Below are 72,089 nucleotides of genomic sequence, written 5' to 3' on the forward strand. Positions count from 1 at the left end.
GGATGCACGCGGAGAGAGAGGATTGTGTGTGTGTGTGGCGAGGATGGGGGGTGCGGCCGCTAGACCGCACCATTAATATGGAGTAGTGGGAGTTGTGGGAGAAAGGCAGGCGGCGGTCAAACCGATGGCTCGCCTCCCAGTGAGCCTGCGCACCAGACTGCTGGCATGCCTACCAAAATTTCACGCAGCTACTCGCATGCCTCCCGATGACATTGCGCAGCGAGCACGCCTCCGTCAATTCACACACCTGCATGCACGCCACCCCGTCTGCCTGCGTGGCGGACTGCTCGCATGTGTCCTGTCAACTCACACCTGCTCGCACGGCACACTGGTCGCGCGTCGGCACGTATATTTTTTTTCTATTTGGATGATTAATGCTACCACTTTATTGCTTAACCGAAGCATGGCACGTATCCATTATTGGTCTAACTCTCACGGTTTGAATAAATAATCTGTTTGGGATATTGGTTCCCAATTATTAATAATCTCCTATTTGTAATTAGATAAAAATTACATCAAAAATGGTCTCAAATTTGACAAAAAAAAGTACAATGCCACTTTGTATTGGTGTCCATATGACAACACAATAAGTTTCATGAACTTCAAATAAGTTTTGGATGTACTAGAATTTAAAAATCAAGATTCTCAATGTTTGAAATTTGTTGCACGGGGAGTAAACATGCACCCAGTGAGACACATGTGTTTTTGCAATCCATTTAGGTGCACTATCACGTGTGCATGTAGCTCAAATTTGATTTTTGCACATTATACCCGTAGAAAACCAATCAATTAATGTACTAAAACGTCTTAATGATCTCTATGATTTTTTGAAATTAAAACGTCCCTCCTTTGGTAACATATGTTCACCGCGGGATAATTAATTTAACATGCATCGTAGTTGCGGTGGATTCGCGGTGTGTGTGTCTGGGTGTGTGTGTCTGGGGGTGGCGGGTGGCTCGCAGTACACTATGAGTTGTGAGCCATCGTGTGGGTTGGCCGTTTTGTTAGGTAGGACAGTGCCACATCAGAGTTGTGAAATCGTTATTTAAAACATTACACAACCCTTTCATACATACATGTTTTGGCCACATGCAGTCGATGGTTGTCCTACACAACACTCGATACTCGTGTGTGACGCTTTCTGTGGGCCCGCGAGGTCGTCGTCCATCACTTTGACGAACAGCCGACAGTGAGGTTAATTTGACCAGCAAGGTAGAATCTTTTTTGTTTGTGTTATGGTGGTATATAGTACACGTCGAAGAGGTGGGAGGGGACTAGCATATATACTATATGTATGCGTCCGTGAACAAGTACACCTCACTCAGTGTCGGGACTTTTTGGTTTCTGAGGCACGTGCCACATCAAAATTGTGAAATTGGCTATTCAAACATCACACAACACCTTTTTGGGCCACATGCATGCACGCGGTGGTTATCCAAGCTAGGACACTCACGTATGACGCTTCCATCTATGGGCCCATGAGGCCATCGTCAATGCATGCATGCATCACTTTGACCTACATCGGGAGAGGTTAATTAATTTCACCATCAATGAGGATTCTTTTGGGTTGTACATATATTATGGTAGGAGCATATAGTATGCGGTGAAGAGGGGGGAAGGGGACCATCATATGTAGTACGCTTCATGAACCTCGTTCTGTGTGAGTGCATGGTTTACGGTTTTTGAGGCATGTGGCACATCAAAGTTGTGCATTTTGGGTATTCAACATATATATGTTTGGCCCACATGCAAGCAGTGGTGGTTGTCCTCTCACACCCACTTAAGCGGTTATCAGCTATATCGATGCTTTCCATCTGTGGGCCTGCTTGGTCCATCACTACTTTTTGCCTGACAAAAAGAGAGGTTAATTTGATTTAGGAGGGATTATTATTTTTGCTCTGGGATGACATGCATGATACAGTTTGAGCACACACACATGCATGTGTACGCATGTATCCCTCCCATCGAGTCGAAGTGGCTAGTACAACGACACATCATGAACCGATATCGCTCTGTGTGGGGAGCTAGTGTATGATTTTTTACGCACGCGCCACATCAATGTTGTGAAATGGTATTCAAACATGCATGCACGCATCACCTCCATACATATGCATGTAGTGGTTGCCTTCGAAACGTACACTCCCTCGCGTGGTTATCGGCGACAAGCCTATATATTCGTGGGCCCGCGTGGACATCCATGATCACCTTGACCAACAACAAGATAGGTTACCATGGCGGATTCTTCATTTGGTTCGTGTCATCGTAGTATAGGTCATGGTGAGATTCAGACCTTAAATTTGAGCGCATATACTATGCACGCATGCATGTATGAATCCCCGTCGTTGCCTTCAAGTGTAGTGTAACATATATATGCATCGTCAACCTAACCCTCACTCGGTGTGGGGATTTCTAGTTCGAAATCACGGTGTGATACGTCTCCAACATATCTATAATTTTTTATTGTTACATGCTATTATATTATCAATCTTGCATGTTTTATAATCATTTCATAGTCATTTTATATCATTTTTTGATACTAACCTATTGACATAGTGCCAAGTGCCAGTTGTTGTTTTTTCCATGTTTTTTACATCATAGAAAATCAATATAAGACGGAGTCCAAATGCCATGAAACTTTATGGAGAACTTTTATGGGCCAGAAGGAACACAACGGGCCCTGGCTACGCCTGGGGGGTGCCCCGAGGGGGCCACAACCCACCAGGGTGCGCCAGGAGGCCCAGGCGTGCCCTGGTGGGTTGTGCCCACCTCGGGTGCCCCCCGGACCACCTCTTTGTTCTATAAATGCCCCAATATTGTAGAAACCCTAGGGGAGTCGACGAAATATTCATCCAGCCGCCACAGAGTCCAGAACCACCAGATCCAATCTAGACACCATCTCGGATGAGGTTCACCACCTCCATTGGTGCCTCTCCGATGATGCGTGAGTAGTTCTTTGTAGACCTTCTGGTCCGTAGTTAGTAGCTAGATGGCTTCATCTCTCTCTCTCTCTCTTGATTCTCGATACAATGGTCTCTTGGAGATCCATATGATGTAACTCTTTTGCGGTGTGTTTGTTGGGACCCGATGGACTTTGAGTTAATGATCAGATCTATCTTTTTATATCCATGAAAGTATTTGAGTTTCTTTGATCTCTTTTATGCGTGATTGCTTATAGCCTCGTACTTCTTCTCCGATATTTGGGTTTTGTTTGGCCAACTTGATCTATTTATCTTGCAATGGGAAGAGGTGCTTTGTAGTGGGTTCGATCTTACGGTGCTTGATCTGAGTGACAGAAAGGGAAACAACATGTATGTATCATTGCTACTAAGGATAAAATGATGGGGTCTATATCTACATAGATAGATCTTGTCTACATCATGTCATCATTCTTATTGCATTACTCTGTTTCTCCATGAACTTAATACACTAGATGCATCCTGGATAGCGGTCGATGTGTGGAGTAATAGTAGTAGATGCAGGCAGGAGTCGGTCTACTAATCTTGGACGTGATGCCTATATAATGATCATTGCTTGGATATCATCATGAGTGTTTGAAGTTCTATCAATTGCCCAACAGTAATTTGTTCACCCACCGTTTGCTATTTTTCTCAAAAGAAGCCACTAGTGAAACCTACGGCCCCCGGGTCTTCTTTCTCATATATTTGCCTTTGCGATCTACTTTTTCCTTGCTTTTATTTTCAGATCTACTAAACCAAAAACCCAAAAATACCTTGCTGCAATTTATTCTTATTTATTTATTTGGCGTTCGATCTATCAATCTACTACAAATTTACCTCACGTCCATTTGCCTATCTTGAGGCGCCATACCCCGGAACGGATTGACAACCCCTTTAACACGTCGGGTTGCGAGAAGTTGTTATTTGTGTGCAGGTGTTGTTTACATTGTGTTGCTTGGTTCTCCTACTGGTTCGATAACCTTGGTTTCATATCTGAGGGAAATACCTACCGTTGTTGTGCTGCATCATCCCTTCCTCTTTGGGGAAATACCAACGTAGCTTCAAGCGACATCACGGTGCCACATCAAAGTTGTTCCATTGTTACTCAAAAACACACATCTCCATACATATGTTTGGGCCACACGCATGCAGTGGTTGTCTTCGGGAACTAGCTACTTCCGTGATTATTGGAGAGCTAGCCCATCTCCGGGGTCGCATGGACGGCCATCACTTTGACCAACAACAAGAGAGAGGTTGTACGACCAAGGTAGATTATTCTTGGTCCATTTTACGACCCATCTTGGTGAGATATGTCTCTCTGGCCCGCCGACTGAAAGTGTGTGTGGGGGGTGGGGGTTGCTACTTCGCACTTTGCTAGGTGAACCTTGGTTGGGGGGGCATGCATTCATAGCTTAGTATTCCCTTTGTGGTGACATGAGGGGGGCTGCTAGCTACTTCGCACTTTGCTAGGTGAACCTCGGTTAGGGGGGCATGCCTTCATAGCTTAGGATTTCCTTCATGCCGACACGAGGGAACGGGGGTTGCTAGCTACTTCGCACTTTGCTAGGTGAACCTCGGTTGGGGGGGCATGCATTCATAGCTTAGGATTCCCTTCATGGTGACACGAGGGGAGGGGCTGCTAGCTACTTCGCACTTTGCTAGGTGAACCTCGGTTGGGGGGCTTGCATTCATAGCTTAGGATTCCCTTTGTGTCGACACGAGGGAAGGGGGGCTGCTAGCTACTTTGCACTTTGCTAAGTGAACCTCGGTTGGGGGGCATGCATTCATAGCTTAGGATTCCCTTCATGCCGACACGACGGAGGGGGGCTGCTAGCTACTTCACACTTTGCTAGGTGAACCTTGGTTGGGGGCATGCATTCATAGCTTAGGATTCCCTTCGTGCCGACACGAGGGGTGGAGGCAAGAAATACAGTGCGCTTTGTGAGAGAGGTGCCACATCGAAGTTGCATTTGGTATTTGAAAATCAAACCACCCTTTTGATACATAAATTTGGTCCACGTGCAAGTGTGTTCGTGTTCTGACCCTCTCCCGCGTCATTTTTCGCCAAATTTATGAACATTAGACAAGTCGGATGACGTGACATGGTTCACTCAAACTAACCATGTGCCAAGCCGGTGCCCCTGTCACGCACACATCCGCACAGTACATTTGGCTCCACGAGGCTCCCCCTCTCAAAAATATCTGGCCGCCTAGAGGGTTTTTCTATTTCATAACACATGGTTGTTATCTCTGGACCGTCTGCGATGTTTCTTGTTCCCAATCCCGCCTGCATCCCTAGAAAATATCTACCCGCCTTGAGGGTTTTTTTGTTTCATAACACACGGTTGTTATCTCCGGACCGTGTGCGATGTTTCTTGTTCCAAATCCCGCCTGCATCCCTAGAAAATACCTGACCGCCTCGAGGGTTTTTCTGTTTCATAACACACGGTTGTTATCTCCGGAACGTGTGCGATGCATTATCATCAAAATTTTCAATAGCCCGGCATTTCACTCCCGCATTTGACTCCCGCGTAGTAAAATTTTCAGTACCCGCGTCATTTCCTCAAACACCCCCCGCCCCCTCCACACACACACAATACACACACACACACCAAAACCTCCTCGGGCGTGCGCACACACACACCCCCTCCCTCGCTCGAAACCCTAGCAAGGTCCCCTCCGCCGTTGTCGCCGCCGCAAGGCCTCCATTGTCAACAGCTACCGGTTTGCCCGTGCAGCTTACCCACCGATCTCCATACCCAGGCCACCCTGAGTTTCTTAGATGACGCCTGCCAAGCGCCCCCTTTCCTACAGATCCCCATCCCCATCCCCCACTCCAGAGCGTCGCAGCCTAAGCCCGGCTACGCTTCCCGTGGAGCTCGAGGAGCGACTGGCCCAAAAGAGGTGTATAGCGGTCTCTTCGCCCGACGTCGCCGAGGAAGCTGACAACCATTACTGGCGACAGTCACTCAAGCAGCGGGCTAGAGTATGCGGGCATGTCTCGGCCACCGGCTACGACATCGAGGTCATCGACAGTGACAGCCTGAGGCAGACTATGTCATAGGTTAAGTGGCCCACCCCCAACCCCTGGGGTTCAACCGCCGTCGATCTCATCCATGGCTCCGCCACTGATCTCCTCTAGCTCGCTATCAATAATTTGCCATTCTACATCGCCATTGAGCCCCTTTTGTCATTTTTGAAGGACACATTCTGCGACGAGCGCTTGGGATCCACAACTTCCAAGTCAGACCTCATCGATGGCGACCATGAGGAGGCACCCTCTCCGGCTCTTCCAAGGGGAAAGAGCCCATCTGCTCTTCCAAGGGGAAAGCGCCCGTCTGCGACATCAGGGAGGGCACCCTACAGTCGTGCTCTTCCAAGGGGAAGGAGCCCATCTACGACAACATGGCGCATCTAGGGTCCGTGCTCTTTCCACGGGAACGATCCCATCTGTCACAAGTGAGGAAACCCATGTTTTGTTTTGCCATGCCTCTTCACCGGGGGAAACCCATGATTTGTTTTGTCGAGTCCCTTTTGTACGTAGTGTAGTGAGAATATGTCCAGTTTTAATTGCTATATCTGGTTGTTTGCAGTATGCCTTGTTTATTTCAGTTGTTCACAATGTGATGCTCTATATGTGCAATTATTTACTGTGCAGTACATTTCATTAATCCAGTTTAAACATACCGATAGGAATGCATATATTTGCTTGCTTGTAAGCCTGTTATAGCTAGCATATGCCTCTTTAAAAGTTTTTTGATTGTTCGGTTGTTTGTACTCCCTCTGTTCCGAATTACTTGTCGCAGGTATGGATGTATCTAGATGTATTTCAATTCTAGATACATCCATTTCTGCGACGAGTAATTTGGAACGGAGGGATTAGTTAGCATATGTCCAGTTTCAAATGCTATCTTTGGTTGTTCGTAGTATGCCTTGTTTATTCCAGTTATTCACAACGTGATGTTCTATATGTGCAAGTATGAATTGTGCAGTTCAATTTCATCGGTACCAGTTTCAACAATACCACTATGAATGACTACATTTGGTTGCTGCATCTTGTAGTTAACACGCCTTTCCATTTTTATTTAACAATAACCGGTGTACTTAGACCCGGCACAATACCAGTTTGAATGACTATATTTGCTTGTTGTTAAATGTTAGGCCTGTTGCAGTTAGCACACCTTTCCACTTATTTTGCTTTACTAGCGTGCTTAAACCTGCACACTGAAGCTATCTTTTGGAGGTTATTTTGTCTGACATGGATAATTTTGGTTGATGTTTAGCATGTTGTGCTTAACATGCTTCTCGATGTACCTACACAGGACAATTTTTGGAATGAATGTTGTTTTACATCGAGGTTAGTTTCATCCCATAGCTTATATCTGCTCACTGTTCAGGATATCGGTAACTGGTACCATATAGGTCGGCGGCTGATAAGGGACTAATCAGTGAATCGGACTTTTAACTGAATATATCTGCAACCCATTTATCGTTAGGTTAACTAGGGCCATATGTAATATATCTGGGGCTACATAGCAACATGCACTGTACTTAATGTCTAAATATGCAATCCTAGGCTACATAGCAACAAGGAAGAGTGTTACATTAATGTTCTAATGATGTCTAGATATACGTAGAAGAGCAGCAGCTGCAGCAACAACAACACAGCCCTGTTTGGATACTCAACTTAGCTAGAGGTTACAGTTAGTTTCTAGCTCATGACTAACCCTGAACTAACTCCATCCAAAGAGTTGTTTGGATGGTAGGGTTAGATTGACAATAAATGCACTAGGAGAACTAGCTCCAATTAGCACCTCTTGGGTTGGATAGTTTTTTTGGGTGGGTTATAGATGCAACTAGCTCAAACTAGCCCTCATGTTTAGATATAATTTAGGGCTATTTGAGCCCGAACTAACTCAAACTAACTGTAGCCCATGGATACAGCAGCAGCTAATCAGCCGATAATTTGTAAGAATGCACTAAACTCCTTCCGACCCATAATATAAAATGTTAATTCATCTAATATGTGAGTATATTGGATGTTATAAGATACTCCCTCCATTCCTAAATATTTGTCTTTTTAGAGATTTCAAATGGACTACCACATACAGATGTATATAGACATATTATAAAAGAGTGTTGTACTACATCATTGTGCAATTGTTGTTTAGCTTCTAAAATTAACTTGGTGCTTTTAGATACATATGTCATTGGTAAAGATCCGCGCTTCGACCCTTTCTGCATATGGGGCAATGAGATATCGATGAACCAGCATCAAGTGAGGAAGCTGATAAAGATTGTTAGTAAAATGGGTCCAAAGATGGCAATTAAACTATTTGTTTACACTTTATCCAAGACAACAGTGAACTGCAGGATGGTAATTAAGAACTATGCATCATTCTTTTTACTGCCCATAATGAGTTGTGTTAGATGACAATGTCTGAATCATTTTCCTTTGCAGTGGTTGCCAAAGCAGTTTACTCAAGATTACCTCTCAAACTATATGATTGGTGGGCATGCAATGGTTAAAGTATTTCTACCAGAACACAATGATTATCTAGATGTTTTCATGAAGACCGTGAAGTATGGGCGATCGGCCATCACAAGGGGTTGGACTAGAGTCGTGCGTATCTTCTGCATGGAGGAGGGCACAATATGGGCATTCCGCTTCACCTTGTTCAGCAATCAGAATGTATTTCGCCTCTTTCTTTACCCTCTTTAATAGTACAAGTATACAACTGTGGTTCATCATTCTTTATTTGGTTCTTATGTAATTCTTGAACATATGTACCTATGAATCGAATAATGCATTGGTTGTTTGAACCTGATGGATATGAATAAAGTTGTAGCATACATTCAAATTCAAATTCAAATCCGGTACAATTTGAAATAGCAGCAATTAAATTACGATGAAATTACGCTCTCCAGGTTGTTACGGCACACACGGTTGGTAAAACACAAACTTTTGTGATATACACCATAATCCGAGATGGTTCACAGAGAGGAAACATGTGCAAGCATGCACACTGTTGCCGTTTGCAAAGCGTGTGCGATGTCAGACAATATCACAAATGGTGCGGCCAAACTAAATGTTTGTGTTAGTTGCCTTATCGTACATGATTTGCAACCATGAACTGTTTCTGATGAAGTATGCATCGTAAACATTGCACCACAGAATAGCGTGTGCAATAGTTGTCGTGTACGACGATGTTAGGACGGTCCGACATTTCGTAATCCTATCCAACACTCATACGACGATTAGCTAATATTCTTAACAGTGAACCGTTTATGATGGGCCACGCATCATACACGTTCTATAATAGTGAACCATTTGTGATGGGCCGCGCATCATAAATGTAGCACCATAGAATACCGACTGTGATGGCAATGCAAGCAGAAACGAGTAGGAGTACTGTAGTGTCCCTATCCCTGACGGTTTCTGGGTCGTGTGGGAAGGACCCCCTATCACCCACACTCACTTGGCGACAGTTCCAAATGTCGTCGTGGAAAGGGGTTAAAAACCGTTTGTATAGCGCCGACGCGTACCAGTGTTTAAATGTCAAAAAATGCAAGGAATCAAACTTGTCACATATTCCATGATCTTCATGAAAGTTTTTATTATATCCCTCTTGAATACCCATCATATTAGGACTAAATTCATAACCTAAGCAAATTGCCATACTATTTATAAGACTCTCAAAAGAATATAAGTGAATCATGAGAGTTCATCGATTTCTTCAAAATATAACCATCGCCGTGCTCTAAAAGATATAAGTGAGGCACTAGAGCAACTACCTAGCTCAAAAGATATAAGTGAAGCTCAAAGAGTATTCTAATAAATTCACGATTAATGTGTGTCCCTCTCAAAAAGGTGTGTCCGTCAAGGATGATTGTGGCAAACTAAAAAGAAAATAAAGAAAAAACTCATATATTACACAACACACCAAGCAAAACGAATATCATGTAGTGAATAAAAATATAGCCCCAAGTAATTTACCGATGGATTGTAGACAAAAGAGGGGATGCCATCCGGGGCATCCCCAAGCTTAGATGCTTGGTTGTCCTTGAATATTAACTTGGGGTGCCATGGGAATCCCCAACCTTAGGCTCTTGCCACTCCTTATTCCGTAGCCCATCGAAACTTCACCCAAAACTTGAAAACTTCACAACACAAAACTCAACAAAAAACTCATGAGATCCGTTAGTGAAATAAAGCAAATCACCACTTTTAGGTACTGTTGTAAACTCATTCCAATTTTATATTTCCATTATATCTACTTTATTCTAACTTCACCATCATTCATACCCCCCGATGCAACTCATAGATTCATCGAAACAAGCGAACAACACAATGAAAACAGAATCTGTCAAAAACAAAATAGTCTATAGTAATCTAGACTTTAGTCAGACTTTTGTAACTCCAAAAATTATGAAAGAATAGGACAACGTGGGAAATTTTTATATCAATAAAGTGTAAAAAAATTATAGTTTTATCATGTTCTAGCAGAGCACATCAATTCTTCTACTGGATGCAAAAGTTTCTGTTTTTTACAGAATCAAATCAACAATCTTCCAAATCATCCCAAAGGTCTTACTTGGCACACACCCTAATTAAAACACTAGAACTCCATCATAAAAGAAGTATAATGGTGTATTTATTGAAAAATAGAAAATAAAAATATTGGTTGTCTCCCAATAAGCACTTTTCTTTATAGCCATTAAGCTAGGCTTTGAGATTTCGATGATGCTCACATGAAAGATAATAATTGAAACACAAAGAGAGCATCATAAAACATGTGGAAAAAAATTAAGTCTAACATGCTTATTGTGCATAGGGATTATATAAGTAAACAAATTATCAAGGCAAGCAAAAATTAGCATATGCAAGTGAGAAGAATAAAACATTGACAACCTCAACATAACGAGAGGTAATTTAGTAACATGAAAATTTCTACAACCACATTTTCCTCTCTCATAATAATTATGTTCGCACACGAACACGTCACCGTGTACCTCCAACGCCGGGGGTCATGCACCGCAGCTCACGTCGAAGGAGACCCGCCGGAAGCGCGATACACAAGCAATCCGGCGGGCGCTTTTGTAGACCCGAAACCCCACGCGCCCGGGAGGGACCCCGTCTGGACGTGCGGCGGCTATGGGCTGCCCTAGGTCGGCCTGACCGCCCCTAGAGCCTCGAGGTTCGCCGCCCTGCAATGAAGAAGAACGAACTAAGAACGAGGAAGAAGAAGAACAAGGGAGAAGGAAAAGTAAAGGTAAAAGATGTAGATAGATTTGTTCGATTGTGTGTTGTTCAATCGGCCATCACCCCTTAGATATATAAGAGGCGGCTGGACTTCCCGTGCAAGGAAAAGGCTTGGATTCACGTCCAAAACCCTAGTCAAATTCGGATTGGTTTTATCCGAACTTTCCAAAACTGTTCGGTTTGAACTGGCTGCACCTTGCGGGTCTTTTTTGTGGTGGTAAACGATCTCGGATGAAAACAAGCCCAAACGCAATCTTGACCATTTCGACGAGACGAACAACTTTCATGTTGAAGGTTTTTTGATCGGAGGTCATCTTGAGGGTTAAATTGGTCGTGAAAAACCGGTTATTCACTCGCGCTACCCATGAGACATGTATCTGGTGGGGCGCGCCACATCTCGCCTCGTGACAGGGCTGTACTCCGATTGCTCTAACTTTTGCATACGAACTTGTATTTGGACGATTTTTATATCAAAATCGATCTTTTCGATGAGACGAAGACAACCCATGTAGATCATTTTTCCATTTAAGGTCGTCTTGGGGGCCTAATCGGCCAAACTGTACTCTGAACATAAAATCTTAGTACTTTGAGCATATTTTCGGCCTTCGAGATGAAATTGGACGGTGATGACCCAAACTTCAATGATGTTCATATCAATAATACAGAACTCTTCCATGTAGATCACTTCTCCATTTGAGGCCATCTTAAATAAGTTCTTGACCGTGCCAACTTGCACATCGCTTGCTCTAAGGACGATGTCAACACTAAAGCGGCCATTTTGCATATGCTTAGGACGATAAGTTTATATCAGCCATTGCTTGTGTGAATATTTTGATGCAAGCTTGGGTGACTTTCCCAACTTCATTAATCCGACTATAAAGTTTCATAGGTATGCATGTCAAGACCATCCATCAACCATATTGTACACCCTTCTACTAGGATCTTGCAGATAATCAACAATGAACTTTCTCGAATCCTTACTTTGTCTGCATAAAAGTTCCATTAGTGGCCGAGGTAGTGAGCTCCAATTCGGCCTTACCTATGTTGGCAAGAATAAGCATCGGCTATTGATAGATATGCAATACACCATGACGGACATGGTAGCCGGATGCTTGCTATGCCAACTCTCTTCAATTGACATGTCTAAATATATGAACAATTTTAATACAACCCAAGGTAAATTTTGCATTTAGACATACCCCAAGATAAACTATAAGTGATTCGTCAAAACATTGATAACTCTTGGATATTTGTTGCACTACTCATAACGAATACCGAAAGCCTCAATATGTATAGCACCTATAGCAAGTAAAAGAGTCAATCCGAATAATAATGCATATTCGGCCTTGATTAATCGTGCATAAAATTATTCTAAGCGGCATGAGGCTTCAAAAATAGTACCATAAAGAGATATATAAACAACACCAACACTTGGCCATTGCTATGAATTGAACCATCAAAACATAATCTCCATAGTATTAGAGAGACAAGGCTAATATTAATATTATGCATGACATTAGTCCGATGTTCAGTAATAAAATCAGCTATGATTTGGCCTCTTATAGATCTCAAAGATGCATAAGCCAAATCATATCCAAACAAAGTATAAGCCCACTAGCCAATTCTGCAACTATGAATTGGCCTATGCAGCATATATTCAATGACATCGGTCACTATGTCCCAACTCCATTCAATCATAATATAGGCATACATATAAATTTTCATGAGCACGTACCTTGTCTCGCTCTCCAATCGAACTAAGGATGATGTTAGAATACTACACCGGCCATGTATTGACATACTCTTAGGACGATAGATAAATATAGGCCATTACCATGTAAACTTCATTCAAAACACATACAGTCAAAATAAACAAATGAAATGACAAATCAAGTATTTCGGCCCTTTGGATCAGCAACAAACTTGTAGCTAATCAAATGTATAGTGACTTGGTAATACCCTTTCATGACGTAAGAAATTATATTGCATCCATGTATTAAAATAAGCCCATGGAGGGTTACCAATCATACCTGATGACGAATTCCATGGCATAGGCGTTAATGGCATAGTTGAAGAATATGGATAATGTGTAGACCAAAGATGTTGAAATCTTCGGCTTGGTCCTTCATAGTTTTCACTCTTTTCCTTCTTCACCTTTGCCGCACTTCTTGTAATGGAAGCTTGCACATAATTCTTATTTTGAGCACTTCCTTTGGGAACCCATGCCATGTTCCTTTCTTCAAGTTCTTGTGCACTAAGTTTTTGTAATTTCTTCTTTTGCCAATACGATAAGCTGAGCACGCATCTCGGCTGTGATTCTATTTTGACCAATGGCAATTCCTTTTTGGCCTTGTGCACTCTCAACTTCTTTTCTTCAAATTTGGCACTTCGACTCTCAATAATTGGTTGCTTTGTCTCATTGTATTTAGTAGCTAATGTCAACACACTAATGGGCTCTTTTTCATTTGAGATCAAATCTGAAGTTGCACTCTTACGACCATCTCTTTTAACACGGTAAACTTGCTTTACCACCTCTTTCTTCTTCCTTGAGCTCTGCACCGATTCCTTATGATTGAAAGGTCTTTAACATGTGATTGTTCAAATGTTGATCTTCTTGGAGCTGCATAATATTGGTGAGATGGTCTAAAATAAGATGGAGAATGTGCCCTTGTATCATACCTGTCCCATGATGGATATGAATCTACACGAGCATAGGGAGAAATCCAGGACATTGGCATTGGCGGCCCAAAATAAGGATATGAATATGTTGCATGAAAATTTTCACTTTTCCAATACCGATCCTCATATTTGCGCCTTGGGGGTGATCTTGATGCTTTTGCATTAGTTGGCCGTAAGCACTTTTCTCTTCACTCTTATTTTGATATTTATCTAATAGTTGTGCAAAAGTGACCTTGGATTTCTTGCACTTGTGCTTATTGCGGCCTTTGTTTCCTTTGGTTGTGCTTGCACCGTTCTCTGAATTTGCTTGCTGCCCCCAGTCCTTGGTGTCCCCATTGTAGCTTCAATGGAATTTTCGCCCTCAAGATTATGTTCATTATGCTCTTCAACAACTTCTTTACTTGAAATCTTAATCCCATCACCTGCAGTTTTTACCTTCTCTTTAAATGGATCGGCTTGAAGTAGCCGATGCAAAAACTTTCTGCCATCGGGACCAATCGGAATAGACTGGTGATCTCTTGGTGTCTCAACAAATTTAAATCGTCCTTTATCGATTTAACTATTTGACGAAACATGTTGCAATCCTCAAAATTATTCTTGGACGAATCATGCAACTTACAATACATTCGTCCCTGGATAGATGGCTCAACATGGTGATCAAGAATTCTAATATAATTATTTCTCAACAACAAATTAAATATTTGATCACACATGCTTGAATTGAAGGTAAAAATTTTATTCTTTATCTGATCTTGTTGTGAGAACGGCTTTGGAGTTAAGCAAACGAATGGTTTAGATTTTGCATCACCCCATTCGGCTATGCATTGTGTTTTGCACTCTATCTCCGATGTCTTTGGATAAGAAACTATACTGGCATCGGTTTGCTCAGAGGATTTTAACCTTGGCTTTAAATTTCTCTTCGAATATGTTGGGAGAGCATGATGATTGCATATGATGAATAATATTGTGCTTTGCTTCTGGATGACTTCCCAACACCATGTCACAATTTTCTTCTTGATTTCGTGCATCATAAATTTGAAGATCCTCGTCAACCAAACTTTGTTCGGCTACGTGCTCTTGTCCTTGAAGCTTGTCAATTTCTATGGCACGAAACTCATAGGGCAGGAAGTAGGTTCCATTAACTTCAGAAAAATCAAACATGGTTGTTTTGCTATGCTTGCCATGCCCTTTCTCAATAATGCTTGCCTCTTTGGATTTGATGGATTCGGAATATATACTACTTGATTCGGCTTTTTCAACCGAAGCACTTTTAGTTTCCGAATCATCATTCTTTTTGCCGGTTATATCAATTGGCAAGGCTTCTTTTCTTTGAGCCAATTCCCTATCAATTCTCTCTTGGCGAAGTACATGCACCCTATCGCGCAAAGCTTTAACTCCCCTCTCAATTCCAGCCTGCTCTAGATTAGTTTGCCTCCCAATGCTTTTAGAATCTTTCGGCAATGAAGTGTTAGTGTTGCCAAAATTTTGTAATTGTGTAGGGGATGTATAATATGCTGCGGTACTAGGTGGAGGTGTATGCACTGCTGTATAACCATATGCTCTTTCACCAATTCTATCAATGCATGTAGTTTCATCTTATTGAAAAACTCTAGCCTTTATTGCAGCATAATCAGGAAACAACCCCTTTTCATATTGTTCAAGGCAAAGAGCACTAATTTTCTTGTTTTGTGCCAAGCTCTTTTTTAACGCAGCCACAAGCGCTTTTGGAAGGGATTGCTCCACAACACTTTCAGATTCTTTCGGCAATGATTCATGAGTATTGCCGAAATTCTCGAATTGCGTAGAGTATGCATTATATGCTACAGTATTTGATGACGGCACATGTGTTCCTGTAAAATTTTCACTTATTCGGCTATGACCATGAAGATGCGGGGCCGAATTATGAACATCTACAGTTGCATACGGTGCTGAAAAATTACTAAAATGAGGTGTAGCATATGATGGTTGAGAGTAACTAGCCGAATAGCTAGTAGTAGCATGGCCAATTCTCCCATCCATCGGCAAGGTTGGATTCACATACTACAAATTAGTTGCCGATGAATAAAAAGGTGAAACACTTTCTTCTATGCTATTGGAAATTTTAACATGAGGTGTTTCAAATTGATTAATCGAACCCATCATGTTGTTCATCGGCATATGGATTTGTGGGGTTGCCGATGCATGAGAGTTAGGATACATATGTTGTATGTTACTAGTATCATAAGAAGTTGAAACATGTAAATTACTTTGAATCGGCCTATGCACATAATTAGATGCCTTATTGAAAAAAACTAGGGATGGCCGATAGAGTATAATCATTGAACGATCTAGTAACATCATATGCATTATTTGCATCTACAGTAGGGAATTGGGTATTCATATTACCTTTGTAGATTGCAAACCCTAGATGACGATCTCTTCGTAGCAAGAACGGGCCGGAGACCGTTCAAAGTTTCGTCCCCAGTGGAGTCGCCAAAAAGTGTGTTCGCACATGAACACGTCACCGTGTACCTCCAACACCGGGGGTGATGCACCGCAGCTCACGTCGAAGGAGACCCGCCGGAAGCACGGTACACAAGCAATCCGGCGGGCGCTTTTGTAGACCCGAAACCCCACGCGCCCGGGAGGGACCCCGTCTAGACGCGCGGCGGCTATGGGCTGCCCTAGGTCGGCCTGGCCGCCCCTAGAGCCTCGAGGTTCGCCGCCCTGCAATGAAGAAGAACAAGGGAGAAGGAAAAGTAAAGGTAAAAGATGTAGATAGATTTGTTCGATTGTGTGTTGTTCAATCGGCCGTCACCCCTTAGATATATAAGAGGCGGCTGGATTTCCCGTGCAAGGAAGATACTTGGATTCACGTCCAAAACCCTAGTCAAATTCGGATTGGTTTTATCCGAACTTTCCAAAACTGTTCGGTTTAAACTGGCTGCACCTTGCGGGTCTTTTTTGTGGTGGTAAACGATCTCAGATGAAAACGAGCCCAAAAGCAATCTTGACCGTTTCGACAAGACGAACAACGTTCATGTTGAAGGTTTTTTGATCAGAGGTCATCTTGAGGGTTAACTCGGTCGCGCAAAACCGGTTATTCCCTCGCGCTACCCATCAGACATGTGTCTGGTGGGGGGCGCCACATCTCGCCTCGTGACAGGGCTGCACTTCGATTGCTCTAACTTTTGCATACGAACTCGGATTTGGACGATTTTTATATCAAAATCAATCGTTCGACGAGACGAAGACAACCCGTGTAGATCATTTTTCTATTTAAGGTCGTCTTGGGGGCCTAATCGGCCAAACTGTACTCTGAACATAAGATCTTAGTACTTTGAGCATAGTTTCGGCCTTCGAGATGAAATCGGACGGTGATGACCCAAAGTTCAATGATGTTCATGTCAATAATACGGAACTCTTCCATGTAGATCACTTCTCCATTTGAGGCCATCTTAAATAAGTTCTTGACCATGCCAAAATCTGGTGTCAACAAATTACATGTGGGATCGTATTTAAATTCAACAGTATAGCTATCACATAACATATTCTCTATATGGTCCACATGCATGCAAAGTTGAAACTCTTCCAAAATAGTAGGATTATCATAAAATAAAGTCATGACCTCTCAGAGTCCACTTTTATAAAAAAAAAGTTTGATCACTCTCCAAAGTAGTGGGGTCATTATTACCTAAAGTTGGAACTCTTCCAAACCCACTTTCAATATTATCGCAAACATATTCATCACGAGGCTTAAATAAATGTTCAAGATCATAAGAAGAATCACCCCAATTATGATCATTGCAATAAGTAGTGGACATATCAAAATTAGCATCCCCAAGCTTGGGGTTTTGCATATTATTAGCACAATTGATATTAATAATATTTATAATAACACCATTGCAATCATGCTTTTCATTCAAGGAGCTATCGTGAATCACTTCATAAATTTCCTCTTTTAGCACTTCATCACAATTTTCAAATTCACGAATTTCAAGCAAAACTTCATAAAGATAATCTAGTGCACTCAACTCACTAGCAATTGGTTCATCATAGTTGGATATTTAAAAAAGATTAGCCAGTGGATGAGGATCCATAAATTTTTTGCTTCTGATTTGGAATAAACATACAATAATGCCAAGCGAACAAGCAAACAAACCAAGTAAGACATAAAGGCAAACGCAAAGAAGGAAAATATTTTTGTATTTTTCTAAAAATGTTTTAGAAGTGGGGGAGAGGAAAACGAGAAGCAAATGGCAAATAATGTAAATGCAAGAGATGAGAGTTTATGATGGGTACTTGGTAGTCTTGATGTAGAACCTCCTCGGCAACGGCGCTAGAAATTCTTCCTGCTACTTCTTGAGCTTGCGTTGGTTTTCCCTTAAAGAGGAAAGGGTGATGCAGCAAAGTAGAAATAAGTATTTCCCTCGGTTGAGAACCAAGGTATCAATCTAGTAGGAGGAACACACAAGTATCCAATAATTGCACCTACAAAAACAAACAAATACTTGCATTGCACCCAACGCGATAAAAGGGGTTGTCAATCCCTTCACGGTTACTTGCAAGGATGAGATTTGATAGTGATGGATATAAAAGATAAGTAAAAGTGCTAAATAAGATAAAAGTAAATACATTGCAGCAAGATATTTTTGTATTTTTGAATAATATGATAAAAGTATACCCGGGGCCATAGTTTTCACTAGAGGCTTCTCTCTTGAAAGAAAGCATATGATGGGTAAACAAATTACTGTTGAGCAATTGTAGAAAAGCGCATAGTTATGAAGATATCCAAGGCAATGATCTACTACTATTACTCCACACATCAACTGCTATCTAGTATGCATCTAGTGTATTAAGTTAACAAAACGGAGTAACACCTTAAGCAAGATGACATGATGTAGAGGGATAGATCCAATCAATATGAATAAACCCCATCTTTTTATCCTTAATGGCAACAATAAAAATACATGTCATGTCCCTTTTTGTCACTGGGATTGAGCACCGCAAGATTGAACCCATTACAAAGCACCTCTCACATTGCAAGAAAAATCAATCTAGTTAGCCAAACCAAATCAATTGGTCAAAGAGAAATACAAAGCTATCTTAATCATGAATAAAAGAGTTCAGAGAAGACTCAAATAATATTCATAGATAATATGATCAGAAACCTACAATTCATTGGATCTCAACAAACACACCGCAAAAGAAGATTGCATCGAATAGATCTCCAAGAACATTGAGGAGACCATTGTACTGAAGATCAAAGAGAGAGAGAGAAGAAGTCATCTAGCTACTAACTATGGACCCATAGGTCTGTGGTAAACTACTCGCACATCATTAGAAGGGCGGCAAGGTTGATGTAGAAGCCCTCCGTGATTGAATCCCCCTCCGACAGAGTACCGTAAAAGGCCTCTAGATGAGATCTTGTGGTTCTGGAACTTGCGGCGGCGGAAAAGTATTTTTGGTGTGCCCTCTAGTCTACAGGGAATATTTGGGTATTTATAGAAGAAACATTAGTGTTGAAAGTGCCACGGGGGGCACAAGCTTCGGGGGGCACCCCCCCTCCCTATGGCGCGCCCTTCGAGCTTGTGGCCATCTCGTGGCTCTTCTCGCCTCCCCCCGAACCTTCCTGGGTGCCTTGTGGTCTAAGAAAAATTGTCAAAAATTTTCGTTCCATTAGGACTCCATTTGGTATTGATTTTCTGTAAAGGCAAAAATAAGGAAAAAAATAGCAACCGGCACTTGGCACTGGGTTAATAAGTTAGTCCCAAAAATGATATAAAATAGCATAATAATGCATATAAAACATCCAAGATTGATAATATAATAGCATGGAACAATCAGAAAATATATATACGTTGGAAACGTATCAAAGTCACATGTGTCTGGCTAGACGATGATCGTTGTTGTCACACCGAGAGGGCCCTAAGAATATCTCTCCATCGTCGGAGGAGCAATCCCACTCTCGAGTTATCGAGCCACTTGTTAAACTTTTCGATGAACCTGTAAGTTGTCCTTATGATCAATGTGTTACAGTGACGTTGAGCAACCCCAAAGCCCACCGTACGGTAAGAAGTGACCACGATACTCTCATGGTCTAAGGAGCAAGATCACATGTTCACACTCCATGTTATTACAATTGAATACAAACAATATTAGTCCAAATCACAACAAACAAGTTTGGGTCGATTCAATATGATTGTTCTTCCAACGTCATAATCTCAATGCTGTTTTAGGACTATTGTTGCACTTAATGATATTTCTAAGATCCAAAAAATATAATCACCAACAACACTTGAGCTAGTCTTAGAGGCAAGACTATGTACCTTTATTTTACTTGTTTATCATTTCACACATGCATATGAGTTTTCCAGTGAATCACATTTCGAGGGTCATGGCAGTTATAGCATGAAATATAAACACTTAATTATGAATACGGAAATATAATAATAAAATATTATTGCCTCTAGGTCATATTTCCAACAATATGGATCTCCATGGTTCCGCTATTGATCATTGAATGAAAGGTGTTTTCATTCATTTCTATAATTCATCGAACATGAAGGCTCACACGCTTTAAGGGTTTATGATTTGTTGAGTTCTATTGGAGTTAGGAATATGAGAAAATTTTACCAAAATTTCAGGAATAATAGGAATTGTTTCAAAATTGAAAGTGTTTTATGGTTACCAGGAGGGTTTCAGATAAAACCGTGTAACAACAGATAGGTGGAAAATATACTAGGACCTAAAATAAATATAAGAGGGCTCCGGGAATTACTAGGAGCCCCCTGCAATTTATCTAAGCGCCATGGGCTGCCTTAATAGGCTAAAGGCCTATTAGAGGACAACTAATGGGTCTAGAAAGCCCATTAGGGGAGGCGCCCCCCTTTGGCTGATTGGACAACAATCTAAGGGGGGAAGGGGAATTGGAAGAAGACTCCCCCTCCTTGGCCAGCGCACCAAGGGAGGGAGACACCCCCCCCCCAAGTCAGCCTCCCCTCCCCCCACACCTATATATACATGAGGGGGGCCTAGAACACATGTGTTCTCTTGATTGAGGTGCCCGCCCCCTTTGTAGTTCTCTAGTTTTCTCTACTTCCAAATGATAGAGAAGCCCCGTGAGATTCTCTCCTCTCTCCTCTAGTTCTCCAATGATGCATAGCTTTGGGTGGCAAAGTGCAACCAGATCGTCAAGCCCATCCAGGTGCAATCCGTAGAGAGATCGTGTTTTCGATCTTTGTTCAAGGGGTCATTTGTGGGACGGTTCGAGGGACTTCAAAACGATCTACACCAACTCTTCTTCCACTGGACCTCAAAGTTGCTAACGATCGGATCTAACCTTGTATGCATCTTCATAGTGATCCTTGGATCTTGATCCATAGGCCATTTTTTGTTTTCTAGTACATTTTCGAACAACCATCATGCTTCTTCACTAGGAGCTCATTGTCGTCGCCTCTGTCGTCCCAGTTGCCGGTGAAATACGGCGAAATCAGTGAGTCTCTCTCTCTCTCTCTCATTTGCGTGTGCCTAGGTGAACCCATTGGACACCCTCTGCATGCCTAGGAACCTTTTGGAGCACGGGCTCACTCAGAACTGGACTCCAGTACCATCGCTTTAGCCATTCCAACGAGGTGAGGTACCGATTGGCCTTGTCGTTATTTCCTTCACAACCTCGTGTTTCATCGCATCTCCCTGACCGGTTGTCCCCTTGCAGATGACTCGAATCGCTTGCATCATTTACGCTAAAGCTTTTCCATCACCATTGTCACTACAATCGCACTGCCACACCGACAGGGTACGCAACATCACCGCTGAGGACACTGGACCGGGGACTGCTGGAAGCCTCGCCAAGTTCCAACCTGAGCCACCCTGATTCCATATTCTCAACTTTGTCACCGCTGAAATCTCCCTTTTGGGGGTGAGGTGTTCTCAGTCATTCGATCTGAAAGACGTGATGAGTCCATTTTTGTATCACTTTTATTTTCTGTTTACATCATAACTATAGGATTTTCAGAGTTTTAAGGTGTTTGTGCACCTTTTTTCTACCCGATTTCACAAGGGCCGTTAGGGGGAGGATATTTGAAACATTAATTTCGAAACACCTAATTATGGGTGAAAATCCACATCCATTGATATGATAACAACCTACCATACGAAATGCCGATCAAAACACACTAAGAAAGATTTTCACTTTGTCCATGAAAGATTTGCTCAAAGGAAATTAGAGGTTTCTCATTTATTCTATCTCAAGATTAGTTAGCATTGGATTCACCAAGACACTCCGAACTTCGGGGACAATCTCAACTTGAGTGTTGTGATTCAGGGAGCTGTTAGTGATAGAGATAGGGATGTTATTGTAACAAATCGTGATCCAACTATATAAGGATCCATATCTGTTTTTTCTTGATTCCCAACTTGTACCTTCTTGATGTACAAGCCAAACCATGCTATGTGAATATCATAACACGTATGCGTCCCTGCAAGATACATATGCTTCACAACCTTTTATAATCTGATGGTTCCAAAACTTGCAAAAACTTATAAAACACTAAGCTCCCTCAAAAGCGAGCGTCCTAGTGAATCGGGGATGTGTATTGCGTAGGCAGGCCATATGTATGTGTTCGGTTGTTGTTTTTGACTCTTGGTCCATCTGCAGGTCCTCGTGGCGGCTAGGGTGATATTTCTGTACAAGTGTATGTGCATGTGTATATTTTGTTCTCGGGTTAAATCAATAAAGTTACTAAGCTCCGTACCATTGGATCGCTCACTAACAAGCAGAGCACAAAACAGACGTTATTCGGCCTAGAGCTGGTTAGGTCGCTCCGCAGTAAGCATCTATATCTGTTGTACTAATGTATGATAAAAATTCAAAATTTCATAGTTTTCAAACGAGACTTCCAAACCATGCTCTTTTAAAACCAAATAATGTTTAGAAAATGTTCCTGGACTAAAAAATATTCAAGAATTTAAAATGTTTGCTATTTTTTAAATGCTTAGTGAATCTAAAAAGTTCACAAACCCAAAAAAATTGAATTCTAAAAAATGTTTTTGACTTTTAAAACATGTTCAAGACTTTTGAAAATTTTAACAAAACTAAAAAATCTTCCAAATATCAAAAGTGGCTTTGGATTATTTTTAAATCATGAACTCTTAAAAATTACACAAGTAATAAAAAATGTTCAACATGTGTTAAACAGATCAAGATGCATTTGAAAATAGTTCAACATGTATTTAAACAATGTTAAGCATGTTTTGAAAAATGTTTAACGCCAGTTTTTCTCAAAAAAGATCATGTATAAAAAATGATTGTACAAGGCTGAAAGGAAATAGACGGAAGAAAGTGGTTTCTCAGCAGAAAAAAAACTGGCTGAAAGATAAAATCCAAGGTGCCAGTATAAAACACCTGTAGGGATTAGTGCTGGGCCAGCCCATGCCAGAGTACGTATGGGCGATTGACACATAAACGTCGCTACGGGCGAAGTATAGCAATTGCGTTTCTTATCTACTATCGAATCAAAATGACGGGGAACAAACAACCCCTAAAAAATGGTGCCTTGAAGCCAGGGTGAAACTTCCTGAGTTCAGTTAAATTGCTGAACACAAGAGATACAGCGCAAATTTTATCTCCAACAGAAGCTAAAACTTAATGAAGTGTTAGTACTCAGTCGTGGTCATGCATTTGCCAAAAGTTCAGTGCCCTGCTCTTTTTTTTAATAACAATGTAAAGAGAAGGCAGCGCCCTTTTGCTTTTTTTACAACGGATGGAATACAAAAACCGTCACAACACGTAAAAACATACCGCAACTCCATTAAAGGTTACACACGAAACTCCAACCACAAGATCGTGCTCATCGATAGGAGAAAAAATGGAACCGAAACGTGGAAACAAGTATCTTATAGTGCAGGAAAAGCTTAAGACAGGAAGACCCCATTCACCCAGTAGCAAAGACGCGTGGTCTTATTAGTGGCTACACCGGAAGCCATTGCCGGAGATGGACTGCACACCGGCGTCTAGCTTCCATAGTGGGCGCATGTCAGGCGCCATTCTCGCCTTCAGGTGGAGTCATATGAGGCTGTCGCCAGCCTTCATCTGTTGCTGACGGTGCGGAGCATCCACGCTGGTAGATTGCTGTTGTTTGCTTGTGCTGGAGACGGCTGAGGTTCTGGATTCCCCCCTCCTGATTCTCTAGATTGATATGGCCTGCATTTTGTAAGGAATGGCAGCGTACTTAAACAGACAGTGACTTTTCATCTAGGAACAGTGCTAGTAAATAATCGCTTATGTTAAATACATTGTCCAGCCTTGGTTTCCTGACAGGTTTAATAGTATCTAGCAAAATGGAACAAAGCTAGCTCATGCGTTTTACTGTTTCTTACGGAGAGCTATTTCCAGAAACGTTTAGCATCTAGCTTTTGATTTCAGCATGCGCTTATGTATCACGTGAACTGAACTCAATGAACTAACAGCCCTTGATTTAACCATTTCACAAAAATGAATTAAAATTGGAGATAGCTTATGCATAGTTCATGTTTTGCTCAAGTCCTCTACGAAGACAGTGGTACCATTAACCCACCATGGATCAAATCTAAGATTTGATGCTTTTGTGTCTCATTAATGCAGATTATTCTTTCAGTTGGAGGCAACGTTTCCATCAATAGCAAGGCGCCTGTGGTTGTGTGAATGTGAGCGTGTGTACATCTACGTTGTAATCGGTGTTTCAAAAGAAAGACATCCAAATACTTTGCCTGAAGAACAACGCACATTCTTATTTTATTTAGTAATACGTAAACGAGGAAAAAACGTAAATACAGTGGAACTAGGGATGCAAATTTGGATCCTTTAAGGTCTCCTGTGGCCCTCCCCAATTCAACCAAATGAACTAAAATTTCAGAAGTGTTGTAAATTCTGAAATTTTAGTTCATTTAGTTGAACCAAGGAGGGTCAGAGGCTACCTTAAAGATTTCAAATCTGCATACCTAAGTGGAAGCATAAGTACCCAATATTTGGAGGTGCCATGGAATCTTGGGCTGTCGCTGGTGTAGGTGACGGTGAGCTTGTTGTTGCTCCATTCAGCTGCTCCTGGTGATGAATATTTGTTGCTCCATTCAACTGCTCTTGGTGATGAATATTTGACAAAACGTTATTTTTCTCCTTTTCTGTCTCTACGAGGTGCTATGAAAAATAAAAGGAAGATTTTAGCCTCCGGCCTACACAGCTAGTCACCTTACCGTAAACAAGAAAATTTACCTTCTGCAGGACGCCATTCTGATCTTTTAATGACTTCTCCTGCAAAGTATAAGACAATGATTATAAATATTTGCTAACCTAGGTCTACTTAATATCTACAAATGATGAAGAAATAGATGTTTAACTATGATTAAAGCATGGGAAAACAAATGTTCGAATTCGAGTGGTTCTTTCTTCAAATGTTTCAGATGACGGTGTGTTTATAAAGGCGGGAGGCCAATGCGTCATATCAACAATACTCCTTGGTGGTCACTGTACACACGTAGGTAAACCACATAGGGAACTTAATGAGTGTAACATACCTTCTTTTGAAGCTCAGATATAGACTCAAAGAGAAGTTGATTCTGTAAAATGAAAAAGGCATGCTATTTCATAAGATTTCAGTTAAAAATTGGCAGATGAAAAGTAGCTCTGCACACCAATGGCAAAACATCAACACAATTGGTTCACCTTTCTTGACCTTATGTGCTTCAAAGAACTATCAAGCTGTTGTTCCAACTGTTGGAGTTCTTTTGTGGTGAGTGGGTCCAATTGTTCACCCAAGAGTTGCCTTGAGTTTGAAATAGACCAAACGCCAGTTAGCACTTAGCACCCATCATATAACCAGAATGAGAATGTTCCCAGAAATACAATACCTTTGACTCTTCTGGAGTGCATCGAGTTTTATCTTCAAACTTCCATATTCATCTCCCCAGTTTGCCTACAAAGAAAAAGAATATGAAGTACACATAATAAGTAAATTTAATTAGCTAAATGAACTAATCTCTTCACTGCATGAGCATAAATAGTTCCACAACAAGTAAGAATGTTACCACTTGGAAAGAGTGGTTAGCTATCTCAAAAACAATCGACAAAAAAAAGTAAGAATGTTATTTACCTGGTTTCCAATACTTGGATCCAGTACAGCTCTTTCTTCAAATGAGTAACGTTGGTAACGTTCAAGAATCACATCCATGCTACTGAATAAATGTCCCCAAATAAGGCCGTACATGCACAAAAAGGAAATTGAGGTCTTATATTAGAACCAAACTAATACTCATACATTATTTTCAAAATTACAACAGTGTAATAATCCTGTCCTGTGCTTGAAACTATTGAAATGACCAGGCCTAATGTGCTCCTTATTTGAGAGTGAAAAACAAACTGATCAGGGCCATTTTCTCATATTTTTTAAGTATAGCAAAATGCAATAGTATTTGTTTTTGGAGCAAACCTTGTCGTTAAATATAGTTGCAAAGCAACTTGTGTGTCACATCCTGATGCATATCGTCATCACATGCACTGTGTGCGCAGAAAGCCAAGGATAGCACAGGAGAAAATTCGAAAGGTTTGTTTAGAATCGGACAACTTAGTGCATCTCTAGCCCTGCTTCCTCCAAATTTCTATAACGCCCAGAAAAAACTGCTTTCTTGGGAGCTAACACTATCTAGTCATTAATACAAAAACTTTTACTCCCAAAAGATTTAATCATCCTAGGTGGTAATAAATCTTTAGAGACAATCACCTCAATGCATCGTCACTTAATATTGTTTCTAAGTGATGTTGTATTTAATTGGTTTATGGATCATATGTGCATTTTAATATTGTGGCCTAGTCGTAGAAATAATGAAAGAGAGAAACATAGGAAAAGAAGCCACACCGAATGAAAGCATTAATTACACTATGTAATGAAACGTGTTAAGAGCCCCTTCTCTTTCTTCTTTAATTGATGTGCCACATCAGCATTTTACGTATGAACTCATGCTAAAAGATAAGTATTGGGAGCACCCTAACTCCTCGACCTAGCCCTTTACTGCTCAAATTTGACCAGGAAGCATGAGCTCCTCAAACCCTCTCTAAACAAAACCTTTTTGGCAGGCTAAAAAAATCAACCCCAACCACCGCCACGCAGCTCCCCCGAGGCGGCACCTCTGACCTCCCCGACGACTCGCCTTGTGCCTTCTCCCTACTCGCCGGAAGCCCCACTGCGGCCCTAGGTCCCGCCACCCGCCTCACCCCGACCCGAGCTCCATCCTTCCTGCGGCCACCATGCACCCGTCAGAGGCTTCCACGTCTCCTTCCCCGCGTCGCCTACACCTGCCATCATGGGCTCTGGCACCTCCATGTAGATCAATGGAGAGGTTGAAAGTTCATCTTGCTCCTCACTTGCGCACCCCGCTAGCCGCCGCGGCATTCTCCTCGCTCACGAAGTGTTTGACCAATTGTCCCAATGGTAAACTCTTCCTTTTTCCGTTTTTTCTTGGTTTGTGCACTAAATCTGATCATTGGAAAACTTTGTAGATGAAGGGGCTATTAGAAGGGTTTTTTCGGCATCCCGTCGTCCGAGGAAGAAGAAGAAGAGGGTAATGATTTTGAGATTGCATTGCCCGTGATCATTTGAGTGGAAGAGAGGAACAAGAAATGTGCTTCTCGGCCACCATCGCATCTATCGCAATACGGTAGATGCCCAAAGTTTTCAGGATTAATTTGCGAACAATCCCCCGTGTATCCGAACAAATCATTTAGGAAACAATTACAAATGCACAAAGATCTTCGTGCACATTGCAAGAGCTGTGGAGGAGGAGGATCACTGGTTCACACTGAGAAGGGATGCAGTTGGAATAACCAGTGCAAGTCCTCTGATGGAAATGTATGTCAATAATTCGAGTGCTTGCATATGGAGTGGCAATTGACCTCGTTGATGAGTAGATTCACATTGGAGAATATACCATCCTCGAGAAAATGAAGGGATATCAAAAGTTGTGACGAGATCTTAGGAGGGCACCCACTGATGAAGACAATGTGAGGCTTCTGGCTATGGGTCAAGCAAGAGGGTGGACAGAGATGCTTGAGTCCTTTGGTTGCATGATTGGACATGGAAGAATTGTCCCGCTACATGGCATGGGCAGTTCAGAGGGTATTGCCATGATTCAACCGTCATGCTCAAAGCAGTTGTATTAGAGGATCTATGGATTTGGCATTCATACTTTGGAGTGCCTAGCTCACATAATGACCTCAGTGTCCTAAAGAGATCTCTATACGTGGCTTCTTGCCGGCCAACCTCCACCTTGTAACTATGTTGTCAATGGCCACCATTACAACCTTGCAAATGGCATCTACCCTCAAGGGATCACACTTGTGAGGATAATTCAAAGCCATAAAGGCAACATGATATCTCACATTGCAATGTGCCAAATAAGCCATGAGAAAGGATGTTGAGAGAGCTTTTGGTGTGTTGCAAGCTTGCTTTGCTATTGTCTGTGACCCTGTTGAGTATTGAGACCTAAAGATAATGTGGAAGATCATGACAACATGATAAATATAGATGAGGTCAACCAAGAAACTTTGACTACGATTACAATGGGCTACCAGTCCATCCAGAATATCAAGCCAACATGATCTAGAGATTCCTCATAGAGCATCACATGATGGAGAGGCGAGAAGCTCATGACCATCTCAGAGATGATCTTGTGGAGCACTTGTGGGAACTTCATAGTTCTTATTATTATGCTTTCATCATGTTTTATTTGGATTATTTCTTCATTTAGACCCTATATTGTGTTTGAATTTGAATGTTTAAATACGATGACAATGAATTTGAGTTCTTATTGAATTCTGTGCATTAGAAACATCAAGGTACGAATTAATATGTTGTGAAAATGTAATTCAAACAGGATATATGCATGCAAAGGCATAGAAGAAATAGCAAAGAAAAAGTATAGAGAGTTAAGTTTATGGAAAGGACTTGGTGCAACCGAGTTTAAGCCCTCAAAGTTGCAGTAGTTAAGTTTGGGCAGGTGGTTTAGTGAGTTATGTTTTAGGAGAAGGGGTAGAGATGCTCTTAGTACATAGTAAACTCCATGAGGTGTCCTAAAAGTCTATCATTAAGTGTATGTTATTTCAAAGTCTTACATTCACTAGTAAATAGATATATTGAACTCATGCACCAACGAGTTCATTCTAAAGTCTGAATTGATGAAGAATGTTGGGCAATATATTTCAACACCCCCCCCCCCCCTCACATTTGAGCTACTCCAGGCCTTAGACGTGGGATCTAAGTAGGTTACAACTATTTCATTTAATAGTACATTCTTCGGGTCTTGAACTGGAGACCTCTTGGCTCTAATACAATATTGAGTTCATGCACCAACCAGTTCATCCAAAGTCCAAACTAGTGGAGAAGGTTGGGTGATATATTTCAACAAAATAGAACATGTCCAACTGTTCATCCAAAACGGTTTTTAAGGTGGCATCCCACCATCTGGAATATGTAGGATTTCCCGAGTACTGAGTATATTGCAGTATGATTTTCATCGCAACAAACTATGCACTTTATTTTTTCTCCCACGGTGGTCTCTTCGTCTTCCTCTCCCTTCCCTCTCTTAGCCTATCCAAGCTCCAGTACATGTGACAACAACAATGCGGTGGCACCTCCCTTTTGTCACCAAGATCCAAGAGATACTACAGTCACGTGCGATGTGCTTGTGCATTATATAAGCCAAGCATTGTTTAGTGACCTTAGCCCTGTCACATCCTCTCCTTATCTGAACAAGATGGTGGTGGTGGCCACCTCCTAGCCGTGCGTCAGCAGATCTCGGTGGGGGGGGGGGGGGGGGGGGGTGGACCAAATGCACTAATCCCAATTGTGGTGCCCATCATCGCCTCCTCCATCTCCCTTTTGGGCATCGTCGGATCCTGTCCAAGGGGGGCAAGAAGGGCATGGGGCCGACGCGGGCACGAGGGATAGAGGAGGGCGGGGCCGGTGTCTGCTCAAGACGATAGGAAGATGGTGATGCTAGCACCGACGTGGGAGTAGCTACGCTTTTATTGCAAGATGATTCACGGGTGGGAAAGTAGTCTCGCCACTGTTATTAGAGTGGAAGAGGTCGCTTATGGGGAGAGGATGAGACAAGGCTGGCATTAGCAACGGGAGCCCCCGTCCAATCATGGGTTGATTCAAGAGTGGGGCGGCAAACCCGTTTGCAATGTCGAAGCACATGGGCTTTCAACTGTTAGATGGAGTGGAGCGTGGAGTTGGCCATTTCTACCAGAGCCACCATGAAGACCCTGATCCCAACAGAGATCCCCAATCTATGACCTTGTATGGTCTGGCCATCATGGGAATGATCTTGAATGTGAACCTGAACCCGAGCCATTGACCGTCGGTAACTTAGTTTTGTTACTAGTTAAATTCCATCACTACATGCCGTTGTGATCCCGTCTATAGCCACTTCATTAATCTTGAAGCAAAAGCTGATGATGGTCATTTCTAACATATAGCCACCACGATGACCCAGATCCCGAGCAACCTCTCGGAGTCTACCGAGGGATGACCTTGTATGGTTCTGGCCATCGTGTTATGGATCTTGAATGTGAACTGGCCTTCAGGCTGCTAATTGTGATCAGCAACTTAGTTTTCTCGGTACTTAAAAATTAGATCACTATATGCCATTGTGTTCCCGTCAATAGCGAGCCGCCTATGTTGACTTCGTCAATCTGGAAGCTTCGGATCCTGTCCAAGGGGGGCAAGAAGGGCATGGGGCCGACGCGGGCACGAGGGATAGAGGAGGGCGGGGCCGGTGTCAGCTCAAGACGATAGGACCAAATGCACTAATCCAATTGTGGTGCCCATCATCGCCTCCTCCATCTCCCTTTTGGGCATCGTCGGATCCTGTCCAAGGGGGGCAAGAAGGGCATGGGGCCGACGCGGGCACGAGTGATAGAGGAGGGCGGTGCCGGTGTCTGCTCAAGACGATAGGAAGGTGGTGATGCTAGCACCGACGTGGGAGTAGCTACGCTTTTATTGCAAGATGATTCACGGGTGGGAAGGTAGTCTCGCCACTGTTATTAGAGTGGAAGAGGCCGCTTATGGGGAGAGGATGAGACAAGGCTGGCATTAGCAACGGGAGCCCCAGTCCAATCATGGGTTGATTCAAGAGTGGGGCGGCAAACCCGTTTGCAATGTCGAAGCACATGGGCTTTCAACTGTTAGATGGAGTGGAGCGTGAAGTTGGCCATTTCTACCAGAGCCACCATGAAGACCCTGATCCCAACAGAGATCCCCAATCTATGACCTTGTATGGTTCTAGCCATCATGGGAATGATCTTGAATGTGAACCTGAACCCGAGCCATTGACCGTCAGTAACTTAGTTTTGTTACTAGTTAAATTCCATCACTACATGTCGTTGTGTTCCCGTCTATAGCCACTTCATTAATCTTGAAGCAAAAGCTGATGATGGTCATTTCTAACATATAGCCACCACGATGACCCAGATCCCGAGCAACCTCTCGGAGTCTACCGAGGGATGACCTTGTATGGTTCTGGCCATCGTGTCATGGATCTTGAATGTGAACTGGCCTTCAGGCCGCTGGTTGTGATCAGCAACTTAGTTTTCTCGGTACTTAAAAATTAGATCACTATATGCCATTGTGTTCCCGTCAATAGCGAGCCGCCTGTGTTGACTTCGTCAATCTGGAAGCTTCGGACTTTGATCTTCTGTAGGCACTGTGTGATGGTGTGAGGGTGGTGGTGGTTGTTAAAGAGTATTAGTATTGATGTAGGTGTCAATATATAGTCTAGATGCCCTTCCTTGTAGCCCTAGTCTACTCTACTATATATTTGCGTTGTCCCTTGGACTATGTTTATAGATAAGTTGCTCTTCTCAAAGTGTTATGCATGTCTAGGTGTGTCTATGTTGTACTCGGTGTTTTTAAAAGGAAGTTTAATCACTATATGCTACTTTTTTATATTGTTAATTGCGCAATGATTTTGCTATTATAATTTTACTATAAGAAAAGATGTTACTATTAGTAATTTAATTTTGTTAGTAGGTAAATTCGACCAATACATGCTAAATTGTAATTTAATTTTATAACATAAGATGGTACATAATTTCTATAAGATAAGATGTCATCACTAGTACTTTAATTTATAACATAGATATTATGCTATAAGTAGTAAGACGATACTACATGTTATTTTCAACTAATTAAGATAATGTTCCATTGTTTTTCTACTGTTAAACAACTAATTAATATAAGATGATATTGTTTTATTATTGTTAATTCAACTAATGTCATAATTTTATTTGTTACGGTTAGTAGTTGAATTCAACTAATTGAGATAAGATGTTATGTTGTTTTGTCTGCATTAGTGTAGTAGACACGAGAGGGTATTCCCCGGTCTTCTTTGTTTACGTTAAATTGTTAAGTATATATCCTACTACTTTTTTATCGTCTTATCGTCACTTATTTCCTATCATCTCATCTGCTAACTAAATATTTATCTCTCCCTTCTTCCAGCACCCATTTCCCGAACAAATCACTAGCCAGAAGTCTGAGTTTTGTTCTCTTGTCACTTCCCTTCTCACATTGCTAACCTGAATTGTTTTTAAGACATGTCACTTATTTCATTTAACTCCACCTATGTTGTCTCAATATAGCCGGTCCCAAGCCCGGGTAAAGAAGGCGGGTTGTGATAGGCTTGGCGAGCCAACGCAAAAACTCAGCCACTCTTATGGAGATGAAACCCAAAATATTTTCATTGGGGTGTAACCCTCTCAGCGACGCGCAACATCGGAACCCGGATGTGGTGGCAAATGGGCAAGGGCCGGGCCGTCACCCCCCTGGTGGCACGCCGTATCTTGATCCGGATATGGTGGCAAGTGAGCGAGGATCGGGTCATCGCATCCTTAGTGGCGCACTACATCGGCGCCCGAATGTAGTGGAAAATGAGCAAGGGTCTTCGCATTTCACTCGACGAGTGCGAAGGGTAAGGAAGCTAGCCGAGCCTAGGAGGATTCGCTTAGGTAGCTGGAACGTAGGGTCTCTAACAGGGAAGCTTTGGGGGCTAGTTGATGCAGTGGTGAGGAGAGTTGTTGATATCCTTTGTGTCCAAGAAACCAAATGGAGGGGACAGAAGGCGAAGGAGGTGGAGGATACCAGCTTCAAGCTGTGGTACACGGGGACGGCTGCAAACAGAAAGGGCGTAGGCATCTTGATCAACTAGACCCTCAAGTATGGAGTGGTAGACGTCAAGAGACGTGGGGACCGAATTATCCTGGTCAAGCTGGTAGTTGGGGACTTAGTTCTCAATGTTATCAGTGCTTATGCCCCGCAAGTAGGCCACAATAGAACACCAAGAGAGAGTTCTGGGAAGGCCTGGAAGACATGGTTAGGAGTGCACCGATTGGCGAGAAGCTCTTCATAGGAGGAGACCTCATGGCCACATGGGTACATCTAACACAGGTTTTGAAGGGGCGCATGGGGGCTTTGGCTATGGCATCAGGAATCAAGAAGGAGAAGATGTCTTAAGCTTTGCTCTAGCCTACGACATGATTGTAGCTAACACCCTCTTTAGAAAGAGAGAATCACATCTGGTGACTTTTAGTAGTGGCCAACACTCTAACCAGATCGATTTCATCCTCTCGAGAAGAGAAGATAGGTGTGCATGCCTAGACTGTAAGGTGATACCTGGAGAGAGTGTTGTACCCCAGCATAAGCTGGTAGTTGCTGACTTCCACTTTCGGATTTGTGTCCACGGGATAAGCGTGCCAAAGTCGCTCGAACGAAGTGGTGGAAGCTCAGGGGGGAGGTAGCTCAGGCATTCAAGGAGAGGGTCATTAAGGAGGGCCCTTGGGAGGAAGGAGGGGATGCGGACAATTTGTGGATGAAGATGGCGACTTGCATTCGTAAGGTGGCCTCAGAGGAGTTTGGAGTGTCTAGGGGAAGGAGAAGCGAAGATAAGGATACCTAGTGGTGGAATGATGATGTCCAGAAGGCGATTAAAGAGAAGAAAGATTGCTTCAGACGCCTATACCTGGATAGGAGTGCAGACAACATAGAGAAGTACAAGATGGTGAAGAAGGCCGCAAGGTGAGCTGTCAGTGAAGCAAGGGGTCGGGCATATGAGGACCTCTACCAATGGTTAGCCACGAAGGAAGGCAAAAGGGATATCTATAAGATGGCCAAGATCCGAGAGAGGAAGACAAGGGATATTGGCCAAGTCAAATGCATCAAGGACGGAGCAGACCAACTCCTGGTGAAGGACACGGAGATTAAGCATAGATGGCGGGAGTACTTCGACAAGTTGTTCAATGGGGAGAATGAGAGTTCTACCATTGAACTGGACGACTCCTTTGATGAGACCAGCATGCGTTTTGTGCGGCGAATCCAGGAGTCTGAGGTCAAGGAAGCTTTAAAAAAGGATGAAATCAGGCAAGGTGATGGGCCCTAATTGTATCCCCATTGGGGTGTGCAAAGGCCTCGGGGACATAGCGATAGTATGGCTAACCAAGCTTTCCAACCTCGGTTTTCGGGCAAACAAGATGCCAGAAGAATGTAGACGGAGTATATTAGTACCAATCTTCAAGAACAAGGGGGATGTTCAGAGTTGTACTAATTATCATGGAATTAAGCTGATGAGCCATACAATGAAGCTATGGGAGAGAGTCATTGAGCACCGCTTAAGAAGAATGACAAGCGTGACAAAAAATCAGTTTGGTTTCATGCCTGGGAGGTCGACCATGGAAGCCATTTTCTAGGTACAACTTATGGAGAGATACAAGGAGCAAAAGAAGGACTTGCATATGGTGTTCATTGACTTGGAGAAGGCCTATGATAAGATACCGTGGAATGTCATGTGGTGGGCCTTGGAGAAATACAAAGTCCCAGCAAAGTACATTACCCTCATCAAGGACATGTACGATAATGTTGTGACAAGCGTTCAAACAAGTGATGTCGACACTGATGACTTCCTGATTAAGATAGGACTGCATCAGGGGTCAGCTTTGAGCCCTTATCGTTTTGCCTTGGTGATGGATGAGGTCACAAGGGATATACAAGGAGATATCCCATGGTGTATACTCTTTGCGGATGATGTGGTGCTAGTTGACGATAGTCGGACGGGGGTAAATAAGAAGTTGTTATGGAGACAAACCTTGGACTCGAAAGGGTTTAGACTTAGTAGAACTGAAACCGAGTACATGATGTGTTGTTTCAATACTACTAGGTGTGTGGAGGAGGTTAGCCTTGATGGGCAGGTGGTATCTCAGAAGGACACCTTTCGATGTTTGGGGTCAATGCTGTAGGAGGATGGGGGTATTGATGAAGATGTGAACCATCGAATCAAAGCCGGATGGATGAAGTGGCGCCAAGCTTCTAGCATTATCTGTGACAAGAGAGTACCACAAAAGCTAAAAGACAAGTTCTACAAGACGGTGGTTCGACCCGCAATGTTGTATGGCGCTGAGTGTTGGCTGACTAAAAGGTGGCAATGTTCAACAGTTAGGTGTGGTGGAGATGCGTATGTTGAGATTGATGTGTGACCACACGAGGAAGGATCGAGTCAGGAATGATGAAATACGAGATAGAATTGGGGTAGCACCAATTGAGGAGAAGCTTGTCCAACATCTCTAAGATGGTTTGGGCATATTCAGCGCAGGCCTCCAGAACCTCCGGTGCATAGCGGACAGCTAAAGCGTACGGAGAATGTCAAGAGAGGGCGGGGTAGACCGAATTTGACATGGGAGGAGTCCGTTAAGAGAGACCTAAGGATTGGAGTATCACCAAAGAACTAGCTATGGACAGGGGTGCGTGGGAGCTTGCTATCCATGTGCCAGAGCCATGAGTTGGTCGCGAGATCTTATGGGTTTCATCTCTAGTCTACCCCAACTTGTTTGGGACTAAAGGCTTTGTTGTTGTTGTTGTTGTTGTTGTCGTTGTCACTTATTTCACTTACACTATACAACGAGATTTGGTTACAATATGATGTTTCATGCAATGGCTTTTGCAACATACTGAGCATTGACGTGACCAAGTAAGACTTTGTTTCGTTTCCCCCACCTATTTGTTTAGTTCAGACACTATCTAATCCTCTAAAACTTGTTATACACTTATATTCCGATAAATTGTATTTATGTCAACCTATATGTTCTCATTATTGTGTATATTTTGATTAGGCTTTTGTGCACACACAGCTGTAGTATCTTCCTCTATAGCGAGAGACAAAGAAGCATAGAGATAAGGGTAGTGGAGCTTACGGAGGGCCAACATATTCCTCACTCTATGTTTGCACCTCATCCTTCCAAAGTGCAAAGACAACGGCGTAAGCAAAAAGAGGCGACTTAATATTTTCCCCTTACTACGTTGTAATCTACACTTCATGATACAGATATATTATGCAGGATGTAAACCTAAGTACGTCCTACAACCGAGTGTAGTTACACCATCATCTCATATACTACCATCTGGTAGTGTGTGTGTGTGTGTGTGTGTATATCATCTTGAGTATGTTCACAACTTCATATACTATTTCTAAGATACTATAACAGGAAATACACGAAAGATTGCAACTAAGCCTATGTGTTTAGTATATTTTTAAAATACATTAATATTGGTATGTAAAATGAGTATGCTAAAAGTATGGTAGATATCATGTAAAGGGTCGAATATATACTACCCAATACATAATATGCATACATACTCTCTATTATGATAGATGGTATCTAGAACTAGCTAATTGCCCATGCGTTCCAATGGGGCATACATATGCAAGTGGTTCAACGCCAATCATGTCCGACATATATCTTACACCAATCATGTTCTAGATTTTGGTAAGATTTCATTTGATTCGAGTATGGGTAGAGGAAGGCAAGAAAGTTTTGATTTAATTGGGGTTTAGTAAGATTTGATTTGGTTTGATTTGGATATGGGTATGGGTATGGGTAGGGGAAGACAAGATTTTTTTTGATTAGTTAAGGTTTTGGTAAGATTTGATTTGTTTTGGTTGATTTAATGCAAGACATGGTTTTGGAAGGAGGAGAAGACGAAATAAACAGAACTATTACGGAATCCCCATTAATAGTAGAGATATATATGGATATTAAAAATATGATAGTTATATTATATGTTCGTTGTGATGAACTGATGTGAGCTATGTGATGTATGAAAATCATGTGTCTTTTTATACTGAACGCGGTGCAAATTAGGGTGTGTTCAATCTGCTCTACACAACACACGATTAAGTAGAGTTGTGTGTGCACTAAGGTCCACAATGCACATGGTGATATAACGATGCTCGTTTGCTATGAGATAACACATCTCAATCGGCTCTTCGACACCACATGTTTGCGGTATGGTGGCACATCGCACACGCTAACGTTGTGCGATATCCATTTCACATATACAACAAGCCAGTAGTGACTGGCCAAAGTTCGACATGTGATGAAGAGTTTGGCAACGTACGTGGAATCTGGTGTTATTGTAGCGAGGCATCGTTCGTCACCAACTAGCGGCATGGGTCACCTTGCACGGATGCGGTGGCGCCACGCTCTCCTAGATATAACACATACATGCGTTGGCTGCCACCACGCACGATTCCACTAAAGGGAAGGAGATGAGCAAGCAGAGAGAAGCCATCTTCCACCAGATGTTAGATTCTACATGTAGTACACCCAAGACAGGAACTCCTATGCTATTGTGACAACCTTGCAACGACGACTTGATGGACAACCTGCTCTTGCTGGCCTCAATTACTCCTTGACAAGGATACGACGATGATAATGGTGGAGCTGTGCAGTTGGTGAAGTCATGGTGACGACGCATGTTGGAAAAAAATATTCACCTCCCAAGTAGATCTCATGTTGATATATTTTGACAACTTCTTTCCACACAAGTAGTTGCCAGGTTAATACTCACTTGCTAGTTAAGTTATTGGTAGGTTATGGCCACTTTGTTACAGGTTATTGAACACTATTCTCCATCCATCTCCATACATGTAAGACTTCAGTGATAATACTTCTATGACGATATGCTATTGTTTTTTGTCGGTGGCACTTGAATATCACTCTCTAATTCTGCATAACATCGTAATATCTAATCTAAAAACATATAAATTATTAACTAGCAGCCATACACTTTTATCATGGTAACTGTTTGCTGCTAACATGACAATAGCAGTAATTTAGCCTGGTAATCAATTGTGTAAAAAAAATCTAAACGTAATGTGTGGATTAAAACTAGCCCACGGGTCTCTTTCTATGCACAATTAGGAATGACTGTTTATGCACTAGTAAATTTGATTAACATAAAGTGGGGCATTGCTTTGTTCATACAACTAGCTAGCTAAGACCAACCATTTTGTACAAGGAGTGCAAATGGTTAGCCTTCAGCTAGGGTACACTCCTATTCCTTAGTTCATTCAAATGGAAAAAATTAGTTCATGAATGAACTAAGGAGTGTTGGAGGGTACCTCAAGCTCACCACTTTGCATCCCTAGTACAAATAAACAGCAATGTAGTTTGAAATGATTGTTAAGCAAAAATTTGTGCAAAGCACGGTTCAGAAATGCAAAAACAAGTGAATAGAAGTTATGAAGTGCTCCATACGAGTATAGCCTAACATTCGTGCCAGAAGGTTGCACTACCCTAGCTTCAAAACTATAACCTTAAATAAGTGAGAGCTACTAAATGGCTCCCGAGTTCACCTGCTCCCGCACATGAACAATAAAATCAAAATAAATATTCAAAAAATTCTGGAAATTTTTTTGCATGGAAGATGTTTTAGTGCGTGAGGTCCTTGTCAAATTTCAGCTCATTTGGGCATCTGAGCAGCTCTCAGAAAAAAAAAGTTGAGGTCCATGAAAAAGTTTACTATTCGGGACCAATTTTTTTTTTGAGAGCTGCTCGGATGTCCAAATGCGCTGAAATTTGGCACGGACCTCACACACTAAATATCCTCCACGCAAAAAATCAAATATTTTTTGAAATTTTTAGTATTTGTTTTGATTTTACTGTTCATCAGGATCAAATGAGCTCGGGAGCCGAAATGGATATTCGTAAGTAAGCGGCATATACTCCCGCGGAACAAGTAATCAGTAAATAAAAAAGGTAGTATACACTATACACACAAGTGATTTTGTGGTCTGTCTAACTATGAAATGATATACCACAAATGTTATATGTTTAGGCCTTAGAATAGTATATGCGGGTATTTTCAACCTTGAGTAAAAACGTTGAAAACTATATATTTGGGTTACCCTGCCATGTATATCTTTTTTAGGCAAATAACGGAGGGCGACCGTGGACATTTTCGAGGGGCAAACATTTACCTAACTCATAAAATATAAAGATGTCTAGACTGTTTAAGTCCAAAAATCTCAAACAAAGCATGTACGTTCAATTGGCCAGTTTCAGGTTTTGTGTAACGATTGTTCTCCTTGAAACTCCTTAAGATAGAAGACCACAATCTGTTAAAACAATCCAACACTACGATCAAATTTTCAACGACATAATCTCAGTGTTGGTATGGATAAAGAATACTGTAAAAAACCGAAACATCTGTCAAATAAGCTGATGGCCATGCACGCCAGCTAGAACTGACAAAAACCATTGGGTAATAAAATAGCTGGCTAATATCTGACGGACAGATGCTGAGGGGATGAGAACCGATATGTGTAGGCTTTGCTTTCCTATTAATTTGCTTCTACAGTAACCAAGCAGCTAGTTTCATATATATCTACTACTAGTATATATGCAATTAACATGATAGTGAAACATTAGCATCAGCATCATTGAATAGCAAACTTTAGTCCATTTAGGAAAACTTATACATCTGATGTGCAAGTCCTCCTCGCCGCTATTTCATGCCACTTAAAGTGGACTTAGTTTTTGGAACAGATTTCATCAGAAAAATCACCTTTATTGGTCCTAAAAATGAATAAGGGATTACTGAAGTACCATTCGCGCAATAGATGCTACAATTTATAGAGTAATCGATTAAGTACAGTAGAGTACGCATAATCACATGGTAGAACCTGTAGACAGTACGTACGTTAATTAATACTGGCAATCGAGTACGAGTAACTCTGAGATAATGGTCAATTGAACAACAATCGATTCTACGATCCAAACAAGGAGAACTAGATTACCCATCCGAGCAGAACCCACAAAAAATAGCACGAAATAATAAGCACGCACGCACCGAGCAACTCTCTCCCGCAACCAAATTTCCCCACCGGAACTATCGAACGAGGCAGCTACTCGTGGAGTGAATACAAAGCAGCCCCAATCAATCGTCTGGTTTCCAAAATCTTCAAATGGAGCTCGTAGGAAGGAGCGGAATGGGTGAGGAAGGAGGGGTAGCTGGGCGCGCGTGATATAACCTGTCCTGGCTGGAGTACTCGTATAGCTTGCCCTTGGTGGAGAAGACGATGAGCGCGACCTCGGCGTCGCAGAGCACGGAGATCTCGTGCGCCTTCTTCAGCAACCCGCTGCGGCGCTTGGAGAAGGTCACCTGCCGGTTTATCTTGTTCTCGATCCGCCGCAGCTGCACCGGCCCGCGCCCCATCTCCGGCCTGCCTCCAACCCGCCTCCCCCGGCTCCCTCACTCGGCGGCGGCGGCCCCTCCCTCCCCGGCTAGCTAGCTGCTACGGCGACGTGGGGAGGAAGAATGAGAAATGCGGTGTGATGCTGTGTGGAGCTCGCAGGGAATGGGAGGGCGAGGGGGGGCGGTTTAGATGGGGGGCGAGGGGTGGTATTGCGAAACCGGGCTGGTTCGGAGTGGCGCGCTGTCGAGTTATGGTTGGCCGGGGGCATCTCGAGGAGACGGGGAAGGATCCCGGCCGTTGAATCGGGCGGGGGTCGTTATTGCAGCCCTGGTGCTGGTGGGCCCGCGGGCCCGTGGCGCTGGTGCACCACTGGGGATTGGTCGCCGGAGCGAGCGTGGTCGGGTTGGCGGTGCGAAAAGGTTTTTCCAGGCCTCGTGTGTGGTCCGCGGTTGTCGGGTACAAGGGAGCGAGACGGCAAGCGACATTTGGCATGGACGAGGTGACCCCGTCCTGCCAGTGGGGTCTGCTCGGTGAAGACTCAAGAAAGTCTACACTGTTCGAACGTGGGTCGCATCATCGTATGAAACTATGAATGACAACCTCTATGAATGCTCAAAAAGGAATGCATACTTTCAAAAGAAAAGGGATCCTGCATGATTGTACTCCCTCCATTCTTAAATATTTGTCTTTTTAGAGATCTCAAATGGTTACCACATACAGATGTATATAGACATATTTTAGAGTGTAAATTCACTCATTTTACTTCGTATGTAGCCACTTGTTGAAATCTCTAGAAAGACAAATATTTAGGTACGGAGGGAGTAGTAGTGTTCGGAAGAGAATCTCTTTTCACTCCGTTGATGGAGTAGGACGGCCATTCATTGCCGTTGATGTGTTCAATCTTCAGTTATCAGCGTGCCGAATATATCAATATATTGCAGACCGATAAATACTCCAGCCCTTGTCATATTGGGAGAAAATCAGTGGGCTCTTTAGTTAATGTCTTGTCGGCACTATAAGAAAATGAAATTACCATCTCTACCCAGTGAGATGGGCTTGTGAGCTGGTTCATATGGGACAAAATCTCTGTTCTATCCTTTTATGCTAACAAAATCAGAAATTGACCTCGTTGGCAAAGAAATTTCAGATCTGACCTTTTTTGGTCACGCCAACATCCTTGACGTTTGGCTTGCATTGGAGATGCCAGACTTTGCGGCGTTTAACCCTGGCCCAAACTATCCTAGCTGGCGCTAAAGTGGCACGGCCAGACGCCATGCATCTTGGCGTTTGGGCAAATGCCATGGCGTTTTGAGCCCATCCATTATGAGTAGGCAAGAAAAGCACATATATTGGCAATTGGGAGCTACACTTCACGTATAAACTGCGCTGCATGCATGCATCAATAATGGACTTGCTTCCATCAATAATTGTAGTAGGTTAATTAATTTTATCAGGAAACTATAAAGAATTAGTAGTAGGCTCTTATTTAGCAAAAAAAAAGTAGTATTCTAGAACTTATGAAACCATCCAAACGTATTATATGGTGTCACGGGCGGCGCCCGTGGATGTGTTGGCTTATTCACACATATATACACACATGTATATATAGTAACACTATAGGGTCGTGCTATTCGTCACCCTGGGTGAGGAATAGTTATTCTTCATCCTCCTCTATTTTACTATCAATGCACCGTAATTTTACGTTCCGTAAGTTTTGTCTTATTTTCGACGCAAAAAGGGACCGTAAGAAAATATATAATCGCCGTAAAAAATATTTTATGTTATGTAAAATTACAAACGTAAAAATATAGTCTAAAATACACATAAACTGCAAATTTTCTTGTCTTATGACCTATATTTTTATTTTTTATGACAAATTTTACGTAATTGATAAATAGGAATGTAACTATTTGAATTTGAAACGTAATTTAATTATGAAATGATCGTAAGATTAACTCGGGTGAAGAATAACTTATTCTGCACCCTGGGTGATGAATAGTAACACTATATATATATACACAATTAGCTAGCTATATACAATTTCTCCTAATTGGTGCCTTCGGAGCACGATGACAATTGGAATTGGTTCATGGGGCGGGTAGCGGGTAATAGTATTCTCCTTTGGGATCTATGACCTGGTCGAGCAAAAATCCCGCTATTTCCTCTTGAATTGCTTCTATGCGCTCCTCTGCTAGGAGCTGCTCCCGCACCTCTCTGAACTGTTAAGAAGGAGATCAATATGCATGTGTATTAGTTGTGTGACTAGATATCGATAATGGTGTAAAAATTGTGAATAGTATTTTGACAAACGTACCCAGTCCTGTCTTTGAGATCTGCTCCTTTCGAACGCCATCATGCGAATGTTCTCGCAAACGTAGTATGCATACAGATTATTCCCCGGCGCCTGCTTCAGGGCATTTACGAGAATGGAATTTGATCAGATAATAATTAATCAAGCATGATAATTAAAGAGATGACTGCTAGCTAGCTAGTACTACTTAATTACTTACCTTGGGTCGATACCATTTCAGCTTTCGTTTCCATTGGCCTGGAGTGACGCTGATGAACTTTTCCCAAGCCCTGCCCGCCGACAAAGAAAATGAATAAAGGGGTTATTAAATAGTTCATATCAGGAAATGACGAACTAAATAGGCCGAGATATAGTTAATAATGATTGAAATTACCTATTGACTATCCCAAACAAGATGGTGTAGTCACTTGCTTTTTTAAGTAGTTAGTCCAGTATTTCAACTGTTCCTTCATCAAATTTAATGATTAACAAGATCCAGTGAAATCTGCATGCACACACGTTTGCATGTCTTAATTAAGCGGGCATATGTAAGCAAAAACATGTAGCTAGCTAGTAGGCAAAAACAGAATTTGTAGTACAAGACAGTGTGACTCATTCGAAGTTGTAAGGAAGTAGTATATCTTCATTGGTATTAAGGCACTTGAAGAACTCTAGTATGCTTTCCTCTACACTTTTTTCATAATATGCATCTAATTTCCATGTGTATTCATTAATGGTATTTGGGTCAATGAACCCAATGCCATAGCGTCCACCTTTTTTCATTTCATACATCTTCATCCTGCATAATACCACAGAAAAGAATATAGTGAGGATAATTACAGGTAATGATTGATCAAAATGATCACTACAGCTAGCTTGAGACTTAAATTACAGAAAGAAATCACTTACAGACAATAGCAACTGACGATAGATTTGTCGAGTGTGTCTCGATTGTATAACTGAAATAGTTCTGAATACTCAACGGACACAGCTTTCTCATGGAAGTAATGATCCTTCTTGACATTCACCATGAGGGACTCTCGATTGGAAATCTTGGTAATGTCCATGTACCATTGATGCAATTCATACATTCTCGTTGGGAGCTTTTTGACCTCGTCTGGCTCGACCAAAGGTTGGCCCCGGACATATTTCCGTTTTATTTCCTCCTCTCTAAGCAGAGACATGGGCTCGATATCAAGGAGTTGTCCAACAGTGATCATGAGCCTTTCAGCCTGCTCAATATGCTCCTCGGTTATTACCACATCGCCCAGTCCGGGAACATTAACGGTTTGCCCACAATAATATTGGGCGCGCGTACTCTCATGTGTTGTTGGCACAACAAGCAGGGGGGTTGATTGCGCCGCCTGTTCTCCCAGCTGGGGAACGGTTTTACCGCTCCTTTTGCCAGCTGATTTGCTCGAGCTCGAGCTCGCCTCTTTCTGTAGACGTGCTTGATTTAAATTCCTGAGGTGGCGCTCATAGTCTGTGGTAACAGGCTTGGGAGATGGTGGTCTAGCCATACGAATGAAGTGGTCAATCTTTTCCTCAGACACTTTCTCCCTTGGCGGCGGTGGCGGTTTCGGTGCAAAATGGGCTTCCACCTCGGCCTTCGATATGGCTGCGTTTTCCTCCTCGGACTTGTCATAAGGCCTCTGCGAAAGAGGCGCGAGGCTGCTTGGACCATATTGAAATCGCTTGCCTCCACCTGTACCTCCCGTCCTACCTCGACTTGTACCGCTATGCACCATAGCTGCGGTGGCTCTCTTCCATGATTGCTGAGGCGGCGGAGACGACTGACGTGGCTGAGTTGGACGAGGAGGAGTGGCCTGAAACTGTGCCGGACTTGGAGGAGGAGTGGCCTGAAGTTGTGCCGGACTTGGAGGAGGAGTGGTCTGACGCTGTGTCGGACTTGGAGGAGGAGTGGTCTGACGCTTTGCCAGACTTGGAGGAGGAGGAGTGGCCTGACGCATTGGTGAACTTGGAGGAGTGGGAGTCTGCTGACTCGGTGGCGGATTTCGACGAGGAGTCGGCTGACGCGGTGTCGGTGGCCTTCGAAAGATGATGCAATCCTTTCTCCATAGGATGATACGATGTTTGGCCTCTCCCAGTGTGTGCTCCTCGTCACCTCCAGGAATGTCAAGCTCTAGCCCCGAATATTGCTCCACCACCTCATCAACCAAGACACGAACATAGCCCACTGGAATCGGGTTGCAATGGAAGGTTGCCTCGGGGGGATTTGTAAAAGCAACGACGTCCTCCACCTTCATGAATATGTTCTTCATTTTGAAGTGTAGCTCGCAGTTAGTGTTCTCCATGATGTCATCCATGGGGTATCTATCCAGCATTGCATCGCCCGGGGCGAAACCCACGCTGCTTCTCGGCATGGATGGGGCGGTGTTATCCAATGTTGGATCATCCGCTAGCTGTTGCAGCTGCTGAGACCCGCTTTGCTGGCTAAGTGAGTCGATCTGCTCCTGCTGCCGCTGGAATTTGACTGCCAATTCCGCGTGCGCTAATTCTAGGCCTTGAAGGCGTTCATAGTCCAGCTTCCTCTGCTCCTCCTCCATCTTCCTCTTCTTCTCCTCCGCAATCTTCTTTCTCGCACGGGTTCTTTAGTCGGCGTTCCAGTCCGAAAACCCCTCATACCACGGAATAGCGCCCTTGCCTCGTGTTCTTCCCGGGTGTTCAGGATTTCCCAGGGCACGCGTAAGCTCGTCGTTCTCTCTGTTGGGCTGGAACACCCCCAATCGAGCGTCTTCTATTGCAACAAGTAGTTTATATTCGGCTCCGTTCAGACATGCCTTCTTCGAAACTTTGCCTGTCTTCGGGTCCAACTCCCCCCCATGCGCATAGAACCAAGTCCTGCACCTGGGGGGCCAGCTCATTGTTTCTGGAGTGACACCTGTATCCTCCATCTCTTTCTCAGACTTAGCCCACTTAGGCATTGCCACCGCGTAGCCACCTGGCCCTAGCTTATGGAACTTATCCTTTTTTCAGCATTGGCCTTGTTTATTCTCGACCGTTCCTTAGATAATTCCGAATCCTTGAATTTCACGAAATCGTCCCAATGAGCACTTTGCTTCTCTAGTGTTCCCTCGAATACTGGGGTCTTCCTTCCTCCCTTGACGTACTTGTCCCATACATGATTCTTGTGGTTGTTGAATGCAACCGCCATCTTCCTAAGAGCAGCGTCCTTGACTTTCTCCACATCTGCATCTGTGAAATGATCTGGTAGGGTGAAATGTTCCATGAGAGTTTCCCAAAGCAGAACTTTTTATCTGTCATCGACAAAAGTAAGATCTGGACGTGGCTTTGCTGGATCTCTCCATTCTTGAAGGGAGATCGGGAGTTGGTCCTTCACAAGAACTCCGCACTGACGAATGAACTTGTCCGCAATCTTCTTAGGCGCTAATGGTTCGCCATTAGGTTTGATGGCCTCGATATTATACTTTACGCCCTCCTTCAACTTATTGTTCGGGCCTCGTTTCCTGCTGCCTGAAGATTTGCTCGATCCGGATGGCTGAAAGAAGAAAGATCGATTCGTTAATATATCTTCAAGTCATTTAAAACATGTGATGATCACCAGATGCCTGCTTATATAAATATACCTCGTCGGTCTTTGTTGTTTCAAGATCAATATTTTCTTCGTCATCAATATCATAATCATAGTTCATGACTTCATCAATTCGGTCGTCGCGATCGAGTATCATATCACCCTCCCCGGTGTTGTTTAGATATCCGGAGCCATCATAATCTTCTTCATTCTGATCATCATCTGGCCCGCGAGGATGGTTTATGATATCGAACAGGGTCTCTTCTCCCTCTCTGCCGGTATTGTCCGCCATAGCTTTTATTTAACTAATCCAAAAGAAATATAAAACAATTTAGTATTCAAATTACAATGCATGGATGCAATCAATTAATAAGGAAAAACGGAATCAATCATAGTACATAATAAGCATCATCGAATATAATCTCGAATACATCGTCTCAAATAATAGATATAATCTTGAATACATCGTCTTGAATAATATATATCGAATACATCACTAGCTAGCTAGCTAGCTAGTAAAGATCGAATACTAAAGAGTAATCTAGGCCACTCGCGGTTCCTGAGGCGCGAGCGGTGGACAACCAAAGTGAAGGAACCATCACTGGATCATAGCTCGGGTGATCTCCCCAAAGAACCTGCCAGGTATTGGAGAACCTGACGTCCATAGCAGCCATGTAGCGATGGACGTGCTCGTCCTCCTCCCTGACACGGCGACGTACCACCTCCGACGGGGCCGGCTCCCTCCGCATTGAAAGTGGCCCACGTGAACGCCACCAAAGGAGACCAGGGTCGATGACGGGACCCGGGGCCGGGTTCCTCACGAAGCATCGCGCCCCTGAAGGTAGCACCTCCCATTGCCAACCCGGCAGAGCCCAGTCCCGGACATGGGTCCTCTGAAGCAGGACGTCGTCGCGAATGGGTCGACGGCGAGGATGCGGGCCGGGCATCGTCGACAACAAATACTATATGCCGCAAAAGTAAAGTAACATTTTTTAAATGATGGATTGTAATTTCATATATGCAAATTCTAAATTTTATAACTAAAGAATATAAGAAACTAAAAAAACATCGATCATCGTCTAACAATTTGAAATTAATCTAATTCATCTAGCTAAAACTAACATTTCCAAAATTTCTAACATTTCTATATAACTAACATTTCTATAACATTTGTATAAAAAACAGAAAAAACCTTTGACATTATATATATATATTATAACTAACATTTATATATACTATTTGACATTAATCTAATCTAATTAATTAATTCATCTAAAACTTTGTATGAAAAACGGAAAAACAGAAAAAAATTAAAAACTAAAAATAGAAAAATTGTGTGTGTGTGTGTGCGCGCGCGTGCAGTGTGTGTGTGCGCGTGCGCGTGTGTGTGCAGTAGCTACGGCCGGCGCTGGCGGCGCGGTGGCTTTGATCGATTGGAGGGAGGAGAGGGGCCGGGGGAGGGACTCACAGCACGCGCGGGCGAGGTCGAGGCGACGGTGACGGCGAGGCGAGGTCGATCCAATTGGCGACGGCGACGGCGAGGTGACGTGCCGGTGCAGCGACGAGGATGGGCCGGCGACGGGGGCGGCGCGGAGTCGACGGGGACGACGCGACAAGGACGGGGGCGTCGCGGAGTCGACGGGGACGGCGCGACAGGGGCGGCGACGGCGCGGGACGACGTGGTGGCAGAGAGAAGTGGGAGATGAGAAACTGAAATTTTTCGAAGTGTTTGTTATATAGGGGACACCTTTAGTACCAGTTGGTGGCACCACCTGGTACTAAAGGCCTGTTTTGGCCAGGCCAAGCAGCGGGAAGAGCACACCTTTAGTACCGGGTGGTGGCTGGAACCGGTACTAAAGACCCACCCTTTAGTACCGGTTCTAGCCACCAACCGGTACTAAAGGTGGTGCGCTAGCGCAGGTGCGGTGCAGCAAGTTTAGTCCCACCTCGCTAGCTGAGGGGCGCCCACACTGGTTTATAAGCCTCAGTGCGGTAGCTCTCTCGAGCTCCTCTCATAAGCAGGCCTTCCGGGCCTACGTCTGCTGCTATGCCCTGATGGGCCTATTGGGCTAGCGGGCCTGCATCCTAGCCCAATTAGAATTTGGCTTTCTAGTCGTATGCAGGCCGCTGTGGCCCAGTAGGTGGGCTTTTTTTCATTTAGGTTTTTCTTTTCTGCTTTATTTATTTTGTTTTATTTATTTTTAGTTGTTTTTTTGCTGTATTTAGAGTTTCTTTGTGAATATTTTTGCTTTAGGTACAAAAAATTAGAAACTTTCTGTTAGTGCCGGTAGTTTTCAAATTTGAATAGTTTAAATTTTGAATTATTTGAAATTTGTGTGAATCACTAGTTTGTGAATAACTTAACTTTAAAATACATTTTACAGTGATTCTTTTTTTATTATGTTTAATATTAGTGTGTTTTATCATTATATTCAATTTGGTAATGCTTAGGTTATTTAAAAAATGAAATGCCTTTGTAACAGATGAGTTTTTGTCCGAAACCCTGATAGTTCAAAAGAGATTGTCCATTTTGTACACGAAGTGCATCCAGTTTTTGCCGTAACCCTCTCTACTTTTTTGCACATGCTATGTGGGTGAAATTATGATACCATGCCAAATTTCAACCTTTTCGGAGTTCATTTGAAGTGTTTTTCAATTTAGCTGAAAAATCAGTAAATGCATGAAAGAATTTGTTTGCACATAAAATTTTTTCGTGTTTCAAATGCCAAAACACATAACTACCCCTAACTATTACAGAGATTCCCTCTTGGGTGTGAAACACAGAAGAAAGTGATGATATATAGTGAAGCCGATCACATCCCAGATCTTTGGGTGTGAAACTTTTTCTTCGCGTGTGTCCCTTTGCGCCGTAACCATGGAAAATCTTCATCATTTAAACGGGATGCTCGGGTCAATATTCACTGTGAATGGAGCAATTTCATCAAACTTTTCATAATCTCCTGACATGTCTGTCTTGTCATCCACTCCCACGATGTTTCTCTTCCCAGAAAGAACTATGTGCCGCTTTGGCTCATCGTATGATGCATTCGCTTCCTTATCTTTTCTTTTTCTCGGATTGGTAGACATGTCCTTCACATAGAAAACCTGTGCCACATCATTGGCTAGGACGAATGGTTCGTCTGCATACGCAAGATTGTTGAGATCCACTGTTGTCATTCCGTACTGCGGGTCTTCCGTTACCCCGCCTCGTGTCATATTGACCCATTTGCACCAAAACAAAGGGACCTTCAAACCACATCTATAGTCAAGTTCCCATATGTCCTGTATATAACCATAATATGTTTCCTTTCCCGTCTTGGTTTCTGCATCAAAGTGGACACCACTGTTTTGGTTGGTGCTCTTCTTATCTTGGGCGATCGTGTAAAATGTATTACCATTTATCTCGTACCCTTTGAAAGTCATTATATTCGAAGATGGTAACTGGGACAGCAAGTACAAGTCATCTTCAATAGAGGCGTCATGGATGGTACATGTCTGCAATCAGCTGACGAAACTCCTGGTTTGTTCACGTGTAATCCAGTCATCAGACCGCTCCGGGTGTTTGGAGCATAGCAAATTCTTGTGTTCTTCCATATACGGAGCCACCAAGGCGGAATTCTGTAGAACTATGTAGTGTGCTTCAGTGAGAGAATGTCCGTCCATACATATTATTTGATCCCCTCCTAGCATGCCTTTTCCATCCAGTCTGCCCTTATGCCGCGATTCAGGAACACCAATCGGCTTAAGGTCAGGAATAAAGTCAATACAAAACTCAATGACCTCCTCATTTTCATGGCCCTTGGAGATGCTTCCTTCTGGCCTAGCACGGTTATGAACATATTTCTTTAAGACTCCCATGAACCTCTCAAAGGGGAACATATTGTGCAGAAATACAAGACCCAAAACGTTAATCTCTTCGCATAGGTGAACTAGGACGTGCGTCATGATGTTGAAGAAGGATGGTGGGAACACCAACTCGAAACTGACAAGACATTGCACCAAATCATTCTCTAACCTTGGTATGATTTCTGGATCGATTACCTTATGAGAGATTGCATTGAGGAATGCACATAGCTTCACAATGGCTAATCGAACGTTTTCCGGTAGAAGCCCCCTCAATGCAACTGGAAGCAGTTGCGTCATAATCACGTGGCAGTCATGAGACTTTAGGTTCTGGAACTTTTTCTCTGCCATGTTTATTATTCCCTTTATATTCGACGAGAAGCCAGACGGCACCTTAATACTGAGCAGGCATTCAAAGAAGATTTCCTTCTCTTCTTTGCTAAGAGCGTAGCTTGCATGACCCCAATGTATGCCGTCTTTTCCGTGCATACGTTGTTGGTCCTCCCGTGCCTCAGGTGTATCTTTTGTCTTCCCATACACGCCCAGAAGCCAAGCAGGGTCACACAAAGATTCTTCGTCACATGCATCACGTCGATTGCGGAGCGGACCTCTAGGTCTTTCCAATAGGGTAGGTCCCAAAATATAGATTTCTTCTTCCACATGGGTGCGCGTCCGTCAGCGTCATTCGGAACAGGTTGTCCACCAGGACCCTTTCCAAAGACCACCTTCAAATCCTTGACCATATCATGTACATCAGCACCAGTACGGTGGTGAGGCTTCGTCCGGTGATCCGCCTCACCTTTGAAATGCTTGCCTTTCTTTCTTACAGGATGCCTGCTCGGAAGAAATCGACGATGTCCCAGGTACACATTCTTCTTACAATTAGCCAAATATATACTGTCGGTATCGTCCAAACAGTGCGTGCATGCGCGGTATCCCTTGTTTGTCTGTCCGGAAAGGTTACTGAGAGCAGGCCAATCATTGATGGTCATGAACAGCAATGCCTTTAGGTCAAATTCTTCCCCCATGTGCTCATCCCACGCACATACACCTATTCCATTCCACAGTTGTAAGAGTTCTTGAACTAATGGCCTTAGGTACACATCAATGTCGTTGCCGGGTTGCTTAGGGCCTTGGATGAGCACTGGCATCATAATGAACTTCCGCTTCATGCACAACCAAGGAGGAAGGTTATACAAACATAGAGTCATAGGCCAGGTGCTATGGTTGCTGCTCTGCTTCCCAAAAGGATTAATGCCATCTGCGCTTAGACCAAACCATACGTTCCTTGCGTCGTCTGCAAACTCCTTCCCGTACTTTCTTTCGATTTTTCTCCACTGCGACCCGTCAGGGGGTACTCTCAACTTTCCATCTTTCTTACGGTCTTCTCTGTGCCATCGCATCGCCTTGGCATGCTCTTTGTTTTGGAACAAACGTTTCAACCGTGGTATTATAGGAGCATACCACATCACCTTGGCAGGAATTTTCTTCCTGGGGCGCTCGCCCTCGACATCACCAGGGTCATCGCGGCTGATCTTATAGCGCAATGCACCGCATACCGGGCAAGCGTTCAAATCGTCATACTCACCGCGGTAGAGGATGCAATCATTAGGGCATGCATGTATCTTCTGCACCTCTAACCCTAGAGGGCAGACATCCTTCTTTGCTTCGTACGTACTCTCGGGCAATTCGTTGTCCTTTGGAAGCATATTCTTTATCATTACCAACAACTTTCCAAATCCCTTGTCGGATACACCATTCTCTGCCTTCCATTGCAGCAATTCCAGTGTGGTGCCCATCTTTTTCTTGACACCTACGCAATTCGGGTACAACAATTTTTTGTGATCCTCTAACATGCGCTGCAACTTCTTCTTCTCCAAATCACTTGCGCAGTTTCTCTTTGCATCGGCAATGGCCCGACCTAGATCATCAAAGGGCTCATCCGATGCCTCTTCTTCAGCTTCTTCCTGCATTGCTGGCTCAGCTTCTTCCCGCATTACCGGTTCAGCTTCTTCCCTTATTGTTGTATCATCGTATTCAGGGAACCCACGGCTAGGATAGCTGTCGTCGTCCTCTTCTTCTTCATTGTCTTCCATCATAACCCCTCTTTCTCCGTGCTTGGTCCAAACATTATAGTGGGGCATGAAACCGGACTCAAACAGGTGGACGTGAATGGTTCTTGACATAGAGTAATTGTGACCATTCTTACAGCCAGCACATGGACAAGGCATAAAACCATCCGCCCGCTTGTTTGCCTCAGCCGCAAGCAGAAAAGTATGCACGCCATTAATGAACTCGGGAGAGCATCGGTCATCGTACATCCATTGCCGGCTCATCTTCAATACACAACACCGAAAACACCAAATTAATACAATACATAAAGTTCATACAACACTTAAATGCAACAAACAAATAACTCTCTAGCTAAAGAATTTAAATGCAACAATAAATGCGATCAAGATCGCAACTAAGGTAACAATTGATCCAACAGCATAATGATACCAAGCCTCACTATGAATGGCATATTTTCTAATCTTTCTAATCTTCAAGCGCATTTTCTCCATCTTAACCTTGTGATCATCAATGACATCGGCAACATGCAACTCCAATTCCATCTTCTCCCCCTCAATTCTTTTCAATTTTTCTTTCAAATCCTCGTTTTCTCTTTCAACTAAATTTAACCCCTCGATAATAGGGTCGGTTGGAATTTCCGGTTCAACTACCTCCTACATACAAATATCTATGTCAGCTTGATGGGCATAATTTGTCATAAACACGAAATGCAACAAATAGTTTTAAAAGAGAATATACCACATCCGAATCATAAAAAAGGACGAGGGCCGATGGGGATGGATATCAAAACCATGGCACTATGTATAACAAACAACGTACAGGTAAGATAATTATACGAGTAACTATATATCCAAATCACACAAATATCAATTTTTTATATAAAATTTCATGAACAAGAGGCTCACTACAAGGTGGTGCCGGTGATACGTCTCCGTCGTATCTACTTTTGCAAACACTTTTGCCCTTGTTTTGGACTCTAACTTGTATGATTTGAATGGAACTAACCCGGACTGACACTGTTTTCAGCAGAATTATCATGATGTTGTTTTATGTGCAGAAAACAAATATTCTCGGAATGGCCTGAAACTCCACGGAACATCTTAGAAAGAACAATAAAAAATCCTCGCCAAAGATGAAGACCAAGGGGCCCACACCCTTCTCACGAGGGTGGGGGGCGCCCCCCCTAGGGCGCGCCCCCTACCTCGTGGGCCCCCTGTTGCGTCTCTGACTCCAACTCCACCTCCATATATTGAGTTTCGATGAGAAAAAAAATGAGAGAGAAGAAATCATTGCGTTTACGATACGGAGCCGCCGCCAAGCCCTAAAACCTCTCGGGAGGGCTGATCTGGAGTCCGTTCGGGGCTCCGGAGAGGGGGATTCGTCACCGTCGTCATCATCAACCATCCTCCATCACCAATTTCATGATGCTCACTGCCGTGCATGAGTAATTCCATCGTAGGCTTGCTGGACGGTGATGGGTTGGATGAGATTTATCATGTAATCGAGTTAGTTTTGTTAGGGTTTGATCCCTAGTATCCATTATGTTCTGAGATTGATGTTGCTATGACTTTGCTATACTTAATGCTTGTCACTAGGGCCCGAGTGCCATGATTTTAGATCTGAACCTATTATGTTTTCATGAATATATGTGAGTTCTTGATCCTATCTTGCAAGTCTATAGTCACCTACTATGTGTTATGATCCGGCAACCCCGAAGTGACAATAATTGGGACCACTCCCGGTGATGACCATAGTTTGAGGAGTTCATGTATTCACTATGTGCTAATGGTTTGTTCCGGTTCTCTATTAAAAGGAGGCCTTAATATCCCTTAGTTTCCAATAGGACCCCGCTGCCACGGGAGGGTAGGACAAAAGATGTCATGCAAGTTCTTTTCCATAAGCACGTATGACTATATACGGAATACATGCCTAAATTACATTGAAGAATTGGAGCTAGTTCTGTGTCACCCTATGTTATGACTGTTACATGATGAACCGCATCCGGCATAATTATCCATCACTGATCCGGTGCCTATGAGTTTTCCATATACTGGTTTACGCTTATTTACTTTCCCGCTGCTACTGTTAGAATCACTACAAAATACCAAAAACATTACTTTTGATGTCTTTACTTTTGTTGCCGCTACCACCACTATCATATTACTTTGCTACCAAACACTTTGCTGCAGATAATAAGTTTCCAGGTGTGGTTGAATTGACAACTCAGCTGCTAATACTTGAGATATTCTTTGGCTCCCCTTGTGTCGAATCAATAAATTTGGGTTGAATAGTCTACCCTCGAAAGCTGTTGCGATCGCCTATACTTGTGGGTTATCAAGATCAATTTCTGGCGCCGTTGCCGGGGAGCATAGCTCTATTCTTTGAGTCACTTGGGATTTATATCTGCTGGACACTATGAAGAACTTGAGAGATCCAAAACCAAGATCTATCCCTCAACTACGAGGGGAGGTAAGGAACTGCCATCTAGCTCTACACTTGATTCACCTTCTGTTATGAGTAAGTTTGCGACACCTACATCTGCTTCTGCTATTTGTTCTGATATGTCGCATGTTATTGATGATGCCACTTCTGCTATGCATGATACTTATGATGAAACTGCTTCTATGCCTGATACTACTGTGCCCCTTAGTGAATTTCTTGATGAACAAATTGCTAGGGCTAGAGAAAAAGAAATTATTGAATCTGAATACGATGATGATAGTGATGATGAAAATATGCCTGTTATTCCTAAGGGCTATCTTTTTGATACAGAATCTTCTGCCGCTATTTTTGCTTGCAAAGATAGATATGAGCTTAAGAGGTTATTAATTAAATGGAACAAAGAATCACCTAGAGAAAAATGAGACCCGACCCTGCTTTTGCTACTTCACCTATATGTATTCCTGATAAGGATTATGAACTCTCTGTTGATCCTGATATAATTACTTTGGTTGAATCTGATCCATTTTATGGCTATGAATCTGAAACTGTTGTGGCACATCTTACTAAGTTAAATGATATAGCTGCCCTGTTCACTAATGATGAGAGATCGCGTTACTTTTATATACTCAAAATATTTCCGTTCTCATTAAAGGGTGATGCTAAGATATGGTTTAATTCTCTTGATCCTGGTTGTGTGCGTAGTCCCCAGGATATGATTTATTACTTCTCTACTAAATATTTCCCCGCTCATAAGAAACAAGCTGCTTTGAGGGAAATATACAACTTCGTGCAAATTAAAGAAGAGAGTCTCCCACAAGCTTGGGGGGGGGGGGCTTCTCAAGTTACTTAATGCTTTGCCTGATCATCCTCTTAAGAAACCTAAAATACTTGATATCTTTTATAATGGACTAACCAATGCTTCCAGAGATTACCTGGATAGTTGTGCTGGTTCTCTTTTCAGGGAAAGAACACCGGATGAAGCTGAAATTCTATTGAATAATATGTTGACAAATGAAAATAATTGGGCACCTCCTGAGCCAGCTCCTGAGCTAATTACTGAGCCTATTCCTAAACCAACTCCGAAGAAGAGAGGTGTTTTAATTCTCAGTCCCGAAGATATGCAAGAGGCAAAGAAATCTATGAAAGAAAAAGGTATAAAGCTGAAGATGTTAAGAATTTACCTCCTATTGAAGAAATACATGGTCTTAATATACCGCCTGTTTAAGAAACATATGATCTTAATTATTTATTTACTGAAGAACCTCCTGATCCCGATATCCTGACACAGGTAGTAAAGGTAAATTCTCTCTATATATATGATAAAGCTGAAGTCCCTCCTACTAAAATTGCTAGTCAGTGCTTGGATGAGTTTGATAACTTTATGTTTAATCAAGACGACTTCAATGCTTATTTTGGTAGACAATTAAAAGAAAATGCTTATATGATTAGATGCTTGGGTGATTATATGGCTAATATTAAAGGTGAACTTAAACTTGTTAGCAAACATGCTTCTATGGTTACCACTCAAGTAGAACAAGTACTTAAGGCTCAAAAGGAAGTGCTTAATGAAATGAATAGTAAGAAAAATGATTATGCTGTTAGAGTGGCTACTAGAACTGGTAGAATGACTCAGGAACCTTTGTATCCTGAAGGCCACCCTAAGAGAATCGAGCAAGATTCTCAAAGAAGTAATATTGATGTTCCTAGTTCTTCTAAAAAGAAGAAGAAGAAAAATGATAGAACTGTGCAAACTTCTAGTGAACCTATTGCTGAACCACCTGATAATCTGGTAATGAACATAAACCTAGTAAAAATATTAATGATGATGTTCATGATGATTCTCAACCTAGTAATGATAATGATGTAGAAATTGAACCTGATGTTGATCTTGATAACCCACAATCAAAGAATCAATGTTATGATAAAAGAGACTTTGTTGCTAGGAAACATGGTAAAGAAAGGGAACCTTGGGTTCAGAAACCCATGCCTTTTCCTCCGAAACCATCCAAGAAAAAGGATGATGAGGATTTTGAGCGCTTTGTTGAAATGATTAGGCCTATCTTTTTGTGTATGAGATTAACTGATGTGCTTAAAACAAATCCTTATGCTAAATATATGAAGGATATCATTACTAATAAAAGAAAGATACCGGAAGCTGAAATTTCCACCATGCTTGCTAATTATACTTTTAAGGGTGGAATACCAAAGAAACTTGGAGACCCCGGAGTACCTACTATACCTTGCTCCATTAAAAGAAATTATATTAAAACTGCTTTATGTGATCTTGGAGTCGGTGTTAGTGTTATGCCTCTCTCTTTATATCGTAGACTTGACTTGAATAAGCTGACACCTACTGAAATATCTTTGCAAATGGCTGGTAAATCAACTGCTATACCTGTCGGCATCTGTGAGGATGTGCCTGTTGTGGTTGCAAACGTTACTATTTTAACGGACTTTGTTATTCTTGATATTCCCGAGGATGATAGTATGTCTATTATTCTTGGAAGACCTTTTCTTAATACTGCAGGGGCTGTTATTGATTGCAACAAAGGCAATGTCACTTTTCATGTTAATGGTAATGAGCATACGGTACACTTTTCGAGGAAACAACCTCAAGTTCATAGTATCAACTCTATTGGGAAAATCCCATCGATTATATTTGGAGGTTTTGAATTTCCTCTTCCTACTATCAAAAAGAAATATGATATACTTATTATTGGGGATGTGCATATCCCCGTTGAGGTAACCTAGTGTTATTTGAAATTTCTCCGGTTTCATGATTATCGGAATGAGTTTGTTAACAAGACTTGATCAACCTTGTTAGTGGATTCTTTTTGATGAGCATGAGATGGATGAAACTAGAAGCACAAACTTCTGTACCCCACTTTTACTTTCTGTTAATTAGTAGAAATAAAGTAAAAATAGTATTTTTCTGTCTGTTTCCTGACTTACCCGTGCAATATAAAAATTTCCCGAAAATAAAAGTCCTCAGAATGACATGCCAATTTAATATGATTTTTTCGGGAATATTTGAGGATTTACTGTGCAAAAATTACCGCGGGAGGAGCTGCCACCTGGCCACTAGGGTGGTGGGCCCCCCCCTATAGGGCGCGCCCCCCTGCCTCGTGGGCCCACGGTGGCCCTCCTCCACTTATCCCAGCACCCATCTTCTTCCTTTATCTCACACAAACCCGAAAGCCCAACTCAAGCACGAGTTCCAGCCACTTTTGCTGTGATTTTCGATCTCCTTGCTCAAAGCACCTCTCGCAAAACTGCTTGGGGAGATTGCTCCTTGGTATGTGACTCCTCCATTGGTCCAATTAGTTTTTGTTCTAGTGCTTTATTCTTTGCAAATTTGTGCTGCATAGGTGACCATGTTCTTGAGCTTGCATGTCAAATTTATATGGTTCTAAGTAGTTCTAATGCTTGATATGGCTCTAGGCACTTGTAGGAGTAGTTGCTATCAATTTTATTGAAGTTGGTTTACTTTTGTTTGAAGTTACTAAAAATTTCAGAATTTTTCAGAGAAAAACAATATGTTTAGGAAGATGTTCCAAGGTGGTTCCTCTAAGAAGCAAGGACCCATGATTGCTATGCACGATGCTGACGAGGATCTACCAAGAGACGCTCCAGTACGGCCTTGCGAATGGCCGTCGGAAAATTTTATGTACCGTGCGGAAATTAAAGAAGAATTCAAAGCATATTTGCGTAATGTCGGTCTTGAGGATTTTGAGGCTAACAAATGCCCCCAGTATCATGATCTCACAAATTCATTTGTGAGGAGGTTTGAGTATTCATCTTCACGTAATTCTCCTTCAGTCATGTTTGATCTCTATGACAAATCTTATACCATGGACTTAGAGGATTTCACTTCTTCATGCAAACTTCCATCATGGGGTAGTGTTAGGGATCCCCCTAAATCTGAATTTAGAAACTTTCTTGCTAGTATAACTGTGGGGGAATCTAGAGATATAACGCAGGCTACCATAGGGAGCATTCACTTTCCTGCTATACATTATTTTGCTCTTTTCATCGGTAGATGCATAAATGCTAAGGATGAAGCATGTCACATGTGTGTCCCTGATCTCAGCATTCTTAGGAGTGCTGTGTTAGGAGACCAATCTTATCATATGGGAGCCATTGTAGCTCGTAGGTTGCATCATAATAGACATAATGGAGATTTCTTTGGAGGAATTTATGCAACCCGCTTAGCTCATTTTCTTGAAATAGACATTCGTGAGGGTGATATGGAGTTGCCTCCTGCATATTTAGATTATAACTCTATGGCTTCGCACCAGTTTGTCGAGAGGCCTGAATCACCTCTCTTATATCGTTTAATTTTTGATAAACGACGTGTTTTCCGTATTACTCTCCCTGCTCCTGCCTTCTTTGATTCACAGGCAAAAGGAAGATATGTTATTACTAGAGAGGAGGCAAAAGAGTACGAGAGGAGAGCGGAGGCAGCTCGACTCCATGCTGCAACACAGCAGGCGGTAACCGCTGCACATCAGTATGATCCCAACTATTCCTCCTCATCACAGTACGACCCCAACAACTATTATTATGGATATCCGCCAGGCCAGCCGTGGCCACATACCAACTTAGGCCAAAAGCCTAAGCTTGAGGGAGTACGTATTTCTCACCGACATTACATTTATGTTCACACACACTCATTGCTAGATGTCGGTGCTCATACTTTTTCACTGTAATATCCATGCTAGTTTATTTTGTTTTTCCTGCTTTCTTCTTGTGTGTTTGTTAAACCTTAAGAAAAACCAAAAAAATTAGTAGTAGTTTATTTTTCTGCTGTAGTAGTAATAATTAAAAACAAAACCCAAAAATATTTCCCGTTCTTCTTTTGCTTGTTGGGAGCTTTCCCGTGTAAATAGCTTTATTTCTTTTCTTTGGGGGTCAGTAGGAGAAGACCTTATTTAAATTGTTGAAGTGGCTCTTATATGCATTATTGTTGATTTAACCAAGAGCCCATATTGCCTTGTCTTCTCCTGTTTATTGAATGCTCGCAGATTCCAGCTTAGTTAAATGCACGTGCACTCTTATTATTATCCACACCGTTCGATTGTGCAAGTGAAAGGCAATTATGATGATATATGATGGACTGACTGAGATGAGAAAAGCTGGTATGAACTCGACCTCTTTTGTTTTTGTAAATATGATGAGTCCCTCGTTCTTGATTTAGCTTATTATGAATAAACATGTTTGCAATGACAATTAGAGATCGTAGTTGCTTGTGCCATGCTTGATTAGCTATGAGTTATAATGATTTACCTTGTGTGCCAACATGCTATTGAGATGGTTATGATGTGGTATGATGGGGTGGTATCCTCCTTTGAATGATTTAAGTAACTTGACTTGGCACATGTTCACGCATGTAGTTGAAACAAATCAACATAGCCTTCACGATATTTATGTTCATGGTGGATTATATCCTACTCATACTTGCATCCAATGTTTATTAATTTTAATGCATGTACATGGCTGTTGTCGCTCTCTAGTTGGTCGCTTCCCAGTCTTTTGCTAGCCTTCACTTGTACTAAGCGGGAATACTGCTTGTGCATCCAATCCCTTAAACCCCAAAGTTATTCCAGATGAGTCCACCAGACCTTCCTATATGCGGTATCTACCTGCCGTTCCAAGTAAATTTGTATGTGCCAAACTCTAAACCTTCAAATAAACATTCTGTTTTGTATGCTCGAATAGCTCATGTATCAACAAAGGCTGTCCTTATCTTTCGTGTTAGGCGGGTTATTCTCAAGAGGAGTGGACTCCGCTCCTCACTCACGAGAAAATGGCTGGTCACCGGGATGCCCAGTCCCATGCTTTATGCAAACTAAATCAAAATTAATTGCAAACAAAACTCCCCCTGGGACCTGATGTATGTTGGAGGCACTCGTTGTTTCGAGCAAGCCATGGATTGATGCTTGTTGGTGGAGGGGGAGTATAAACTTTACCATTCTGTTTGGGAGCCGCCTATAATGTGTTTAGCATGGAAGATATCACCATCTCTTAGTTGTTACATTGACAATGAAAGTATATCGCTCAAATACAATTTATCTCTATTTCAAAACCGAGCTCTGGCACCTCTACAAATCCCTACTTCCCTCTACGAAGGGCCTATCCATTTACTTTTATGTTGAGTCATCACCCTCTTATTAAAAAGCACTAGCTGGAGAGCACAGCCGTCATTTGCATTCATCACTGTTAATTTATATTGGGTATGACTATGATTGGATCTATTTTACCATGAATTACAATGTCTAGTCAGTCCTTGATCTTTAAAGGTGCTCTGCATTTATGTTTTGCGGTCTCAGAAAGGGCTAGCGAGATACCATCTTGTTATATCATATTATGATTGTTTTGAGAAAGTGTTGTCATCCGAGATTTATTATTATGACTTGCTAGTTGATTATGCTATTGATATGGGTAATTATGAGACCTGAGAATTATTGCAAATGTGGTTAGTTATGATCTATGCTGAAAACTTGAATGCTGGCTTGACATAGTTACAACAACAAGAGCAAAGGAGTTTGTAAAAGTTTTTCTTTCTTTCAGTTTGTCAACGGAATTGCTTGAGGACAAGCAAGGGTTTAAGCTTGGGGGAGTTGATACGTCTCCGTCGTATCTACTTTTCCAAACACTTTTGCCCTTGTTTTGGACTCTAACTTGTATGATTTGAATGGAACTAACTCGGACTGACGCTGTTTTCATCAGAATTACCATGATGTTGTTTTATGTGCAGAAAACAAATATTCTCGGAATGACCTGAAACTCCACGAAACATCTTAGAAAAAACAATAAAAAATCCTCGCCAAAGATGAAGACCAGGGGGCGCACACCCTTCTCACGAGGGTGGGGGGTGCACCCCCCCTAGGGCGCGCCCCCTACCTCATGGGCCCCCTGTTGCGTCTCCGACTCCAACTCCACCTCCATATATTGAGTTTCGATGAGAAAAAAATCAAAGAAAAGAAATCATCGCGTTTTACGATACGGAGCTGCCGCCAAGCCCTAAAACCTCTCGGGAGGGCTGATCTGGAGTCCGTTCGGGGCTCCGGAGAGGGGGATTCGTTGCCGTCGTCATCATCAACCATCCTCCATCACCAATTTCATGATGCTCACCGCCGTGCATGAGTAATTCCATCGTAGGCTTGCTGGACGGTGATGGGTTGGATGAGATTTATCATGTAATTGAGTTAGTTTTGTTAGGGTTTGATCCCTAGTATCCATTATGTTCTGAGATTGATGTTGCTATGACTTTGCTATGCTTAATGCTTGTCTCTAGGGCCCGAGTGCCATGATTTCAGATCTGAACCTATTATGTTTTCATGAATATATGTGAGTTCTTGATCCTATCTTGCAAGTCTATAGTCACCTACTATGTGTTATGATCCGGCAACCCCGAAGTGACAATAATCGGGACCACTCCCGGTGATGACCATAGTTTGAGGAGTTCATGTATTCACTATGTGCTAATGGTTTGTTCCGGTTCTCTATTAAAAGGAGGCCTTAATATCCCTTAGTTTCCAATAGGACCCCGCTACCACAGGAGGGTAGGACAAAATATGTCATGCAAGTTCTTTTCCATAAGCACGTATGACTATATACGGAATACATGCCTACATTACCTTGATGAATTGGAGCTAGTTCTGTGTCACCCTATGTTATGACTGTTACATGATGAACCGCATCCGGCATAATTATCCATCAAGGATCCGGTGCCTACGAGTTTTCCATATACTGGTTTACGCTTATTTACTTTCCCGCTGCTACTGTTACAATCACTACAAAATACCAAAAACATTACTTTTGCTATCTTTACTTTTGTTGCCGCTACCACCACTATCATATTACTTTGCTACTAAACACTTTGCTGCAGATACTAAGTTTCCAGGTGTGGTTGAATTGACAACTCAGCTGCTAATACTTGAGAATATTCTTTGGCTCCCCTTGTGTTGAATCAATAAATTTGGGTTGAATACTCTACCCTCGAAAGCTGTTGCGATCCCCTATACTTGTGGGTTATCATCCGGCGATGGGACGGTGCGCGCGATCGACGGTGGTTACGAAGGAGATTTAGAAGGCACTAAGTAAACCACACCTACATATGCAAACTAAGTGTTATTTTGACCTCAATTTGCATATAAATCGAATACTACCACATATAATTCTTCCCAAACTACTAAAACCCACAATTAATCACTATATAAACCAATGCAAGAGCTAATCTAGCAATGAGAGATGAAAGGACAAAGTTGCTAACCTTTGTGATCATTTGAATGGATGGGGGCCTACAAATCTTGACAAATCTGGGGCAAATTTTGTGATGAACTCGAGAGGAAGAAGGGAAGAACAGAGAAGAGGGAGAGGGGAAAGGGGGAAGAACAGAGTGCTGGTGGACGAAGGGTTTATATAGGACGACCTTTAGTACCGGTTCGTGGCACGAACCGGTACTAAAGGTGCTGGAGGGGCCCCACTCTGACAACATCCTGCCACCACTCTCATTAGTACTGGTTCGTGGCACAAACCGGTGCTAAAGGTTCGCCACGAACCGGTACTAAAGATCTCCTCCCGCCTAGCCGTTGGAACCGGCACTAATGGACACATTAGTGCCGGTTCTGTTACAAACCGGGACTAATGTGTCTCACATTTGACCCTTTTTCTACTAGTGGAGCAGCGCTTCCTGCTCCGCCAGGTCTTTGTCCGGCCTGGCGGCCCTGCCGACGGTGACCTAATCCTCCGCCAGTAGATGCTTCTAGAGAAGGTTGTGGTTGTAGTCAGCATCGGCCTGCGCCTTTCAAAACTGCTCCTCCCGCTCCTCCTACACCATGTCCATATAGTGGGCATGGGCCTTGCCGATGGTCATGGTGCAATGCACCGGTGAGGGTGGAGTGGAGGAGGAGGGTGCCACGGAGGAAGAAGAGGGTGGCGCTGGCTCGTCGGAGGAGGCATCCTCCAGCTGCCTACCGACCAGCCAGTCAGCAGTAATGGCGGCCATGGCCTTCTTCTACTCCGACGTCAGCCCGTCCCAGAGAGCTTTGGCTGCACGGGGGGGGGGGTCCATGGCGGGGAGTGGTGCGGAGAGGGATGATTGTGACTATGATCAGGTGTTGGGGAACGCAGTATTTTAAAATTTTTACCTACGATCATGCAAGATCTATCTAGATCTATCTAGGAGATGCATAGCAACGAGAGGGGAGAGTGTGTCCATGTACCCTCGTAGACCGAAAGCAGAAGCATTTAGTAACGCAGTTGATGTAGTCGAACGTCTTTGCTATCCAACCGATCCAAGCACCGAACATACGACACCTCCGCGTTCAGCACACGTTCAGCTCAATGACGTCCCTCGATCTCTTGATCCAGTTGAGGACGAGAGAGAGTTCCGTCAGCACAACGGTGTGGCGACAGTGATGATGAGGTTACCGGCGCAGGGCTTCGCCTAAGCACTACGACGATATGACCGAGGTGTGTAACTGTGGAGGGGGGCACCGCACACGGCTAAGAGAAGACTTGGTGTGCCTTTGGGGTGCTCCCCTCCCACGTATATAAAGGGGGGAGATGGCCGGCCTAAGGGGGCGCGCCATGGGGGGGTCCTACTTGGACTCCCGGTCCAAGTAGGATTCGCCCCCCCTTTCCTATTCCCACTAGGAGAAGGAGGGAAGGAGGAGGAGAAGAGAAGGAAAGGCCCCCCGGGCCCCCCAACCCTAGTCCAATTCGGATTGGGCTTGGGGGGCACACGCCACCACCTGGCCGCCGCCTCCTCTCTCCACTAGGGCCCATGAAGGCCCATTAACCCCCTGGGGGGTTCCGGTAACCCCCCGGTACTCCAGAAAATGCCCGAACTTATCCGAAACCATTCCAGTGTCCAAACATAACCTTCCAATATATCAATCTTTATGTCTCGACCATTTCGAGACTTCTCGTCTCACATCCGGGACTCTGAACAAACTTCGGTTCATCAAAACACATAACTCATAATAGAAATCGTCATCAAACGTTAAGCGTGTGGACCCTACGGGTTCAAGAACTTGTAGACATGACCGAGACACATCTCCGGTCAATAACCAATAGCGGAACCTGGATGCTCATATTGGCTCCTACATATTCTACGAAGACCTTTATCGGTCAAACCGCATAACAACATACGTTGTTCCCTTTGTCATCGGTATGTTACTTGCCGGAGATTCGATAGTCGGTATCTTCATACCTAGTTCAATCTCGTTACTGGTAAGTCACTTTACTCATTCTGTAATGCATCATCCCGTGGCTAACTCATTAGACACATTGCTTGCAAGGCTCATAGTGATGTGTATTACGGAGAGGGCCCAGAGATACCTCTTCGATACACGGAGTGACAAATCCTAATCTCGATCTATGCCAACTCAACAAACACCATCGGAGACACCTCTAGAACATCTTTATAATCACCCAGTTACGTTGTGACATTTGATAGCACACAAGGTGTTTCTTCGGTATTCGGGAGTTGCATAACCTCATAGTTAGAGGAACATGTATAAGTCATGAAGAAAGCAATAGGAATAAAACTAAACGATCATTATGCTAAGCTAACGGATGGGTCTTGGCCATCACATCATTCTCTAATGATGTGATCCCATTCATCAAATGATAGCACATTTCTATGGTGAGGAAACTTAACCATCTTTGATTAATGAGCTAGTCTAGTAGAGGCATACTAGGGACACTCTGTTTGTCTATGTATTCACACATGTACTAAGTTTCCGGTTAATACAATTCTAGCATGAATAATAAACATTTATCATGATATAAGGAAATATAAATAACAACTTTATTATTGCCTCTAGGGCATATTTCCTTCACGGGGCATCGATTTATATAGCACCGGTGGGCGTTAGAGGGACGGACGGGTGGCGCCGGAGTTGATGCCTCGGCAACCGCGTGTCATCAATGGGAGGCAGACAGACGAACGGGCGGCCATTGTGTCATTTGAACGCGTGACAATTGCCTGCAACGGGATGCAGCATGGGCGGCACTCTCTCGGTCAGCGCGCTGCTTCAATGCTGGTGCGAGTGAGCGGTTGGGTCCATTCTGGCCAGGCATGAATGTGGGCGCTGACCCTCTGGAGCGGCGTTGATCGAAAACGCGCGGGAGGCAGGTGGGGTTTCTGGTGGGCAAGAGCGGTCAGCAACGGGCTTGAGATCAGTCCGGACTCCCGCAAACCTACCTCACTTTTGTCTCTGGTTTGCGGGAGAAATCGTGTTCGGACTATGTCGCAGACCGATACAGATCGGCGTTGGATAGCTTCCACGGTTTGGACGGTAGCAGGAGGTTTGCGGATCAGTGTTGGAGATGCTCTAAATAAGTTTAGGTACATGCCCACTTAACAAGAGATTAATCCATCGAAACTGCACGTCTTTCTAAGAAAACGCAAAGTGCCTGCTAACGTGATACTTTGTCTTTCTACCTCCTCACTAATTAAACAACTACACTAATCAACATCAAAGGAGAATAATCAAACGGGCTTGACATGATTTTCTTGTCTACTCATAATGGATGGGCTCAAAACGCCAGGTTCTATGGGGTTTGCCCAAATGCCAAGATACATGGCATCTGGCCATGCCACTTCAGCGCCAGCTAAGTTAGTGTGGGCCAGGGCCAAACGCCGCAAAGTCTGGCGTCTCCAATGCAAGCCAAATGCCAAGGATGTTGGCATGACCAAAAAAGTTCAGATTTGAAATTTCTTTACAAACGAGGTCAATTTTTGATTTTGTTAGCACAAAAGGTTAGAACATAAATTTTGTCCGTTCATATGTTTCCCCGCACAAAAAGAAAAAAAAATCATGCGTTGCATTGTTCAATATTTGTCGAAAATGAGGTGAGACACCCACAGCCTCTTCATCATTGTGATGCACACAACTGTAACGAGGCCAGAGTCATCAGCAGGTTGAATATAAAATAAAGGCAACTATGGCAGAGCCATTTTTTTTTCTAAAATACGCACAAGTGTTTGTATCATTCATTAATAGAGGGGAGGGGAAAATTCCCTAAATCCACGGAATTACAATAGCGGTGCATCCACACATCGGATGCTCCATCCACAGGCACCTAAGAGTGTATCACAACTACTCCTGAACTACCCACATCGATAAGCCCGCATAACCATTATAGGGTATGAATATAACACCTATTACTAACTTGACTTCATTCGCAACTATGCCTTTAAGAAGGATCAATGGCCTTGCCACGTCTCACTAGAGACGACCATGAGAAGGATTTTCATGCTGGGAGTGTACTTATGCCCCTCCATAGCCCCCTCCCCTGCGCGCCGCACCGCTCAAGAGACTCGAGGGGCGGAAATACTAGCCCCATCGTATCCCTCCTCCCCTTTCCCTTCTCTCACCATCGCATGAGGTAGCCATCACGCAAGCCCAGGGTGCCACCGAGGAAGGTGGCGGTGGGGGCATCTGCTGCCCTGCTTCTCCTGCGGGGGGCTTTGGATTTGGGGCGACTGCCTCTTATCGTTGGGCACCACCGCCTCTGCGGCGAGCAGTGGTGCGAGCATCTGGTTCTAGCATCCATGGCCATGTGGGTGGCAGGATCTCGGAGGACGTGGGTGTCGTGTGGTGGCTACACCGATGGGCGGCGACACCAGATTGGGTGTCTCCTTCCAGTCCCCTGTTTGGCATGCGTGCTCCCGTCCGATTTTGGTCGTGCTTCCATGGGTCGCCGACTCCCAGGTTGTGGGTGGTGGGGAGTCCAGACCAGGTGAAATCCCTAGACCATGGCTGGCCACGACGGCTTCGATGTCCGACGGGACCGTTTCCTTCCTTGGAGGTGTGTGTCAGGTCTGATCCCCATACTCCCCCTTCCCTAGTTCTCCCGGGTGAAATCCCTAACTTTGTTGGGCGACGACGGCGCTCCCATCATCGTATCCTTCTTGAAGGCGCCTCCTTGTGAGCTTTGTTGTCGGTGGGCGCTATTGGGCTACGGGTGGTGGTAGATGCGCCCTTCTTTGTCCTAGCTTGAAGCTTCCTCTCCTCTATTTATTGGACATAGCAGCGGCATCATTCTGCTCAAGGAGAGTCTTTGGTGGCTCGTCGATTGTGCGTTGATCATCTCTATGTGGCCATCTTTTGGTGGCATTCATTATGGTTCTTGGGGGAACATATCCATCTTGCGACGGCGCGGTGTCTTTTGATCTTGGTGAGGAGGTTGTGGCCTTCTTCGGAGATGGATTTGGATGGATGTGTCATTGCCGAGTGATGGTACGAGAAACCACCAATACCCTCGATAGGGTGGCGAACGTGGCTGGAAGTATTAGAAAAGAGTTTAGACAAGAGGGATACCCAAGTTTGAGCCCTCGTGGTAAGGTAACACCCTACATCCTTCTTTGTTTTGTAAGTATGTGGGAGCACCTCGTGTGAGTGGGGGGTACAAGGTGATGATGGATATGACTACCTGAGTGTATGGTCTATGGAATAGATGGGAATCGATACCCCTAGCCCCGCCTTATATAGGGGGCAAGAGCTAGGGTAACCAGTGCACGCAAACCCCATGCAAATGGTTTAAACCCCCTTTTGCTGATACAGTTTGGACCCATCGTCTTGCGGAGCTGGGTGATAACCCACAAGTATAAGGGATCGCAACAGTTTTCAATAAGTAAGAGTGTCGAACCCAACGAGGAGCTAAAGGCAGAACAAATATTCCCTCAAGTTCTATCGACCACCGATACAACTCTACGCACGCTTGATGTTCGCTTTACCTAGAACAAGTATGAAACTAGAAGTACTTTGTAGGTGTTGTTGGATAGGTTTGCAAGATAAGAAAGATTACATAAATAAAAAGTAGGGGCTGTTTAGATAAGGACACAACTAAGTTAGTTTTAGTAAAGAGCCTTTTGTTACGAGAAAGTTATTTGTCCCTAGGCAATCGATAACTAGACCGGTAATCATTATTGCAATTTTATATGAGGGAGAGACATAAGCTAACATACTTTCTCTACTTGGATCATATGCACTTATGATTGGAACTCTAGCAAGCATCCGCAACTACTAAAGATCATTAAGGTAAAACCCAACCATAGCATTAAAGCATCAAGTCCTCTTTATCCCATACACAACAACCCCCTTACTCAGGTTTGTGTTTCAGTCACTCACGCGACCCACTATAAGCGAATCATGAACGTACTGCAACACCCTACAGCGGGGATCCCTCACGCTTGCGCGACATGGAGGGCACCATAGGACAGCACCAATAATAAAACATGCAAATCAAACCAATCACGATCATCAAATAACCATTAGGACAAAACAGATCTACTCAAACATCATAGGATAGCCATACATCATTGGGAAATAATATATAGCATTGAGCACCATGTTTAAGTAGAGATTACAGAGGGTAAGAGAGAGGTTACACCACTGTATAGAGGGGGGAAGAGTTGGTGATGATGGCGGTGAAGTTGTTGGTGAAGATTGCGGTGATGATGATGGCCACGACAGCGTTCGGGCGCCACCGGAAGAGAAGGGGAGAGGGGGCCCCTTCGTCTTCTTCTTCCTTGACCTCGTCCCTAGATGGGAGAAGGGTTTCCCCTCTGGTCCTTGGCCTCCATGGCATGGGAGGGGCGAGAGCCCCTCTGAGATTAGATCTGTCTCTTTGTCTCTCTCTGTTTCTGCGTTCTGAGATTCTACCCTTTCACCGTTTCTTATATTCCCGGAGATCGATAACTCCGATTGGGCTGAAATTTTAACACGATCTCTATCTAGATATTAGCTTTCTTGCGGCGAAAGAAGGGCATCAACCACCTTACGGGGTGGCCACGAGGGTCAGGGGCGCGCCTGTCCCTGCCTCGTGGCCCCCTTGGGCATCGTCTCGCGTGGATTTTTCTTCCGAAAAATCATATATATTCCAAAAAAATCTCTGTCAGTTTTTATCCCATTTGGACTCCGTTTGATATGGATTTTCTGCGAAACATAAAACATGCAACAAACAGGAACTGGCACTCAATACATGAGCGTGAGCCATGGACATATCACTATAGGTGGAATTGAATATGATGGTGGAGGTTGTGTAGAAGAAGACAAAAAAATAGAAAGTCTCACATCGACACGGCTAATCAACGGGCTATGGAGATGCCCATCAATTGATGTCAATGTGAGGAGTAGGGATTTCCATGCAACAGATGCACTAGAGCTATAAGTATATGAAAGCTCAAACTGAAACTAAGTGGGTGTGCATCCAACTTGCTTGCTCATGAAGACCTAGGGCATTTGAGGAAGCCCATCATTGGAATATACAAGCCAAGTTCTATAATGAAAATTCCCACTAGTATATGAAAGTGATAACTCAAGAGACTCTCTATATGAAGAACATGGTGCTACTCTGAAGCACAAGTGTGGTAAAAGGATAGTAACATTGCCCCTTCTCTCTTTTTCTCTCATTTTTTCTTTTTTTTTCTTTTTTTGGGCCTTCTCTTTTTTTGGCCTTTCTCTTTTTTTTTTCCTTTTTTTCGTCCGGAGTCTCATCCCAACTTGTGAGGGAATCATAGTCTCCATCATCCTTTCCTCATTGGGGCAATGCTCTAATAATGATGATCATCACACTTCTATTTACTTACAACTCAATATTGCAACTCAATATCTAGAACAAATATATGACTCTATATGAATGCCTTCGGCGGTGTACCGGGATGTGCAACGATCTAGCGTAGCAATGACATCAAAAAACAGACAAGCCATGAAAACATCATGCTAGCTATCTTACGATCATGCAAAGCAATATGACAATGATGCTAAAGTCATGTATATGATGATGATGGAAGTTGCATGGAAATATATCTCGGAATGGCTATGGAAATACCATGATAGGTAGGTATGGTGGCTGTTTTGAGGAGGATATAATGAGGTTTATGTGTGACAGAGCATATCATTTCACGGGGTTTGGATGCACCGGCGAAGTTTGCATCAACTCTCGAGGTAAGAAAGGGCAATGCATGGTACCGAAGAGGCTAGCAATGCTGGAAGGGTAAGAGTGCGTATAATCCATGGACTCAACATTAGTCATAAAGAACTCACATACTTATTGCAAAAATCTATTAGTCATCGAAACAAAGTACTACACGCATGCTCCTAGGGGGATAGATTGGTAGGAAAAGACCATCGCTCGTCCTCGACCGCCACTCATAAGGAAGACAATCAATAAATACCTCATGCTCCAACTTCGTTACATAACAGTTCACCATACGTGCATGCTACGGGAATCACAAACCTCAACACAAGTATTCCTACTAATCCACAACTACCCACTAGCATGACTCTAATATCACCATCTTTATATCGCAAAACTATTGCAACGAATCAAACATATCATATTCAGTGATCTACAAGTTTATGTAGGATTTTATGACTAACCATGTGAATGACCAATTCCTGTCATCTCTCTAAATAGATATAAGTGAAGCAAGAGAGTTTAATTCTTTCTACAAAATATATGCCCACGCTCTAACAAATATAAGTGAAGCAAAAGAGCATTCTACAAATGGCGGTTGTCTAAGTGAAGAGAAACATGCAATCCAAACTTCAAATGATATAAGTGAAGCACATGACGCATTCTATAAAGCCATAATCAAAATATATAAGTGAAGTGCAAAGAGAATTTTATAAATCAACCAAGGACTATCTCATACCAGCATGGTGCATAAGAGAAAAATGAAAACTAAATGCAAAAGACGCTCCAAGATTGCACATATCGCACGAATGAAACAAATCCAAAAACATACCGATACTTGTTGAAGAAAGAGGGGATGCCTTCCGGGGCATCCCCAAGCTTAGACGCTTGAGTCTCCTTGAATATTTACTTGGGGTGCCTCGGGCATTCCCAAGCTTGAGCTCTTGCCTCTCTTCCTTCTTCTCACATCGAGACCTTCTCGATCATCGAACACTTCATCCACACAAAACTTCAACAGAAAACTCGGTAAGATCTGTTAGTATAATAAAGAAAATCACTACTCTAAGTACTACTCCCTCCGTTCCTTGATATAAGGTGTATAGTTTTTTGATAAAAAAACCAAAATATAAGGTGTATTGCGTTGCACCACTCATTTGGATAATTTTTTTAGGGATTTGATTACATTTCCTTATATCAAGCAAGATCCTCTATTTTCTCATATCAATTAGTCAGGTGAAATCTCGCCCAAAACTTGTAAAATTTTCCCTCCATGTGCGTTCTTTAATTTCCGTGCCAAAAACTATACACCCTATATTTAGGAATGGAGGGAGTATTGCAAACCAATTCATATTTTGTCTTTTGCATTGTGTCTACTGTAATATAACTTTTTCATGGCTTAATCCACATATATGAATTGATAGTTTCATCAAAACGAGCAAACTATGCATCAAAAATAGAATATGTCTGAAACAGAACAGTCTGTAATAATCTGAACATTTACCATACTTCTGATACTTG

At 43.0% G+C, this 72,089-nt stretch overlaps 1 protein-coding gene across 7 annotated transcripts; it reads right to left on the reverse strand.

The window, feature by feature from the left end:
• Positions 1-23,559: 23,559 nt before the first annotated feature.
• Positions 23,560-40,656, reverse strand: LOC125536252 (MADS-box transcription factor 18-like). 7 transcript variants are annotated; one of them, XM_087543462.1, is made up of 8 exons: positions 40,270-40,656; positions 26,007-26,088; positions 25,765-25,829; positions 25,580-25,679; positions 25,432-25,473; positions 25,111-25,168; positions 24,859-24,991; positions 23,560-24,082 (listed from the first exon to the last, which is right to left on the reverse strand). In XM_087543462.1, the coding sequence occupies exons 1-8, from the start codon at positions 40,452-40,454 to the stop codon at positions 23,968-23,970; spliced, it is 780 nt and encodes a 259-aa protein (XP_087399588.1). In that variant the 5' UTR covers positions 40,455-40,656; the 3' UTR covers positions 23,560-23,967. The 7 variants fall into 7 exon arrangements, with proteins under 7 accessions (XP_087399588.1, XP_048555400.1, XP_087399587.1 ...); XM_048699443.2 differs by having other exon boundaries at positions 25,130-25,168; positions 40,270-40,655; XM_087543461.1 differs by having other exon boundaries at positions 24,859-25,054; positions 25,130-25,168; positions 26,007-26,085; positions 40,270-40,654.
• Between the last annotated feature and the right edge of the window lie 31,433 nt (positions 40,657-72,089).

The sequence above is a fragment of the Triticum urartu genome, chromosome 2A (genome assembly GCF_056163025.1).
Source record: "Triticum urartu cultivar PI428250 chromosome 2A, HENAU_Tu73, whole genome shotgun sequence".
NCBI lineage: Eukaryota > Viridiplantae > Streptophyta > Magnoliopsida > Poales > Poaceae > Triticum > Triticum urartu.

Bases quoted from the DNA above. Each gene is read 5' to 3' on its own strand.
- LOC125536252 (XM_048699442.2), bottom strand. From the start codon at position 40,454: ATGGGGCGCGGGCCGGTGCAGCTGCGGCGGATCGAGAACAAGATAAAC. The intron at 26,089-40,269 runs GTTATATCACGC...ACATTTATTCAG, and splicing joins GAGTACTCCAGCCAGGACAG to TAGCATGGATGTGATTCTTG. The intron at 25,680-25,764 runs GTATTGTATTTC...TTCAAACTCAAG, and splicing joins GCACTCCAGAAGAGTCAAAG to GCAACTCTTGGGTGAACAAT.